Here is a 72,089-nt window from a genome sequence, read left to right as displayed (position 1 = left end):
TCCTTTTGTAATTCTTTCCAACATAATACGGGTTCAGCAAAAGAAGGTGAAGCCAAGGAGATAGAAAAGAAATAAAGGGATCTAACTAAACAATAAAAAAGAGGAGACTTTTCAAGTTCACCAAAATGTTTAGTGGTAAAATGGAAGCACTTTAAATAGGGTTTTAGGCCTCCATTTTGTGCGGTCACTAAGCCATTCAAATATGCATGTGAGGGAAAGAGCCTGGGAATTTCCAATTTTTATATGATTCCACTAATGATCCAAATTAGATTAGCTAGGACCCAGAGGAAGAAGGAAGGTAATTTACTAAATCCAAATTACAAGGAAGAATACAATAGAAGGAAATCTACTCTTTTGGGCCCTTGATAAGATAATGTGAATGTGAAATGAACTAATTGCTTAAATATTGTAAATCTAGATGCTATGTAAAGTCAATTATCCCAATTAAGATATAAATCTAGGGTAAAGATATGAAAGAAAATGAAATATAAATGAATCCCCTTGAAATGTGTAGAGGAAGTTGTATATTTTCTCCAAAACTTGTAGACCTAAACTATATCTAAATATCTATCTATGGATCTCAAAATGAAACAAAAAAAGGAACATAATTTGGAAATCTCCCCAAAATGTGAGATTGAAGGACTAGGTCAACTTGGGAAGATGTCTAATCACTAGGTCAACATAGTCTAACAATCTTCAACTGATGACTCCCAAAATCTTGTGAATAGTAGGTTCCCAATCTATAATTATTTTCACTCCCAACATGAAAATCAACACAAAAAATAAAGGTTTACGGGTTGAGTTTTGATAAGGGCTTGCCTTAGTCAAGCCATAGGTTAAGTAAATAATTATAATTGAAAAAATGTAAATGTACATAACTAAAAGTTAAGTTAAATGTTAGAATTCACCATGTATGTGTGTAAATATATTGTAGATCTTGAAATAGGAATGTAGGGCGTCTCCACTCTTTGCAACAAATCTACCATAATTTCATCATGGTTTTATTTATATAAAGGGTCATCAATGAAGAAGATGATGAATGCTTCAATGTAGATCTCCTACCTTGATGGCCAACAATAAGCTAGATCTTGAAGGGGAAATGCTCACAAAGGATTCTTCAACATTACATAAAAATATTCTCACTTGAATGATTGAAAGACTTGAATAATTGAACTCCTTGAATGAAAAAGGTTTAAAAATGGTCTTGTAAAAAAGTGATTGAATGCATGAGATGCTTGAGAATGTATGATATATGTAAATGAAGCCTCTAAGTTTCCTTATATATGATTTTTTAGGTAGGAAAACAATATAGGCCAACTAATTTACTATAAAAAACTAATTAAACCCTCAACGCCTTTCAAGCACCAAGTTGTAGAACTATTAGGGACTAGGTGAACCTGGGAGGACTAGGTTGACCTGGGTTGACATAGTCCAGACGAGGTTGGCCTAAGTCAACCTGGTTCTATATGTCCACTCCCAGGTGCCATAGAAAGAAAGGGTAGGTGCTGAGAAGATAAGGTTTGAAAGAGGAAGAAGATAGGAGAAAAAGGAGATCGAGAAGAGACATATCCATGGTCCAAAGAGGGTATTATAAGGAGGGAGCTAAAAGGTATTAAAAGGAAAGTGTGTCCATTTTAAGATGGTGCATTTCTATTTTTAGAATTCATTTCCTACCATTGGTAATGCGGTTTGGGATAAGAAGAAACCAACAACCCAACAATTAAATGAGTTTATTAGTCAAACAGGTACAAATTTTGGGACAATCATGGATGGATATTTTGAAGAGTTTAAGAGAAAGATGAAAAATAGAACAAGGATTTCCCAATCCTTGTTGATGAGTACTACAATAATATTTTTTTCCTAGTTGATACATATTATAGATATGCACAAGTAGTTATACCCAGGGTTGCATGGTTAACATTGATGAAGTGCTAGAAAAAAATACATCTTTTTTGGCCATGGAGGTTGATAAGGATGTTGAGCCATTTGATAGGTATAAAATAGAAAAATTGAAGATAATTGTACAAATCAATGCCCCAAAGATAAAAAAAGAAGAAGAGAAGGAGTATGATTGAGAGAAAGAATTAGGAGAAGGAGATGCCTCTACAAATAAATGAAGGAAAAGCTATGACATGAGCACCGATGATGAAGATGAAGATGAAAATTAAGAAGAAGAAGTAGAAGGAAAGAGACAAGAGATAGTGTCTATTGAGCCACATAAAAGTAAAAGAAAAGAAATTTTAATTGTTGAGCCCCAAGTGTAGAAGAACCTAAAGATAGTCACTAAGCCTACATCTACACCACCAAGAGTAACTAGGAAGAGGAGAAGAGCCCCATCACTATAGCTATAGTCAGGCCAAAGAAAAGAGTAGATAAGGCTACTTAACCTAATCAAAGGAAGATTTTGACAAAAAGGAAGAATGCTGATGAAGAGGTAGAGCCAAGAAAGCCTACTAAGAAGCCATGAAAAAAGTTGGTAATTGCAAATAATGAAGATGGTGATGAATAGAAGGGTATGTACAAGATCATTGTGTGCCAAAAAGTGGCAATCTAAAAAATATATAGTTTTGAAATGCCTCAAAGCATTTCAAAATCTATTCAAACCTTTTTCCCACCCATCCTAATACAAAAAAAAAAAGAATTAATACCTTTATAATGCCTAGTATATCTTTGGATACCAATCCTACATTGTCACCTTTAAAAACATCCCAAAAACATGTTTCTTGCCTATTCTTGTGTGATTTTTTTACTTCAAAAATGTATCTGATGACAAATTTTTCACCCAAATTTGATGAAATGAAAAGGGTTTGTTAAGAATGTTCTTAGCTTTCCACAAAAGTAATGTTTGTCAACATATGATTTTAGTGAGTGATTATTACTTATTTTCTAATGGAGTTATATATAAAGTGTTGATTGAGACATTGATTGAAAAACAACTTTAACTTTCAAATGGTACAACATTTTTGAAATCCAAAAGGTGCATCACATTCTATGCTTCTTATACTATAAGGGAAAAAAAAGAAAAAAGAAAATTTGCTGAGTTTTGAATTAGTTAAGGTGGTTAGACATGAGAGTTTTTTAATTCCAAAAATACTATAGTATAAAATTCATAATTAATTATTTATTTAGAATAAATATACCCAAAAATATGTGTCACATCTAGGCATGAATCTTCTTCTTATATCTAGAATCTTATTCAAAAGTATTATCATTTGATTTTGATTAAGGTGGTTAGACATATGTCTACTTCTTTTTTTTGTCCTGAAAGTTTTGTACTATTTCATTAAAATTCAAAATTTTGACCAATCAAGCTTAATTTTATTAGATAAGGCATAGTATTTTAGAAACTAAATTCAATTTCCAAGAGATTCTTTTTTCTCAAATTTTTGATAGAAAGTTCATAACAAGTTAAAAATTGCACATCAAGTTGACATAACCCTAATTTTTTGTTTTCTAATTGCCACTTAAGGGCATAGTTTGGTTGACTATGATCCTACATATACCTAGAAGACATAATCAGAAGATAGTACTTAATTTAGGGTTGCAATTCATAAGCCTCAACAAACGACTGATGAAATTTGTCACAACAATAGGGAAAGTGCAAGACTTTCAAGATTTCATTTCATCAAGAATGAGAAATTGGATGTTGTTGATAGGAACAAAGTTGATGAAGCTACTTTGGATATGATGACCAAATTCAAATACACCCCATTGGAGTTAGGAAACATGATTCCTAATGAATTATATGCTAGAGCTGATGAAAGTTGGAAATTTACACTAAGGACTAAAAGACTAATTAGGGAAGGTGCACTAGCTACTATTATGTGAGAATTGAGTCGAAACCAAATTGCAAAGGAAATGAAAGATTATACTAAGAAATTTTTTCCAAAGGCTAGAGCTTTTATGAATTTAAAAGGGAAAATTGTGCATGTAGTGGAATAAAGAACGACTATATGGAAGAAAATATATGGATTGATGGTTGTAGATGAAAAGAAGGATGAGGATAAAGAAGATGAACAAGTAAAAATGGATTATTGAGAATATTTTAATGGTGATTTGGTATGACAAGGTGGTGAACAAAAAAGATAGTGACAATAGAAGATGAGCCTAAGGAGAATCCATTGAAGGCTACAATCAACAAAGAATCTAAACCAAAAAAGACTATGCTAACTAAGCAAGAATAGAAGGAGGGATCTCCACAACTCAAGTCAATACAAGAGGTGTTGCTAAACTGAAATCCTATGTTAGTGAAAGTAAAGGACTATCCTAAGATAGACACACAAATTTGCACATAATTGGTAGACTCTACACCAGTTATTCCTACTATTTTCATCTTTACAATAAGTCAAAGTATTAGTCAAGGTGAAGAAAAAGATGGTGATGTTGAGCAATATGATAGGTTGTCCAATGAAGTAAATAATGCACTTGAGCCAAAAAGAGTAAATTATTCCACTAAGGGAAATATCAATGTAAATATCAAAGGTGAGAAGGTAGACAATAACCTAAATGAGCAAGAAGACTAGTTTTCTATAGGTAACAGACCAAGCTCCTTAGGGCCTCAGTCAGAGGGAGAAAAGGAGGTAGGTAAGATGAGTTTAGCTAGTGAACTCCATATATATGAAAATAAGGACAAGAAAGATGAGTCTATACAATAGTTAGGTATACATAAAAGCCAAGGAGAGGATAACAAGTCAAGTAAAATATCTTAGAAAGGTGTGGAGACTAAGATAAAGAAACGAAAGATGAGTGTGGTTGTACAAATACAAGGACTACAATAGAAAATGTTAGGTAGTAGCACACCAAACTCCAAAGGGAAAAGGTCAAAGAAGAAAATGAAGTCTCCATCAATAATGAAAAGGTAAACCTATTACCTTGGATGAGGAGATTTTGATTCATAAATGAGGCACAACAAATTTGAGTGAGAAGTAGGTGATATTTTGAGTGATTTCCTGGAAAGAAGGTCCAAGAAAGTAGAAACAAGGATACATCATCAATAAAAATAGGTATTATATGACATCAAGGACATATTTCTTGATACAGTTTTTGTTGATGACTTAGATGAGAAATCTCCTATTATTGAACAATTGATTAAGATAGTGGAGAAATTGAATGACCCTGACATTGACAGACAAGAAAAACTTATGTAGTGGTCAGAAAGAAAATCTAAGAACAAAGTGTTAGAAAAGGTATCCAAAGAGATAGCAATATAATAGGTTGAGCTATCCACTCTCATTAATGATTTAGAAAAAATAGTTACAAATGCAAATACATTTTTTTCCAAATTGTGTAATAATATCCCCACATAATACAAGAAAATAAGGGGAAGAATGAATAAGATTTATTTTGATCTTCATAAGGACAACAAAACATTAAGATTAGATCCAAGTTCTAACTCAATATATTTTACATAGATCATCTTTTGTAAGGCAAGAAGCCATAATTGTTACATGTAGAATACCATATTAGAGATGAGGTGACTATTGAATAGCACAATGACTACCTGATATGGAGGTAATTCAAAGGCACATCTCAACTACAAGAGATCTTATCTAGAACCAACACTTATCTTTTATTTATAACATGGTTGATCTGGAGGCCAATATAGAAATTGAGAAGCAGGCCCATGAATCTTTTAAGACAAATTGCAACAAAAAAATGGTTATTATTATTAGATTTCACCATCTATTTTTGAAAGATTTTGGTATACTCGTTGGGAAACAATTGAATACCACTTCTAGGCATAAGTGACCAAAAAGGGGTGAAATTGTATGATCAATCAAGTATGTTTCTGCAAAGGGGAGATACCTAATGTGTACAAATTTTGTTTGTTTAAGGAATAGAATAATAAGGATATTTATGTTTTGATGGTGGAGGAGAAAAATATTTTCGGAAAAGATTTTGAAGATGCAAGTTTCTAAGCTATAAGTATGGTGTAAATCCCAAAGGGGAGTACATATTTTTGAAGTTTTGGTATGCTAAGTTTTTATCATGACAAGTGTTTTGCTATTAATGCCAAAGGGGGAGATTTTTGATCCTAAAGGCAATCATAATATTGTCAGTTAGTGCAAAACATTTAGTCATTTACAAGGTTAAGTTGGTCGGTCAATAGTACAACTGAGCTACTTAATATAGGTCAAGCCATGTAAAGAAGAAATGTATACATTTAGTAGTTGTTGAGTAGTAGTGATTGATGAGAAAATCTATAGTTGTTGAGTACATGTAGTGGTTGTTGAGTTATACAAGAGGAAACACATGATTCAAGTGCTATATATAGGCTGGGAAATATAGTAGAAGCCAAGGATAGTATGTTTTGAGGGACAACATGAAGAACAAGGATGGCCAAGAATTAGAAGGTATATGTGCTGAGTTAGAAAACCTTTGTATATATCATTAGAATGACACAAAATCTCTAGTAAATCATTTTCTCCAAGCTAGAAGCGAGTTTTTGTAACCGAGTTAATTAAGAAGGTAATTACACTTGTAATAATGCATCATTGATCCATATGTAATGCAATCAACTAATCAGAAAAATAGAAGGACTAAGAAGAAAAAATGATGAATCTAGATCGTCACTTGAGACCTAGAAACTTCTAAGATGGATGTATAAGAATGAGTAGAAGAAATATTTTTTTTACTGAGAGTTGAAGAATTGCATGTGTGCAAAGCTAAGGGTAAATTAGCAAGTTGTGAAGTAAGGTGACTGAGCAGTGTAGAGAGTAATTATTATAGATCAATCATAGAGAGGTGATCACAATATATAGAGGTGATCTGCCATCAACATTCAAGTGAAAATTGAAGGATTGAGGTACTATTACATTTTAACAAGTGTATCAGGGTGAATTTCTTAAGAGAGTGGTCCTAACATGCTTATGAAAATCTCTTAATAGAGTGGTGACTTAATTATGTAGTTTAAAACCTTTAATCAAGGTAGACATAAAAATCTTGTAAGATCTTAATGGGGAAGACTTATCATACTGTAGATCATTAGAAGTGATCAAATTTTGTAGCCCTAACAGGCACACTTTATTGTTGTACTAGTCAAGATTTTGTAGGTTCCATCCCCATCAAACTTTAACCTTCACCTTAGAGGGTTTCAATGTTACTAAATATTGTTTCATGTGTTTATTAGTTTCTTATCACATGTGTTATTCATGTTATTAGATGTTAGATCCGATATTGCATGTTGATTTATGAAAATGCATGAATAAGGTTAATGAGGTGCATGTGGTAAAACAAGTTTTATTTAGTTCATATTTGAAGTGGTAAAATTTTTATATATCTTCATTCACCCCCTACCCTCTAGGTATGTTACTTTCCCACTAGATTTGAGAGAGAGAGAGAGAGAGAGAGAGAGAGAGAGAGAGAGAGAGAGAGAGAGAGAGAGAGAGAGAGAGAGAGAGAGAGAGAGAGAGAGATTATATTATATATACTTATATGTGGATGTGGATAGAAGGTTTGTTATAGTAACCTCCAAAAAGGTATAAATAGAAAGATGGTACATTAAAATAAAATATGAAACCACTTATTGATGTCAAGACACAATTGAAACAATCTCTTTAAATGAAGAAAATAATTTGGCTCAATTACCAACAATCTTGACTGAGTTTACAATAGGGGAAGAGGGAGAGATGGATTGGTAGCAAGAAAAAGAAGTCGAGAAAATTATGGGGATATTGATAAGGAGGGTTAAGGAGGTATAACTTATAAGAATGTAGAATTGGAACTAGAGTTGGAGTTTAGGAGATAAATGTTAGAGTAATTATTTATTATGCTTATTAATTAGATTATGTTGATTTAATTAATTAAGTTCTTTATTACTCTAGTTACTTAAGCTTTCTCTTAAGTGCATATAATTAATATTTTATATTAATTATAATGTGCAAACCTAGTTTTCTTTCCGTATAGGGTTTTGTTCACATTTAAGGTTGAACTTTTGTACTTTTTGTTTCCATAACTTGGAGTACAATTTTTCTCTCACACTATTGAGATTTTCCAAGCTTTTCTTTTTCCTTTTCTAGTTTCTCTTTAGTATAGGTTATTTGCATGCAGGTATTCTTGGCAATCTATGAAGTTGGTTTTCACAACTTCTACATGGTACCAGAGTGTCCCTACTGCTTCTTGGTTTGAAGAGTTTGAAGCCATAATTCAAAGTCAGAAACCCCATTTTTTTGAGGTTTTTTTCTTCAATCAGGAGGAGGAAATTTTTTTGGCTCACTTTGGGCCAAAATGAACACTGCCATTACACTCAAAAGGCCCGTTATAGTCAGAATCCATATTTTGTTTGGATTTTTGGCTATTGTAGCATTAGGAAAAAAAATTTTGGCCTCCTAGAGGGCCGTATGGATGATTTTTGAATTTTTTTTAAAATATCATTAGGCAGCTGTAGCAACCACTCTACCTAGTAGCCACCACAACACCACCTTGGCACCACTACTACGCCTCCCATGCTCAGCCTGAGCACCATCTCTACAAGAAGCGTAGCCACAACCTGGCCACCACTTTGCAGCGACCATTGTACCATCGACCCACCACCCTCCTCTGTGGTGCCACCTCCATCTGTCGCCTAATTGCAACCTCCACTAGTGGTACCTTTGAACCCCTCTACACCAGCATGATATCATTCTGTTGCATACTACATTAACTTTCTAGCATCCTACATCACATCCCAACCATATATGTCAGCAATTTGGCGAATGATGTCATTTTTCCAACACTAATTTTTGACCCTTTTTGACATCATTTTTTGGCATGATGATGTCATAATTTGGTAGATAATGTCAACATTCTGGCAGCTAGATTTTTTTCCAACAACATCCAATTGACGATTGTACAACCATCAATTTTTTTGCCCCTACTGTAATTTTCTAGTGAGCTTGTCTTTTGGAGTAGCAATTTTTTCTACCATAACTCAAGCATACAAAGGTCTTTTCAAAAACTAAAAGAAGTGCCAGAAAGATGGTTCTGAGATGAAAATGATGATGCTAGTTTTATTTTGTTCTAAATCTGTTTAAGCTCTCAATTTTTGCATTTAAGTAGAGGCTTCAGTTTCCTATCTCTCTACATCTGGTGTCTAGGTTCTTTTCTTAGTTTCTGTGCTTTCAATAGTTGTTTCTTTGGTTTTTGAGGGATATATTTTTAAGTTCTTGGGGAGAGCATTTTCTTTTCTATAATTTACTTTAGAATTGACCCTTCTACTTTTGTCTTCTTCTCTCAATGTCATACCCCTATGTGGCTTGGCTAATGACACACAACTATCACAATTAGAAAGCACACATGACTCAACTTCTTATGTCATGTGGCTTATGGTCATGTCTAGATGAGAATAAACATGTCATGTAGTGCCCTTTTGAGGTTCTTTAGCATGGGAACAAAATGGATGAAGCCATGGGATTGATTGCGCTGAACATCTCTAATAGTCTACTATTTCACCTAGATGGTTTGACCACTCTTTGGGCTATTTGGACTAAGTTTCAAAACTTTTTTGGCACAACAAATAAGTTTTAGGCACTATGGCTTAATGTAGATTTGACTTCTTTGAAACCTACCAGCTTCCTGACCATTGAGGACTTCTTAATGAAGTTCAAATATTTGCATACAGTTTTGCAAGGATGTGGGAAAAAAAAAATAGATGATGAGTGTATTGTTTTAATACTCTCAAAGTTGCAAGGATAGTATTAGATCTTTTGTTCCACTTTCTACTCCACAATGGATGCCTTGGGTAATAGACATCAGATGCCTTCTTTTGAGACATTTTGTGATTGGTTGACACAGGCACAGGAAAAGATCCAATAGGAGGATGCCTTTGGCTCTTCCACCCAAGCATTGGTTACTTATACTTCTTAGGTGAAACCAAAAAAAAAAGCCAAACTAAAGAAAGATACACCAAAAAATAACTCCAAACCTCTAGCTAACCCTTCCAAGGGTAAATCTGCTTTGAAGTCTACTGAGTCTACCTCCAAGACTAAGAAGAAATCAGCTAAGATTTTTAGTTTTTGTGGAAAGGATGGACATCCCATTTCTAGGTGTTAGAAACATTTGGAGGCTTTAGAGGAAGCCATGCAGGAGCATCACATTTCAATTCCTAAGTCTTCATCCCCCCCTTCAGGGAAAGGTCACACTTTTACTGCATGAGCTATGACTTCTAGGCCTACCTAGATTCTTGATTCTGGTGCCTCTCACTTGCTCCTTGTACTATTCACAGATTACTATTGGGAAATCATCACATCTTTCAGTTGTGGGTTTTGGTTCTTTTGCATTAGCTAGGGGTTCTCTTTAGGATATTCTTTTTTTTCTTAACATCTCGAGACCCTATTGTCTATTTATTAGATTTACCACTCTAGCTTTGGTAAGATAGTTGAGTTCTCACCACATGATGTGGTTATTTAGGACTTACTAGATTCTAAGTTGATTGTGGCTACTAGGAGTGTTGACTCTGCAACTAACCTCTACAGATTTGATGGATTTGAGTCTTTTCATGACGCATGTTCTTGTCTTAAAGTAGACTTTGGCATGAGCATTTTATTCATGTCAATTATAGATATCTTTATCAAATTAGCACATAGGCACTTGTTCTTGGGCTTGCCCAGATTTCCTACATAGATGGTGTTTGTCAGGGTTGTACTCTTGGCAAACAAGATAGGGATCCTTTTCCACATGGATGAGCCACTCATGATTTCGAACCATTCGAGTTGATTCATGGTGACCTCATGTCATTTCTCACTCCTTTTTTCAGTGCTAGATATGTGCTTACTTTCATTGATGATTTCTTGAGACCTACATGAGTGTACTTTTTAAAGTACAAGTCTAATGTCTTTGATTCATTTTGAGTCTTTAAGACATTTGTTGAGAAGCGGTCTAATCTTTCTATTTGGAAAACACACATAGATAAAGGGGGGGAGTATGTGAACCAAGCTTTCAAGGATTTTTTTCTTTTAACATGCTCTTCAACATCAATTTTTAGTGCTCTAAACTCCTCAGTAGAATGGTGTGGCTGAGAGAAATAATATAACACTTCAAGAGATGGCTAATTGTATGATTCAGTCTAGGTCCATGGATTTGTATTTTTGGGGAGAGGCAGTCAATTGTGCCAACTATATTCAAAATCAGATGCCTCACAAGGTTGTTTGACATACGACTCTTGAGGAGGCTTGTTGTCATGTTAGGCCTGATGTATCTTCATAATGAGTTTTTGGTAGTAGAGCATGGGCATTTATACTAGATGCTTATAGGAGAGAAATGGAGCAAAAGAGCCAACACCTCATTTTTGTTGGTTACTGCGATGATGTTAAGGCCTATAGGTTGTTTGATCCTAATTCTAGAGAGGTCCTATTTCAACAAGATGTCTAGTTTGATGAGTGCCTTCCTGCAGTAGATATCATGTCTCTAGAGTCAACTTCACTTACCATTACCCTCTCATCCTTTCCAATATCTTTTTTAGATGATGAGGATGATGATCTTGGTGATCCCCATTTACCTCCACCATAGGATCCTCCCCAAATGCCTAAACGGGCTTGAGCTATAGTTGAGGCTACAGGATCTCTAGTTGGTGACCCTTCCTCTTCCTATCACACCCATTCTCATATTGCAAGTTCTAGTCTTCTCAGTCATGCTATTTGTGATGATCCTCAAACATTTGTAGCAATGACAGGACATTCTAAGTGGAATAGTGCAATGGAGGAGGAGTATTCTTCTTTGATGAATAATCATACTTGGGATCTTTGTTCTCTTCCTAAAGGAAGAAAGTTAGTGCAATAAAAAAGGTTGTATCATACTAAGTTTTTTGTTGATGGTTCCATTGATAAACACAAGGCATGCCTTGTTGCAAAGGGTTTTTCATAGGTTAAGGGTATTGATTACACTAAGACAGTTGCCCCTATTGCCAAGATAAACTTTATTCACCTTGTCTTATCCCTTGCAGCTTCTCAAGGATTGCCCATTTTTTAGATGGATGTGAAGAGTGTATTCTTGCACAGTGATCTTACTGAGGAGATTTATGGGGAGCAGCCTCAAGGTTTGTATAGGATTCCATCTTCATTTGTAGGCTTTGATGCTCATTGTATGGTCTCAAATAGGCCCCTCGGGCTTGGTATGAGAAAAGACTCTTTTCTTCTTTCTACAAGCTTCACGCGCTGCCATTCTGATCCTATAGTCTACATTTAGTGTCTTAAGGCTAAGGTTTTGATCCTTGTGCTATATGTTGATTATCTTATTCTTACAAGTAGCATGTACTCCATGATTATAGATGTTTAGAATGCATTGATGGAATAGTTTGAGATGATTGATCTTGGTCTGCTACACTATTTTCTTGGCCTATAGATTTTTTAGTCCCCTGCTAGAATCTTTGTTTACCAACATAAGTATGCTCTTGACATGCTTCATCGCTTTGACATAGTTGATTGCAAGCCTTCTCCCACACCTTTTTATTTAGTCTTACCTTGTCTACCTCTTTCACTTTTCCTTCAATGGATCCCACATTGTATTGACAGTTGGTTGGAAGCTTGCTATACCTAACACAAATTTATCTTGATCTCTCCTTTGCAGTGGGTCTTGTCTCTCAATTTTTACATGAGCCTCATGAGAGTCATTGGCAAGCTTCCAAGCATATTTTGAGATACATTCAGGGTACATTGATGTATGAAATTCACTACACATCAAGGACTCCTCACATTGTTGGCTACACTAGTTCAGATTGGGCAAGTGATGTTGATGATCAGAAGTCTACTTCTAGCTTTGTTTTATTGTGTTAGCTCTAGTGCTATCACATGGTCATGCAAGAAGTATCATGATCATGCACTTTCATCTATAGAGGTTGTGTATCGAGCAATAATGCTTGCTAGTCAGGAGATTTTATGGCTTCAATAGTTGATGACTGAGTTTAATTTTCCTCCTAATTGTCCCACTATTCTATGGTGTGATAATCAAAGTGCTATTCATATTTCCCACAACCCAATGGAGCATCAATGCACTAAACACATTGAGCTTCATATGCATTTCATTCGTCATCTAATCTAGGATGGTGTTCCCTCTTTGGAGTATATTCCCACTGATGCCTAGGTTGTCGACATCTTCACATAATCATTTGCATTGCCTTGCTATCTTCAGTTGCGATCTATGCTTGGGGTTACAAAATTTTTCCTTGGGGGGTCTTCTTGAGGCCTTTCTTCCTTCATGTTTTTTTAGCATGTTTGTTCTATCTTTTTTTTGGAAAGGGGTTTTTCCCACTAGGTTTTCTCCTTTGTCTCTAGTTTACAGAGTTTTCCTTGGTTTGGCTACTTGATCAGGCCTTGTTTTCGGGACCCATTTTCCTGCTTTCATAGCTTTGCTAGGTTAGCTTCCTTCTAAGCTTTTCTTAAGGGGGGGTGTTGGAGAAATTATTTGTTACACTTATTAATTAGATCATGTTGATTTAATTAATTAAGTTGTTTATTACTCTAGTTACTTAAGCTTTCTCTTAAATGCATATAATTAATATTTTATATTAATTATAATGTGTAAACCTAGTTTTCTTTCCCTTTAGGGTTTTTTTCATCTTTAAGGTTGAACTTTTGTACTTTTTATTTTCATAACTTGGAATACAATTTTTCTCACACTAATGAGATTTTCCAAGCTCTGTTTTTTCCTTTTTTCGTTTCTACTCAATACAGGTTATTTGCATGTAGGTGTTCTTGGCAATCTGTGAAGTTGGTTTTCACAACTTCTACAATAAAGATAGAGGAGAGAAAGGGATAATTAAATATGGAAGAAAGTATAAATGGAGAAAATAAGGGCGTGAGAGATTAAAGATAAATATATATAGATGAGAAGTGATATATATCGAGAGAGGGAGTGATGTAAGTGTAAAGGGATAAGAGATGACATCTTTTAAAGATATTACTGTAATATGAATGTACAATCAGTAAAGCCTAAAATTGATGATTGATTATACTTATCAAATAATTTTTAAGAATTATCTACTAAAAGTTATTTAATTAAATATGTTTCTCAAGAATAGCTTATATTTTTTAGAGAAGACAATTATAATTATAGAGAATATAATTAAAAATTATTAAAATATTTTTCTTCCTTTTTTGTAATAATACCTTCTTAAAATTTCATTAGCTTTTATATTAGGTATTTTTATTCCTTAGGGGTTCGACCACCTAATCCAAATAATTGGATATACCTATCAATACTATAGATGTACTTTTTGTAAATTTTTTTTAAAACTATGTAATGTTCAACATGTCATCCATCAAGCTTCCTTATCTTTAAATACCATGCAAAACAATGATTTAGTTATAGAGATATTTTCCTATTAGCTTTCTAACCAACTTATTCTATTTTTTATGTTTTACTTTTGATAACGTTTTGACCTTTAATTTGTTTTTCTAGTGTTCTCATTTTTTCTGTAAAACCTTTGTCTAATACTTTTCATTTCATTTTTTTCACTCATCAAAATTTCAAGAAAATTACATTTTTGAAGTCAAACTATGCTATAAGATAGTAGGAAAATGACTTCCAATTAGCCCCCAAAACATATATCAAATGATTTTTCTTTGATTATTTAGGATGTGTGTGCTTCAAAAATTAGTAAGAATTATAAATTTATTGAAAAAATAGTAGGATGCTACATGGTATCATTTAAGCTTGCATATAAGACACTCTTGAGATACTAAGAAAATATTAAAATTTCATCAAGACCATACCAAATACTATATTATATTTTTTTTTACAAGATTTGAGAACTTTATTACAATTTCTATTAGAAATCATTAATTTATACTGTTTTAAGTAAAACATAATTGTTTATAAAGTATCTCTATAATACTATAATGACAAGTCTAAATTTTGAATGTCACTACCTTCTAGTCCATGATTTCAAAATAACTTTCTGCCCTTCTAAATACTATATTTCCATGCATGTACCTATGTTTGTCAAAATTATTTTTACGATATACTTTGTATTTTGATATTATTTAGTATAATCCATGTTTAAACTTTCCATGTGCATAATTTATAGTTATAATAAAAGAGTAGTTTTGAGAATGCATTGAACACAAATTGTAATTACAGAGTGAATAGATCTTAAGATACTATAGGCACCCTACGTGCTAATGGTTGTTTGCAATAACCATCGTATCATTGAGAAGAACAAATTGTTTGCATTCAAATTTAGTAATACTATCCTCATTGAAAATTAAATTATCTGCACAATTAGTTCCACGCTGTTTGTATATGAATACATCAATTTGGGTCGCCATACAATTATTACTTAGTGTGCTATACCAGAACTTGGGCCGGAGGGCAGTTTACTCTTCAATCCATCGTTACTATATGCAAGTCTCATGGTTCAAAAGGTCTTCTTAACGTCATCTTCTATGAAAAAGAATTAAAAAAAAGAATGAAATAAAATATTAATCCAAGCTAAATATTGATCATCTTGGTGTTAGGCCGAGTCCTCTTGCTAGGTCCAGTAGAAGCCTCCCTCAGGCTGTCCTTATCATCCATTCCAAGTCTCTAGCTTTAACCTTTCACTCATTCCAAGTATCATGAGTACCGACAGAGCCAAACATATCCTTGCCCGCAGAAATAGCCTCCAAGAAGTACAACTTTCTATCAAAGGCTCTATGTTACAACTTCATTTCCTTAATCTCATTAAAAGACCATTTTATAAATCTATAAAAATCGAACACCCTTCCTTAGCTATTTTAAGAACATTAATTCTATTCTCCTTGGTAAAAATCATCCAACACCATAAGGTTTGGCCCAATCTAGGGTCAACAAAAACCATAATGTTTCCCATACCAAGAGGCAACCTAGAATCAATGATAAATCTTTTCTTAAGAACTATAGGTTGAAAGGGAGAAAGTGCCATCTTATTAACTTCCACAAGAAGGGGAAGGTCAATAGAATAAATGAGAACATCAAAGTCCAAATTAATTATTTTTTTAAGGCTTCAAAGCACAAGAGGAGGGAAGAGCTTAGGGAATTTTGCACATTCTTGTTGGGGCTTTTAGTTTTCTTAGTAGTCCCAAGTCATTTCTTTTGAGGGGATATGTACTGCCACTTTTCACTAAAATAGTGTCTATATATTTCCACCATTCAACATGCTCGTCTTCTGACATGTGATCTTCCTACTTGTACTTAATTTTCATATGCCCCTCCTTGGACATTTTAGGAGATTTTTTTCTTGCCTGAGCTAGAGGCCTAACCCTCCTCCTTTGACTCATTAGACTATTATGTGTTGTCCTCAAAACTAGAGTGGTCTTCTTAAAGGTGTTAGCTTTAAAGTGTTCTACAATCAAGACCATGAGCCTTTCATAGAGGGAAGTATTTCTATCTTCCTTAGCCCTAATGCTCTTAATATTAGCATTTACGAAATAATAGAGATAGCAAGGAAGGGATACCTTATGACCATGGTGGAAATTTTAAGTAGAAAACAGTTGTATCCATATGTCTATAAAAATTTGACATATAAGGTGATATACTTCATGATGGCTATCAACATGTTCCTCCATATTTTCTTTATAGTTGATGATGAGTAATAAGTCTTGTCAATTTTGACAAGATGGATGATTTCATCCCGCTCCTAGGGGATTTTCTTCACAACCTAGTTTGGCCACTTCTTGCCTATATAAATATTTATTTCTATTACACAACATACTGGTGATCTCAATGATAATACCATTATTATTTATAACTTTCCTCCCATCAATTACAATAATTCCTTCTTTCTGTCCCTTCTTCAAAATCTTGGTAATAGTGGGGTATTTCCCATGTAGACACTCCATAAAGGATGTCATTCCATCCACCTCCAAAATCTCCCAAACCCTTGTTTTTCTCTTCTAGTCCTCACATGACAAGGGCTCCTTTCTCTTTCTACTACCCCCATAATGGAAATCTTTATCAAGCAAAACACAAAGCGGCAACACCTAAAAAGAATTGCTAAACAACTTTCCAAATTTGAAACTAAGAAACCTCATAAAGGGAGAAGGAACCCACAAAGTGTGGAATTTATTTTCACGATTTCTATCTCTGTTGGTGGAAGGATAACCTCCTTTAATTTTTATTATATCCATGATAAATTGAAATTTAATTTCATAAGATGAAGATTCCACCTTACCTTGTATGTGATCATAATTCAATGGATCTTTAACTTCCATTCTAAGATTCATCTCACCTTACCAAGTGAATTGTGTTATCGAAATGACAAAGACAATGTCAATTAAGTTGGCCACCACATTCCTTTTTCCAGATAAAAAAGTGAATATATTTATAAATTAAGTTAATGATATCTATAGCCTTCATAATAATGTTATTGATAGATCTCTATGGAGGTGAATGGCCCTTTAGGCATCAAATAATATTATTGGAACTACCTTCCAGCCAAACCAAAGAAAAACCCATGTCCTTGGTAATAATGAGAGACTAGAGAGCCACCATAGCTTTTCATTAAGTGTTGAATGAGAGGTCATGTGTTTTCATTTACTGAAACATATCTCATTGGCCTGGTCCTTAACATTGATACTCAATTAAGGAAAAGTTGGTACATAAAAAATGCCCAAGTCTAGAGAAGAAATTAAGTATACAATCAAATAGTTTTGTCGAGTGACAACATGAGAGTTACAAGATATGGGTATAATTTTGTGAATATTGCATATAAAATCTATATATGCTTTTGGTATGGTCTCTTATATTCATATGATAGTTAGCATGATTTATAGTAGTGCCAAGTATATTTGGTTTTGTATAGTAGTTGTGCATGATAATTTATTTGATCAAGCATTTTTTCCTAGCAAATTGATTTGTTTGGAAAATTTAATTGCATGGAAAATGATAGGAAATTCCTAGGATAGTGTAGATAGTGGATATGCACTACTTGATTTCCCCTACTTACACAAGGTTAATCCCTAATCAATTAGGGAAAAAATCCCCTTATACTATAACCTACCATTCAGGCTTGGTTACTTGCTTGAAATTCCCTTTTAGGCCTCCTTAATGTCTTTTCTAATCTTTCAAGGGTGGAAGGCTCTTTCTATGGTGTCTTGGACTTATTTACAATGAAATCCCATAATCTATTCATTAGCTTTCTATACGATCCCTTAAAAATAATTAAAAACTCCTTTTAGGCCTTATAGTCCCCAATTAGCCCTCCTATTGGACTAAATTTGGATTTTTGTAAAACTTTCCTTAACAAGGTCACATGAAAAATTTCAGTTTGAGATACCCTTTTCAAAGGCCTTCAAGATTCTTGAGGTCTCAGGTTCCCAAAATCTATCATATTCCCTAACCCTATTTTTTGGGGGTTTGTGAGGGTTTATCAACAATTTGGAATAGTCAAGAACAAATCTACTCTTCCCCACTCTCTAACAACTTCCAAAGCTTCTCCCTACAATCATGGTGGATTTAAAATATACTATAACCTTCCATAACACCAATCCTTTTCAAATCACTTAACCCTTGCAAGAAATCCTCTTTCCTTGGCTCAATTTCTAGCTGAGTACAACTTTGTCTCACTTAGGGCTTCCAAAGAAACAGCTTGGCCCTTTGCTTCTTGCTCCATTCTTCCTGCTACACAATGTAAAAGGTGTCTACTAGTATTTTTCAAGGTTTAAGAGAGTTTCAATCATGGGGAATGCTGGTAGACACCATGTTGCCAAGTTTGCCCCAGTATTGGCCAATAAATGGGTAGTTTCCTAAAACATTTATTGTTAGGGAAAATTGATTGCTAAGAACTTCTAACCAAAACAATAAAAAAGTAAAAATAATGTAGAACATATATTCCAATGTAAAAGAACTAGTTCAGTCTCATGTCAATCAAAATCCCATTCTCTTATTCAAATTGTCACTGATTTCCTTGTCATTTGTATGCATCAATACAACTCCAAGTTCTCCATTCGTACAATATTGACCAGGAGGGATTTAAAAACTAATTGCCTAACTAACTAAACCAACTTGCACACATTGGTAATCTCTTAGTTTCTTCTAACTACCTTTTCCACTTTTGACTAGATCTTATCAAGACATTTATTATTTCCTAATGACCTATCTTAGGTGCTCTTGCACCATACTCCCCCAATGAGCTAAAAGTCCTTCTCAAACATTAAGAGGGAATCAAAGAAAGATTAATGCACCTCTTCTTGAAGTCTACTTTGGCAACCCAAGTGGCTTCACTTTCAGGTTTCCCATGCCATTTCACAAGATGCTTCATGAAAGTCTTGTTCCTAGTTACATGATGTACCTTAGAACTCAAAATTTTCTTAGCTTGTGACTTGCTTGTAGGTGGTTTTAGAAAGGTGGATACAATGTCTTGAAGGTATGAATCCTCCTCTAGAATACTAGATGGAATAGGACCCTTGTACGCTATGAAATATGCAATATAAAATTTAGTGTACATAAGCCCATATCTGTTGGTAGATCAACTTGATATGCATTGGATCCGTACATGGCCAAAATCATGCATGGGCTCACATTCCTCATCTGCAACTTGTTAGATTATCCTTTAGATAGTCTATGCTTGTTAAGGTGAACTATGACATAGTCCCCAACTGCAAATTGAACATCTCTCTTCCTTGTATCTTCCTGTTGCTTAATCTTTCTCGTATTATGCTCCAAGGTGTGTTTTACCATATCAAAAATATTTTTCATGTAAATAGCAAAGTCTTCAACGACTCTACTGACATCTGCACCTATCTTCATGTCCCTTAGTTCAAGAATGCCCCTAGGATGCACTCCATAAACCACTTCAAAAGGATTCTTCCCAATAGACCTATTTATAGTGTCATTGTAGGCATAGTCTTCTTGTGCAATAATGTGGTCCCAACTCTGACCATATTCCTTGGTTAAACATCTTAAGAGACCTTTCCTAGGCTACTATTAACCACCTATGCCTACCCATCCATTTGAGGATGGTACACAGATCCAAATGATAGGTTTGTAGCCAACTTGTGCCATAGAGTCTTCCAAAAGTGACTCATAAACTTAGTGTCCCTATCATACAGAATGCTAAGATGAAGTCCATGGATTCTTACTACTTCCCTAAAGAACAAATTGGCAATGGTACATGTATCATGAGTGGTTTTACATGGAACAAAGTAAGCCATTTTTTTGAACCTATCCATAATGACATAAACACTATCAAAACCTTGTTTGGTTTTAGGTAGCCTCACCGAAAACATCCATGCTCAAACATTTCCATGGTATTTGAGGAATAGGCAATGGTTGGCATATTCCTGCATTGGTGGCAACTCCATTGACCTTGTGACAAACCAAGCAATATTGAACATACCTCTCCACATCCCTACTGAAGGTAGGGTAGTAGTAGAACCTTTGGAAAAAATTGATTGTCTTATGCACTCCAAAATGGCCACTCAAAGCACCATTTTTCTTCTCTTGAATCAAGTTTTCTCTAAGGGATCCCCTTGGGATGCATAATTGATTTTTTTTTAACAAGAGGTCTTCTTGCAAGGTGAAATCAGAAAAATCATGATCAAAATGGTTAGTATAATCAGTATGCACTTAATAGAGCTTGAAAAGGTCTAGATAATTAGGGTATAACGCTTGAAGTTCTCAATCCCCACACTCCTAATCTGCACTTCTTATATAGTCAGAAATCTATGGCTAAGTGCATCTACAACTTTTTTTGCAATGTCATTTTTTATGCATGATGGTGAAGGTATAGGCCTGAATATACTCCACCCACTTCATATTTTTGTCGCTCAACTTATCTTGGGAATTTAGATAATTATATGAATATACAACAAACTCTTTGGGCAATAGATAATGCCTCCATTTCCTCAATGGACCAAGGCATACATCTTAAGGTCATAGGAAGAATGCTTCCTCTTGGCTTCATTTAACCTTTCACTATGAAATGCAACTGGCTTACCCTCTTGGCTAAAGATTGCTCCAATGACAAAGTAACTGGCATCACATTCAATAGTAACCAATTTCTTAAAGCTAGGCAAGACCAAGATGGGTTGAGTGGCAATCTGTTGTTTCAATAATTCAAAGTTCCTAGTCACTTGTTCAATCCACTTGAACTCGGCTCTAATCCCACCTTTAATTGTCTCCAAAAAAGGTGCACATATATGACCAAATTTCTTAATAAAATTTCTATAAAATTGTGCTAATCCATGGAAACTTCTTACCTTTGAGCTAGTATTGGGTGTTGGCTAGCTAAGTATAGTCTCCACCTTTCTAGGATCCATCTTGAGTTAAACCTAAGAGATAACAAAACCAAAGTAGACCAATTATTTCTTCATAAAATCACACTTTTCCAAGTTGATAGTGAGCTTGGCATCAAACAACCTTTTCAAAACCAAAATTAAATTCCTTAAATGTTCTTCTTTTGTGCTGCTAAAAATTAGGATATCATCAAGTTAAATGACAACAAACTTACTCAAGTAATCAGCAAAAACTTCATTCATGAGTCTCATGAATCTAGAGGCAACATTTGACAAACCAAAGGGCATCACTAGCAACTCATATAACCCTTCAATAGTCTTAAAATTTGTCTTCCACTCATCACCCTCCTTAATCCTTATTTGATGATATCCACTCTTTAAGTTAATTTTAGTGAAGTACTTTGCATTGCCCAACAATCATGTAGATCTTCAATTCTTGGGATTGGGAATTTGTACCTAATTTCTATCTAATTAATTTCCCTTGAATCTATACACATTCTACAAGTACCACCCTTCTTTGGGACCAAAACAAGTTTTCCTTATCAAGCCATGGTCCAACAATTCTTACACTCGTTTAGCTATCTCCTCATTTTGACTAGATGTCATCTTATAGGTTGAATTTTTAGGCAAAGATGCTTTAGGGATGAAATATATCTAATGGATGATGACTCTCTTAGGTGGTTGTGGGCTTCCCATCACTTACAATGTCCTCAAACTGATCCAACAAATTTTGTACTTGCTGAGGTAATTGTGATGTGATTGTGCCACTTATTTTTTGAGGTTTGACAATGATGGCATACCTTGTAGTCACTCCTTCTTTAATGAGGTTTAGGAATTATTTGTATCCTACCATGATTCCATTAATTTCCACCAATTTTGTGCTTTCTCCCTCTAAAAAAGATTGAATGGTGTAAGACTCTTTCCTTTCTTGAATTTGCAAACATTCTTTCTACCATCATATTGGGTTTCTCTATCATATTCCCATGGCCTCCCTAAAAGGAGATGATATGTATCCATTGGCAGTATACAATAGATAACTCTATCCTTATATCTAGCAATATTTAAGTCCACCCATGCTTATTAGTTTACCTCTACATGCTGACCCTTATTAAACCATGTGACTCTAAGAATTGTTATGAGGAAGCTTTTTAAGTTTTAATTTATCTACTACTTCTTCTGACACTATGTTATTAGTAGACACAAAATCAATGATAACTTTGCATACCTTGTTTTACATCTTTCATTTTACCCTAAACAAGTGTTTTCTTTGGCTCAAGGCTCCTCCTTCATGGTCTCGATTATGAGTGTTCTTTTGAACATCATATTCTCACCTTTTTTTGAATCAAGTAAGAGACTAGATTCTTTCTTGCTACCACCATATTCTTGTTCATAAGACACCTTTCTTTCTCTTGAGGTAGAAGCCTTTTTTGGACACCTATAAGATGGATTCCCTATTTTGTTATAGTTATGACATTTCATGGTGATAAATTATGAAGGTCCTTTGCCTTGACTATTACTTCTACCCCTAACACTATTATTACCTCTGCCTATTTGGTTAAATACACATCTTGGATTGCTTGAACCACTTGGTTCACTTAGTTTAGTATCCCTGTGGGGTCTAGTTTCTTGGTCTCTTCTACCACCAAAGTTACCTCTCTACTTCCTCTGCTCTCTTCCTTTCCCTCTACTTCTATTGCTGAACTCTTGCTTCTTCTTCAACTTCTCTTCTACCTTAAGTGCTAGTTGATAACACTTATGCATTGTATTAGGAGTCCATGACTAAATTTCCTCTTGAATAATCCACCTCAAGCTATTAACATACCTTTCTATTTTAATGCTTTCAACCTCTTGCACCTTGGACATTAGACATAGTTTTTGGAACTCCTTGGTATAACTTTCCACATCATTATACCTTTGTTTGAGATTCTTCCTTTTGGTATGCATTTGCATTTCAAAATCCTTAGGAAGGTAGGTTTTTTGAATTTGGCTTACCACACTCTTCCAATTTTCATAGGGTTTCTTTCCCTCTTTGACTCTTTCATCTTGAGTGAACTTCCACCATGTGAGAGTTGCTTCTCTCATCCTTACCTATGCTACTTTTACCTTTGGGCTTTAGACACATTTTCACTATCAAAGTAGTTCTCCATGCCTTCCAACCATTCTAAGACATGGTCTATATCCAAATTTCCAACAAAAAGTGGCACTCCTTCAAAGGATATATGATTCAATGCCTTGATTTCTCTAATAAATGGTTCCTCTACTATTTCAAGATTAGGCATGGGTGCCTCCTCTTCATCAAACACTTGTTTCTTCTACTTGCTATGTTCCTCCTATTGGTTGAACTTATTGATCATTGCTTCAATCTTGAGAGTTGCTCTCTCAAGTGTTGTCTCCAAGGCTTTTATTGTAGACTTCAACACTATGTTTTCCTCATCCTGCTCTTGAACCTTGTTAGCCAACTCTACATTTGTCACCATGGTGGATCTTATGGAGGATTCCCCTTCACAATTAGACATGCACTTATTTCTCCCAAAATCAAATTGATCTGATAACAATTTGATTGGAAATTCCTAGGGTAGTGTAGATAGTTAATATGCACTCCTTGATATCCCTTACTTATGTACACAAGGTTAATCCCTAATCAATTAGAGAAAACTTTCCCTTAGACTAACCTACCATTGAGGATTTCTTACTTGCTTTAAATTACCTTTTACGCCTCCTTAATCCAACCAACATACATAATCCATCCATTAGCTTTCTATATGATCCCTTCAAAACAATGCAAAACCATTTTAGGACTAATAACCCCCAATCAACCCTCCTATTGGACTATATTTGGATTTTTGTAAAACTTTCCTTAATACGGTCACAAAAATACTTTAGTTTGAGATATCCTTTTGAAAGGCCTTTAATATTCTTAAGGTATCAGATTCCCAAAGTCTATCATATGCCCTAACCCTATTTTTGAGGGTTTTGCTAGGGTTTATCAATAATTCAGAACAATCATGAACAAATATTCTCTTCCCCACTCTCTAGAAACTTCCAAAGCTTCTCCTTATAGTAATAGTTGCTTCACACTATACTCTAACCTTCCATAACACCAATCCTATTCAAATAAATTCACCCTTGCAATAAATCCTCTTTCCTTTGCTCAATTTCTAATTGAGCACAATTTTGTCTCACCTAGGGCTTCCAAGGAACTAGCTTGGACATTTACTTATCGCTCCATCCTTCCAAATGAAAATTTTAAATTTTTTCTACAAGTATTTATCAAGGTTTTAGATAGTTTCAACCATGGGGAATTTTGGTAGACACCATTTTGATAGGTTTGCCTCATTACTGGCCAACAAATAGGTAGTTTTCTAAAACATTTATTTTGAACACCAACTGATTGCTAAGAAATTATAACCATAAAAAGAAAAAAGAAAAATAAAATGTAGAAGCTATATGCCAATGAAAAATAATTGGTTCAATCTCATGTCAATCAAAATCCCATTCTTCCATTCAAACTATCATTGATATTGTCATTTGTTGTATGCATCCGTACTACTCAAAAATTTCCAACCGTACAATAGTGACTTAGAGGGATTTAAAAAATACTCCAAAAATAATCAAGCCAACTACCATACAATGGTAACCTATTAATTTATTCTAACTACCTTTTCCACTCTTGAGAAGAAAAATTGCAAAAATTGCAAAATTGTCAATGTGCAATTTTTGTATTTTTACGTCTTAGCCATATTAGGACTATACATTATGACTCCAAATAATCCCTGGAAGTTATTTAGACCATTTTTAGGTCATTTACACTCCTAAATACCCTTCTATGCTTATCTATCCCTCTATGACAACTTTTTGCACTTTTCCCCTAATTGACAACAATGCAACATTACATCTAGTTTTGACAATCGTGGACTACATTGATTTTTCAAATGCTTCAAGATACCTATGCCAACAACCTCTTTATTCCTCCTAGGTATTATCAAGATACTAAATCTTATTGAGAAACTTATTATTTCCTAATAACCTATCTTAGGTGTTCTTGCACCAGAAAAGTAGGGACAACATGCAAGGTCTTAACTCTTGGACAACATGGTTCTATTTTGGATAGTAGAATTTGTGTGGACATATGAAGAGTTTTTTCAAACAATAGGATAAATCATATGGAGGGATATAAAGGAATGAGTTAATTTTTATGCAAGTGTGTATTGTGATAATAGATGTGATATATGTTATTTGTGATGTATGATGTGCAATCCTTGATGTTGAATTATAATAAATGAAAGCTCCATTGAGACTAATCATACATTGTGATGTCAAGTATAGTTGTATAATTTTATAATATTTTATTTGTATTTGGGTAGTGAGTTCAGAAGTTTGATTTAACTTTCATTCTTGAGAAAGTGTGATCTATTTTGTACTCAAATCAAAATAGGGGTGAAGGCCTCTAACTAGGTCTAGTCCTTTTATAGGGACATATGTAGTAAATTCTATGTAACAACTCCTAATAAGGTTAGATTTTTTTGTAGTGAAATTTTAGATTAGTGAATCCATTTTTGGGTACCATCCCCATCAAAGTTTTTTCTTGGCCAAGGTTTCCTCAAGAAAAAATAATAGTGTTATAACTTCTCTTTTGATGGTGGTTTATATTTATAAATTTTTCTTTGTGGATTCTTATGGATAAGTCAAGTAATGTATAAAATTGATTTGAAAGTGTTGCAACATTGATTTACATCCACCTCCCAATATTGGTTGATCTTCACAATTGGTATAAAAGCTACTTCATCTGAAGAAGTCTTACATCTAAAGTAGGATCCTAGTGGATGCAAGAAGCTTACAAATTAATTTTAATAAAGCACTTGAAGATCTTGATAAATAAATTCCATATAACAAGTTGTTGAATTTAAAGCTTAGGTATGAGATGACTACATCATGAAAAAACAAGGATCACATTGATATTTCAAGAGTGAAGAGGAAATTTAACTTGTTGAGAAGATCAATGAGCCTAAGTCAAATAAGGATGAATCCAATCTTCTTGAGAAACTTCATAAAGAGAAAGAAGAACTTGGATATAAATATGAGATTACTACTCTTTAGATGGCTAAAGAGATTGAAGATGGAAAAGAGTGGAGAGAAAATTTTGAGGTAGATCTAAAGAAGAAGAAAAAATGAGTGTTACAAATTGAGTAATCATCTTGTTGAAAGGAAATACAAACATGAAGATTAAATATATCTAATTATCTAGAAATTGAAAAATATACTAATATTTGCAAGGGTCATCTTGTGGAAGATAATTTACATCTTGAGAAGGTCTACACAAGCAGTCAATAGAAATGTAAGCGTGACATGACTTGAATTGGCTATCTTTTTTATACATTTATTCAAATTGAAGAACCTAAAAAAATAACAAATAAGATCAAAGGAAGATGATATGCATGCAACAAGTATGGATACACAAAGAGATATTGCAAAGGTAGTATGGATACTAAGCCTTGTATTGTTTAATATTTAAATTATTTTATTTATGGATATGAGTTAGATGAATGAAAAGATGAATCTAATCAAAGGACAAATTGGAGAACTAATGTTAGATTTGACACTAGAAGACCTATTGCAAGTAACAATATTATATCTACTTGAGTGTCATGTGGGAAGTGTAACATTTTTGGATAAATTATTAGAGATTACGTAGATTGATACTGAATTGGAAAATTGAGGTATTGAAAATTTTCTATTACATGTTTTAAGTCTACTAATCTATGACATACAACTATATATTGCAAATTTGATAGATTTTTGAACAATGAAATATTGCCTAATTCTAGAATGAATAGTTAAAATGTCACAAGGAATATTGGATCAAAATGTGTAAACTATGAGGACATCAATAAAATATTTGTGAAGGAGAGAAAGAGTAGAAACAAGAAGGTATAGAAGGAAAATGATCATAATGTATCATCAAACAAGGGACAATTAGTGCAAAGAAATGAACCCTCTACATGATCTTTAAGTTACTTGCATAGCTTTATGGGGGGCAATTGTGGAAAAAATATCTTGCCCTCGTATTCATAGAATCAAGTAGTGTGATCTTAAATTAAGGTAAAAAGAAGGTTAATAGAAACAATATCTCTGATCACATGCCTTGACATGTTGATTTGAGACATCACTATGAGTTTTCATGGCTATTGTCTTTGTATATTTTTTTTGAGGATGCAATGTAATGCATTAATTTTAAATCAATTTGCATGTATTTAATGGGTAAACTGGATTTACTCATGACCACTTACATTGTAAGAACTTGACTAGTGTAAGTTGAATGAGATTTGAGTAGATGTGAAGGATTATATCGTGACCCCTTTATAGTCCATCATTTCCAGTTTCCCATATACTTCTAGATAAATTTATAAGTATATTGTGCCATCTTTTATCATTTAATATTAATTAATTAGTATTTTAGAAGTAATTTTATTAACTACCAAAGCATAGCTGGAAATGAAATTTCGTTGCCTAATTGATATGTTTTCCAAATGGAACCTATCTCTCTTATACAACATAAAATATGGATAGACGTGTCCCTTCATGGATAATGTCTATCCATATACATACATACATATATGTATGTATATATATACATATATATACATATATATATATATATTTACTTATATATGTACATATATGTATATATAAATACCTATGCATGTATATATACACACATATACATGTATAGGCACACACACACACACACACACATCTTTTTGGGAATATTCTTAACAAAGCTAAGTTACTGAGAGGGGAGGAGTGAATCAGTAACTTCTAAAACTTCTACAATTTTAACTCTTAATCCAATAGTCCAATTAGCATTTAATCCTTCACATATAATCTGAACTAATTGTATGCATAAAAAACTAAAAACATGAAAGCATTCATAACACTTTGACACAAAGATTTGGTGACACAGCAACCTTCCAAATCGAAAGTAAAACTTAGGTGGGGATGATACCCACAAGCTTTAGTACTATAGTATAAAGTTGGCTTGTTAAGGCTTTCATTGATCACTTCTAATGATTTGCCCTGTTAGGAGCAATAAGGACTGCTAGGTCCACCTTGTGAAAGGATTTACAAATACACAATGAAGTATGCACTCGATAAAGAGATTTACAAAAGACTATTAGGTCTACCTTGTTATAGGATTTGACTAATCCACCTATTAGGATGAAATAGTACTGATCTTGATCTACAACTTGGTTTGTTGAATGAGATTCCTTAAGTGTACAAATCACCTGGTTGTGATAAATGAATTTTTGCTGCTCCCTATACTATTGTAGCCTTTGAAATTCACATTTTTTGCTCTTCTCTTAAGATTACATTACATATGCATCATTACTACACACATTGGATGTGATGCAATATGCTACATATATACCAATCCAATTACAAAAGTTACAAAGTCAGCCAATATACATGTTTATACAAATATTACAAAGTCGGCTCAAGTGTAGACACTCGGGCTTTGAAGACTGACTCAATGAAGTTCTGATAGTCAGCATCTAGTTTCAATGCTTGAATCATCATGCACTCAGTAGACATAGATGTTCCATCCATACTAATAACTTCCAAGTAGTCTTGAACTCAGTCTACACTCGTGACTCGGGAGATACTATGAAACTTCTCATATAATCTGAGTCTCTTGGTTTACATTGCATGACTTGATAAACATTGTCACCTTGAGCTCAGCATAAAATGAGTCTCTTGGTTAACACTAAGTACCTCAGTTAACACTAGACTCACATCATATAAACTATGAACTTGGTAACCAATGCATAGCTTGGTTTTCACTAGTAAACTCGGCATACACTGAGATTCTTGGTTTACACGAATAATCTTCACAGTAACTGTAACTGCTTGGTAAACACTGGAATTTGTCCAAAGGACTTGTTAGCAATTGTAGAACTCAACAAAAACTGAAATACTTGGCAAACATTGTTAACTATACAATAATCTAGGTAGATACTTACAATTTGAATAAGTGTATGTCACTAATAACAAACTTGACTAGTATGTCAACAATGTCCCCCTTTGGCATTAGTGACGAAAAAACTTATCAACCAAAATTGAATTCAAAAAGTTTCATGAATACCTTTATCCATCACCTAGTGATTCTTAGCTTAGTACAGTATACTGTATTTGAGATTTTTAAAAATTGGTTTTGTAAGATATATATCTATACATTGTAAGGCTCCTATCTAGTATATTGTACACCTTGCTATATACAATGCATATTTCTGTACACATCTATCTCCCCCATTTCCTTTACAACTTATGTATCAATTCTACAATGCATTTTCTTCCCCTTAACTTATTATTTCCATATCTTATTTGTATGTTCTTATTCATAGTATATACTCCCCCTTTTTGACATTAATGCCAAAATGAGACAAAAAGTCTAAATGTACCTTGAGTATTATAGCCAACATTTTGTCCCAATTGTCTTGCAAGACCTTACATGTGTGAAGTACAATCTGTACTTCTACTGACAACTCAATCATGTGGTCTTTTATGGAGAAGTTATTGTCATGGATGATTTTTTTGGAATGTGCAATATGTTTGTGAAGTGCATCCTTGTCAGGAAGGATCATGTTCTGAATATCTACTAAGGTAGATCTAATTATGGCCTCTTCATTAAGAAATTTTGCTAGTGACTTAGTAAAAAATTTAATCTTATTAAAATGTACAACGCTTGAACTAGGGTCAAGTTGTAGCTACTAAGCACTTGCCTTGAGATCTTCATCTATCTTGGAAAATTTGTCCTTTATTTCCTTGGTAAAATTTAAAATATCACATAACTTACCAAAAAGTATTGATACATTTGTACATGAAGTTTCTAGGGAACCCAAAATGTTAGAGAGTTCTACTTGATAAATAGAAATTTTTTGAGCAATGTGCTCCAACACTTTATTCTCAAACTTCTTTTCTACCTTATGTAGAAACTTATCTTGTCCATCTATATCTTCATTGAACTTTTGAAATGTCTCTACTAGTTGATACAAAATTGGTTGTGAAGAATCAACCTCTATACCTTCCGCCTCTGCCAAAATATTCTTGGCATCCTCAATGATTTTAAATTCCTTATCTCTTTCTTCTCTAAGCCTCTGTTGCTTGGCTCTCTTTTGGAGGAGTTCACCAAATGTATGTATTTGGTCAATAGTGAGCTTGGAAATGTCCTAATATGGGATTACAATTTCCTCATCTAGGTCTATTTCTTCCTGCACTTCCTTTCCTTTGCTCAAAAATTTTGTGCCCGATTGAGCCTTGTTCTCAACTATCATTGCACTTATTGCTTGTGTACCTAGAATAGAAACAATACTAGACATACTAGGACTACCTATAAAACTTGATAGTGCACTTATTATAGAAATACTTGAAGAAATACCTATAGTGGCCAAAATTGATGTATTCAAAACTGATGTGTCCAAAATTGATGGTTTCAACACATGAGAAGAGGGAAGAGTTTATAGCTTGCTAGATGAAGTGGAGGTCACTTTAGTCAATAATGTACTTAACTGAGTTGGTGCAAAGATTGATTGGCTAGTTGTGCTCTGACAGCTGGCCATAGTCAATCCTACAAAGCTCATCTCCATGCTTGATGTGGTTAATACCTTTCTTGGAGAATGAGGAAGTGAGGCTATAACTTCTGTAGCAATCTTGAATGGGTTAGCTTCCTCATCATCTTGCTTTTCTTTTTCAGTAGCCTCTTGCTCCTATTCCTCTTCATCACCAATGTTGTTAAAATGTGTTGCTTCTTCAACATTTTCTTCTTTGTCTTTCTCCTCTTTATCCTTCTCATCATCATCATCTTTTACTTAAATAGAAAAATCACTCAATTTATGAAGAAGATATATATTCTTCCATGTATGTGTTGCATTCATTATAACATGCTCAATATCTTTTATCAAAACTAGACATGTATTGAATTTCAAAGTTAATTTCTCCTAATTTTTCTTTAGATATTCCTTAATCTCCTTCTCTATTAAGCTTGGAATAAGCTGCTTTAGGGTTTTCCCATAGATGTCTTTTATAGTTTTAATGGAAAATTCCCATCTTGGCATAATCTTATCCAACAAAATATTAGGGAGCTAAGAAAAAAGCTAGTCTAGTTAGTATTTCCACTTACCCATTTTGTCTACCACCAGTTCTTCAATCTACTTCTTTTCTTCCTCAGTCCTAGTTTCATACTTCAATTCTTTAAAATTTGTTATACCTACTCCTTCCTGCAATTCTTTCAATCTATCTTGGAAGGTGGGTGGAGGTTTCTTGAATATTATATCTCCTCCTTCCCTATTGGCTTTCTTTCTTGAAGTTCTAGTAAATATAGTAGTGGATGTCTTGGAAGGCTTGGTGATAATTACCTTTCCCTTCTTCTTTAATGGTTCTTCTTTCTTAGATTCTTCTTCATCCTCTACTTCCTCATCCTCACCTTTTCCTTTAGTCAACAAAAGGGTGGAACTGGTTTCTAATTTAGCAATTCTTTTCTTTCCTTTATTTGTCACCTAAGGGATCTTGATTTCTAGTTCTATTCTAGATTTTGCTTCATCACAAGTACCAAAATATGTAGTCTTGGGTTCAATTGATACATTTACAAGTGCCTCAATGATATCCTTAGTTTCATCAATACTAACCTCAATGATATTCTAGGCCCAACTACCTGAATGTATACCTTATCACTATCTACCATAAAACATACATCATCCTTGTAGTCTTCTACTAGTTTTCTTGGAATTCTAAATCTATATTCATTTTCTCTTTAAATGCATCAAAATAGTTATCCATGATACTATTGTAGTTCCCTCCCATCTCAGTAATATACTCATTAATTTGGTCGACAACTGGCACATCTTTTCTCCATACAATTGATCCCTTTGAAGGAAAAAATTTCTAAACATAGAAGAATAAATAGGTCAAAAGAGAATCAAACTTAGAAGGGTTGTTCTTTGTCATCTAGATGCTTTCCATGTTCTTGTTGAATTGCTTCAATAGTAGCTTGGCAAGGTCAAATGAAAGATTATTCTTGATTAGCTTGTAAGCGAGGTCAACTCCTTCACAAGGCACGTTGTTTAATTGACTAGAGCTATAGATCTTGTGCACTATGACATGAATGCTGAATTTTAGTTCCATATCAGTCATACTACTTATCTTCATGCCTCTACAGTCCCATTCTGCTAGGGTTTTCTTCTCAAGTTCAACCCAACCTAGGGTTTTGGTCATTTTAGCTTTGGCCAACATTGGGAGACTAGTGATTCTATGAATCATCTTCTTCGTGATTAAATTTTTTTTCTCCAAACATAATTGACCATTTTGCATTCGATTAACAATATACCTAATCCATTTTACTTGAAATTCATGGGGCATATGAGGAATGTGTGTCAACCCTTTTGTCTCTAGGTGTTGATGCTCAGGTTTCAAGACACCATTAACACACAATTGTCCTAAGGCTTCATCCATTTCTAAAGTGCCAATATTTTGAATTGTGCATTTAAAGTGAGAACAAATATCATTTATCAATAGTACAATTGGATAGATCTGAGACTATGCTCCACTTGGATCTAGGGTTTCAATGATTGCATTGGTGAGTTTGAAGTTTGGAGCTTTCCATTCACCATGAACTAGCATGTCAGAACCTTGCTTTGCCTTGCTACTACTGGATGTCATCCTTTCTTAGTAGATTTTGAGAGAATTCAAAATTTTTAGTAACAATTCATTCAAATTTCTTAGAAGCTCTGAAGATTGCACTACACAATAGCTCTTAAAAATTCATGGTAAAAATGACTTTGATTTCATTCCTTTTATCAAATTTTTCCATAAGTGCTCAATATGGATGGTAGATCAAGTTGATAGGCTATCATGCACTTCTTTGCATTGACTACTCGATAAATTCTTCCATCATTTGATAGCCATATGAAATTTTAGTTACTTTCGACCTTGCTTGCTAAAGTCTGTGACCCAACCTCACTCGGTAAAGAAGGTAACTCGGCAGTGATTGGTACCCTTTTCACTTGGTGATCCCTTTGTATCTTGAATAGAGATATGGACCTTCTATCTTTTCAATCTAGAATTATTTTGAATGTTTTATTTAGTAGCCTAGTCCCACTTTCTCCTTTGAGAAATTAAGTAGAGAATGTGGAGTCACCCAATTATTGAGTGACTTGATCATCATTGTTTAGTCTTTCATTCTCGATAGACTTTGAAACCCACTATTGTCTCATGTATTTTTGGATGTTATCAAATTTTTCCTTCTTCTTATCTTTAATTCTATTAGTATTCATGTAGTTCTTGGCAAGATGACCAAGTTTTATGCAAATGAAACATGCTTTAGTAGTATCTCTTTTCCTCAAATGATGCTTTACACAATTCATTCCAATGTGTTCAAATTCTCCACAATAATGATATCTGCACCATGTGTTGTAGTTCTAACTAAATATAGCTTTCATAATTTTTTATTCTAGATTTTATATCTTAGTTTTGCATTCTGATGATTTGTGCCCAAGATTCTTGCTTTGTGACATTTGCCTTCAAATCTTGGTTTTTCCTTACATTCATTAGCCTTATGACCATGCTGATTGCAATTGTAGCACTTTCCATTGAATTTTTCTTTTCCATTGCTCCAACATTTTTTTGAAGTATGACCTATCTTACCATAGTTTTTGCAAGTAGGTCTTTTATTCTTTTGAGCTCCTTGCTTGGATGATTCTCCTTCTTCTATATATCCAATTCCTACTTTTCCTTTTTTTCTATATAGATTTTTCTAATTCAATTGATTCATGTCTACTTGGGATTTCATCATTCTTTCATTGATTTTCCTTCTATAGTTTAGATCATTTTGTTATCTTTGATTTTTAGATCTTAGGCTCTTGATTTCTTCATTTGCATTATAGAGCTGATCAATAAGGTTTTCTTGTTGAAGGGATTGGTACTAGATTTCATTGTTCTTTCCTTCTATCTCTTCTTTTATCTTATTCTTCTCTTCCATGACTTGACATAGCCTTACTGACTAAATTTTTTGTTCTCTTCTTAGTTATCTTACTTCTTCTTGTAGGGAACCATTCTTTTATAGGAGTTCTTTGATTGCTTCATTGGCTTCATCTTGATTGCTTGAATCAAGATCTTCAATCTTTTCTTCAATGTAGAGATGATCATTCATTTGAATTGCAACCTCTCTTCTTTTTCTTTTCAGGAATTGAGAGAGTTGCTCCTTTTCTTTCTTGAGTTAGGCAATAGCAATTTTCAAATCTATATTTTCATTGTCAATAGCTTTGTCAAGTCTAAAGATCTCCATGGCTTTGATCTTTGCTGAAGCCGTTAAACTTTCCTCTGAGAACCACAAAGCTCTGATATTGATTATTGGAAATATTTTCAACAAGGATAAGTTACTAAGAGGGGAGGGGTGAATTAGTAACTTCTAAAACTTCTACAATTTTAACTCTTAATCCAACAGTCCAATTAGCATTTAATCTTTCACATATAAACTGAACTAATTGTATGCATAAGAAACTAAAAACATGAAAGCATTCATAACACTTTGACACAAAGATTTGGTGACCCAGAAACCTTCCAAATAGAAAGTAAAATTAGGGTTGAGATGATACCCAAAAGCTTTAGTACTATAGTATAAAGTTGGCCTGTTATAGCTTACATCGATCACTTCTAATGATCTACCTTATTAGGAGCAATAAGGACAGCTAGGCCCACATTGTGAAAGGATTTACAAACATACAATGAAGTATGCACTCCGTAAAGAGATTTACAAAACACTAGTAGGTCTACCTTGTTAAAGGATTTGACTAATCCATCTATTAGGATGAAATAATAGCTGATCTCTGATCTGCAACTTGGTTTGCTGAATGAGATTCCTTTAAGTGTAAAAATCACCTTGCTATGATAAATGAATCTTTGCTACTTCTTATAATATTGTAGCCTTTGTAACTCACACTTTCTACTCTTCTCTAATTATTACATTCCATATGCATCATTTCTACACTCATTGGATGTGATACAATACACTACATATATACTAATCCAACTATACAAATTACAAAGTCAACCACTATACATGATTATACGAATATTACAAAGTTGGCTCAAGTGTAGACAATCGGGCTCTGAAGATTGACTCAATGAAGTTATGATACTCGACATCCACTATCAATGCTCGACATCATCATGCACTTGGTAGACATAGAAGCTTGATCCATACTAATCACTTACAAGTAGTCTTGATCTCAGTCTACACTAGTGACTTGGCAGATACTACAAAACTCATCATATAAATTGAATCTCTTGGTTTAGATTTTATTACTAGGTAAACACTATCACCTCGAGCTCAATATAAACTAAGTCTCTTGGTTAATAATGTGTAGCTCAATTAACACTGGACTCGCATCATATAAGCTATGAACTCGGTAAGCATTGCGCAACACGGTTTGCATTGGTAAACTTGACATACACTGTGATACTTGGTTCACACTGCTGCTCTTCACAGTAACTATAACTCCTTGGTAAACACTAGAATTTGTCCAAAGGACTTGGTAGCAACTATAGAAATTGGAAGCAACTAAAATGCTTGATAAATACTATTAATTGTACAATAAGCTTGGTAGATACTTACAATCTAAATAAGTGTATGTCACTAATAACAAACTTGACTGATATGTCAACACATGTATGTATATATATGTAGATATATGTATATATATATATATATATATATATATATATATATATATATATATATATATATATATATATATATATATATATATATATATATATATATATATATATATATATATATATATATATATATATATATATATATATATATATAGACACACACACACACACACACACACACACACATATATATACATATATACACATATAAGAGTATATGTTTATACATACATATATCTATATATATAAATAAATAAATACACACACACACACACACACACACACACACACACACACACACATATAGTTTCATCCAATAGAAACTACTATATCTATCTCTCTTTGTTAGGGAGGATACACACATGACCATTTATTACCTCAATGTAATAGAATAATATATTTGATAAGAAGATATATCAAATTTGATATCACAAGTATTAGCATCCATAATATAAAGAAGTGATATTCACCAAATAATCTGAGTAATGATATTGGGAGTAATGACCTTCTAAATGTCATCTCATATGACATTCACCATATAGTCTTTGAAAAATGGCCTCCAAAATGTCGATTTGCAAGATATTCACCAAGATACTATGAGTAATGGTTTCTTGAATATCATCCCATATGATATTCACCAAGTAGTCTATGTAATGGCCTCCTAAACATCAATTTGAATAACATTCACCATGTACTCAAAATCTTTATAAGCTATGTGCACTCGCATTCTCATAATGTGTACCGTATAAACATCCACCATATCTATCATGATCCACATAGATATCATAAGATATCCATCCAAATGGGACCTATTTTTTACAGTACTTTGATCCCAAACAAACATAACCTTTGAGATTAGATTTCTCATAAACTTCTATTTCCATATGCAAGATTTGATGAAAAAAGCTTCTAAGCCCAGGAAACTTGCATGCATGAAAACCTATCATAGAGAAGGAGAGAGAAGAAAAGTGCAAGGAATTTTCTCTAACAATATCCAAGATTAAATTATCATCCTTAGGATGATTGAATATACTCCAAGCTAAGATAGTCATCCTAAATCAAATGCCTGATGAAGTGTATATGAAGCTCAATTTTCTTCGTTCGATGATTCTCAACTAGGTTGAAGGAAATGTGTATAGTGTTGATAATAATTATTCAATTGTATATTATCATTCATATTATACAAATGCTATACTCTAACCAACCAATACTTGTTGGAACTAAGTTCAAAAGACTCCAATATCAATCGAGCATATGTTTAGAAGAAGAAAAGTTTAGTGATTCCCATGTAAACTAAGTCAAGTTGGTTACCAAAGGGGTTCAATGTAAACTAAGTTAGGTCAGTGACCAAGGAACTTAGATGTAACCGAGTGACCTAGTTTTCAATTTTAGCTAACCTACAATAGATTAGTTTTATTTATTAGTTGTTTTATGAAAGTTGACTTAGTAGATCTTATTTATTTATTTGAAAGGGTATCCAAACCTACTTGAGATTGGGTTTCATATATATGAAAGGTCAAGATGTGGATTGAAAAATGAAAAAGTGGGGAAGAAGATAAGATACGAATAAAGAAGGATATTTGATTTAGAGAAGAGTATCCAAGGAGCTACAAAGAATGTTCTAATCAAGGAGGATCCAAAGGATAAGTAAGAATAGTGATCCAAATCTACAATTCAGTTGCTTTGTCAATCAGGTCAAGCATTATTACTCTCTAGAAATTATAACAGTGTGGAAATCTCTTAATAGAGTTGACTTAATAGTCATTTTGGAAATCCTCTAACCAAGTGACATTTCTAGATTGAAGTGTCTTAAGACCTCTAAAAAGGCTACTCCTAATAGGGTGATATAGATCCTTTAATAGAGTCACACCTAACAGTGTGTTTTGTAACCTTTAATAGGGTTGGCTCCTAATAGTGCTTAGTTCAAAGGAGTGAAAAGTTGTAACTAGTTGCATTGGTGATTCTCCCAAATTGGGTTTCCATGTTAAATCCTTGTGTCTCATGTGTTCATATTATTTTCTTATTTTCTTATTGCTTTGTTAACCAAGTTACAGTGAATATCTAGTTCTAACTAAGTTGTGAGTTAAAGGAAGTTTATATTGACATCTAGGGTATTTGGAATTGTTTTATTGGTAACTGATTCACCCCTCCCCTCTCTGTTACTCCTCTTATATTTCCAACAATTTTAATTAGAGCTCTTTGTTATCATAGGAAAGGTTTCAAGGACCTAAGCTAAAGATCAAGATGTCTTATAGAAGAGAGAATCATAAGTTGAACAGAGATACCTTCAAAGCATGGCAGGAACTCATGAATATGCTTTTGGGAACCATTGGAGATATAGGCCTAAAATTCCTAGAGAACTAATATGTCTCACCTCCTGATCCTTTGACTATGAAGCAGATGATAGATAAAAAGAATCATAACAAAATGATGATTGACATTGCTTATGCTCTCAAATATGTTGAATTTGATTAAGTTAGAGATTTTCTCACTACATTCATGAAATGTGGAACAAGCTGCAAAAGATCTATGGAGGAGACGAAAATGTGAGGAGAGAGAAAGTAGAAAGTCTAAGAGGCTAGTTTGATCAGATGAAAATGAAAGAAGATGAAAACATTTCAAAATATAGTGAGAGAATCAAAGCAAGTGTGAGTGCAATCAGAGCTTTGGGAGGAAAAAATGAACATACAATAGTATTTAGCAAGGTATTAAGAACTTTTCTTCATACTTATGGAATTAGAGTTTTAGCTATTTAATAGACGAGATGTGATTGAAAAAATGATATAACTTTGGATGTACTAGTGGAAAGGTTAATAGCTTTTGAGTTGGATAACTTTGGTAGCTATCTTCCTAGATCTTGCAACGTAGAATCAACATTCAAAGCTAAACTAACCCTTGGTAGAAAGGGAGGAAACTTAAAAGGAAAAAAATATGATGGTGAAGAACAAGAAGAATAATATAATGATGAACTTGAAGTCATTGAAGCCCTACTTGGAAGAAGGTTACCAAAATGAAAAGTTAAATATAAAGGAAGATTTTCATTTATTTGTTTTTCTTGTGAAGAAGTTGGTCATATTATTGGAAGGTTTCGAAACAAGGAAAGTATAGATCATAGAGAATCCAACAAGTTCAAAGGAAAGAAAGATTTCAAGAGCTACAATGACTTCAAAGATAAAGGTAAGAAATATTGTTATATTGCTAAAGATTTTGATAGTGATGATGAAGATAAAATGGTATATATTTTTATTAAAGATAAATTAGATGATGAGAATAATGAAAAGATGGCACTTATTTCTCATGTTAGCAAGAATGACACATGGATAATATATAGTGGGTGTTCCCATTACATGAGTGGTGATAAAACTAAGTTTGAACACTTGGAACACTAAGATGGTGGAAGTGTTAAATTTGGAAACAATGAACCATGTTATGTGAAGGGAAAAGGATGCATTGCATTGAATGATGAACTCAAATGTGATATTGCCTACTATGTTGAAGGACTGAGACATAATCTTCTAAGTGTGGCAAAACTGAATGACATTGGATACAATGCAAAATTCATGAATGGGAAGGCCAAGCTTCTAGGTGGAAAAGGAAACCTAATTGGAACTAGAAAATAGACTAAAGGTAATTTTTTTTACCTAGACTTCATTGAATCTACATGTTTTCTATCTTAGATAGAGAAAACTGAGTCTTCAATGAAACCCAAGTTGTATCCAATGCAACCTGAGTTAGAAATACTTCTAACCGAGTGTTAGACAGAGGAACTTGAGTCACAGACTATGTAAATTGAGTCTCAAATAGAGGAAACTGAGTTATAGAGAGAGGAGATATTCAAGACCTTTGGAATGGAAGATCCAATTTAGTTGGAACACATATGTCTACTGGACATAAGCTATTCAAGAATAATGATTCAAAAGAGGTAAAGAAGACTACCTATAGATCTATGATTGGGACACTTCAATAAATTGTTCATACAAGACCTGATATTGCACTAGTAGTTGGTATAGTTGCAATATTCTCTACAAATTTTAGAGAAATTCATATGATGAAAATCAAAAGAATTATGAGATATCTAAAAGGAAATCAAGACTATGGTCTATGGTACAAGAAAGGAGGAAAATTTGAGTTGAAATCCTTGACTGATGTTGATTGGGTTGGAAGCATTGATGACGGGAAGAGCACCAATGGAGGAGCATTCTTTCTTGGAAAGAGGTCAGTATCTTGGACAAGTAAAAAGAAGAATTTATTCTCTCAATCTATAGCATAAGTAGAATATGTTGTTGTAGTAGTTAATTGCTCCAACATAATGTGGATCAACCAACTGCTATTAGGAATGAAGGAAGAAATCAAGGATCCAGTGGTTATGTATTGTATTAACTCAAGTACAATCAATATATCTAAAAATTCAATGATGCACACCAAGAAAAAACACATTGCAATCAAGTATCATTTTCTAAGAGAATTAGTTCAAGATAAAGAGCTCAAATTAGAATATGTATACACAAAAGAGCAAGTTGTTGACATATTTACCATTTCATTACCTAAGGATGCATTTTTATATCTAAGAGGAAAGGGAGGGGTCATTCCCCTATCCAATGCTCACTATAGTATAGATTATTGATGCATCAACCACACTACTTTGAAGATCTATCAAGTTTATTCAAAGAAGTTAGAGTTCATTTCAAATTAATCAATACATCAAGCAGACTATAAAAAAATTGTGTCAAGTCTTTGGCATTTGATGTTAAAGAGGGAGAGAATCATGTCATGTATTTGTTAAGGGAAAGATTAACGTAATCTAACAAGAATCAAAGGTAGTAATTTGCAAGAGGGAGAACTTGATCTGATGGAATCTGAAGATAAGATGGAAGAGGGAGAATCTTAGAGGGAGTTCTCACAGATGAATGGAGAATTAGAATGAAAATAAGGATATTATAAAATATTATAAATCATTTTGATTGGTCAAAGGATTTTTTCTTAATGACATGTTGTGTTTCCATCAATGAAAAAGAGGGAAATTATTGATAACAATTATTTAATTACATATTATCCCTAATGTTACACAAGTGTTATACTCTAACTAAGAACTATAAGTTAGAATTGAGTTCAAAAGACTCCAATATCAGTCGAGCATAACTTCAAAAGAAGAAAATTTTAGGGATTCTTATAATTTAAACTAAGTGAGGTTGGTTACTAAAGGAGTTCATTGTAAACTAAGTTAGGTCGGTTACCAAGAAACTCAATGGTAACTGAGTGACCCAATTTTAAGTTTTAGCCAACCTGTACAACATATTACTTTTTATTTATTAGTGTGTTTATGAAAGTTGAATCAGTGGATGTTATTTTTTTATTTGAAAGGGTGTTCAAGCCAACTTGACATTGGGTTTCATGTATATGAAAGGTCAAGATGTGTATTGAAAAATGAAAAAATGGAGAGGAAGATAAGATGCAAATAAAGAAGGATATTTGATTTAGAGAAGAGTATCCAAGGATATGCAAAGAAATTTGTGATCAAGGAGGATCCAGAGGATAAGTCCAAACAATGATCTAAATTTGCAATTCAATTTCTTTTTCAATCAAGTCAATCATTGTTACACTCTAACAATTATAGTAGTGAAGAAATCTCTTAACAAAGTTGACTTAAGAATCATTTTGTAATTCTTCTAACTAGGTGACATTTGTAAATTGAAGTGTCTTAAGATGTCTAACAAGGCCACTCCTAACAGGGTGACACAAATCCTCTAACAAGGCCACACCTAATAGTGTGTTTTGTAAAATTTAATAGCCTTGGTTCCTAATAGAGCTAACTTTAGAAGAGTGAAAAGTTGTAACAAGTTTCTTTAGTGGTTTTTCCAAATTAGGTTTCCATGTTAAATCTTGATGTCTAATGTGTTCATGTTATTTTCTTATTGTTTTATCTTTCTACAACTAAGTTACTAAATTTTAATACACATCATTATCTTAAGATTTCTTTGCTAACTAAGTTATAGTAAATATCTAGTTCTAACTAAATTGTGAGTTAAAAGGAAGTTTGTATTGACATATAAGGGATTTGGATTTGTTTAGTGCTAACTAATTCACCCCTCCCCTCTTAGTTACTCCTCTTATATTTTGAATATATAGAACTTTGATTATCAAACAAAGCCTCTTGGCTAGCTAGCACATCTACCCTATATTCTGCCTCTATAGATGATAATATGTGAGCACACTACTTCTTGCAAGGCCATGTGATATGACTAGAATCAAGACAAAAAATAAAGCCAGAAGTAGATTTCTGATCATCAATATCACTAGCCCAATTTGAGTCTATATAAACAAAAATGTGAGGATCCCTTGATATATAGTGAATTCTATAACATGTACTACCTTGAATGTACCTCAAAATATGTTTGACATATTTTTAAAGACTCTTATGAGGATTAAGTGAGAATTAAAAGGCAAGGTCAACTACAAAGGAAAGATCAAGACATGTGTGTGTCAAGTACAAAAAACTACCCATAAGTTGTCTATATAAAGTGGCACCCATTGTAGGAGTAGAGGAAGTGGTAGATAAAATAAGACCCAACTAGAAAGGTGTGAGAGTTGGCTTACAATAAAGAGAATTTAATCTCTGAAGCATATCAAGAGCATACTTCTACTAGAGTATGACTATCCCTCTCAAATTTTGAACCAGTTATAGGCCAAAACATTAGTGCAAAAGTCCAAGGTCTATCATCTCAAACTTCTCTTTCAAAGCTCACTAATAATTTTAAATCATATAGGGTGAGATAGCTATAATAATAAGATCTTCAACATATAGAACAACTATCAATTACAGATTAGCCCCATGATGTTGAACGTACATTGTAGGATCCATATGACAATGTGTGAAGTGTGATCCAAGCAAGAAGGAATCCATGTTCTCATATCAAGCTCAAGGGGCTTGTTTGAGACCATAGAAGGACCTTCAAAGTGTGCACACCATAGAAGAGTCCTACACAAAACCCTAAGGCTTCTCCATATAGATATCCTCATGTAGGTCTCCATGCAACAAGGCACTCTTCACATCCATCTAAAATATTGTCCATCCTTGAGAAATTGCAAGAGAAAGTACAAGACAAATAGAATTCATGTTGGAAACATAGGAAAAGGTCTTAGAGTAATCAATACCCTCCACGTGTGGAATTACTTCACAACAAGATGTGCCTTATACCTATAAATAGAACCATCTGCAACATACTTGGTATGATACACCCACCTGCACCAAATTTCCTTTCTTCCTTTTAGAAGAGGACAAAGATCCCAACTATGGTTCTTCATTAAGGAAGAGTACTTCTCACCCATAGCCCTATCCCAATTTGAGTGTCCTAACACATGTGAAAAACTCTATGAATCATCTAAAATGACATGACTCAAAATTCTATTACCAAATGTCTAAGAACGAGTGTGAAAAGAATATGAAGGATCTCTTGCCATAGGTCTAGTTGTATCAATAGTATAATGAGACCACTTTGGTACTCATGAAATGTTAGGCAGGGGAGGGGAAGGTGGATCTTCCTCAAAGGATAAATAATCCTATGGAGAATAAGAGGAAGTACTAGGCAGTGAGGCAAAAGATGGTGATTGAGGCTCCATCATAAGATAGTGTTCATCAAACTAGACATCTTGCCAAAATAAGACTTCTCTAGAATCAAGATCAAATAACCTATATGCCTTTAGATCCTTTCAATAGCCAAAAAATATGAGTGGTTAAATCTTCCCGTCAATGGGTTTCCTCTGTGCATCTAGAATAAATGCTCAAGCATCACTACCAAAAATATGGAATGTAGAAATATTGGGCTTGACATGAGTCCAATATTCCTTAGGAGAAAAATGTCATAATGCATTGTGAGTAATTTGATTATGAATATAGTGGGCACAATTGATAGCCTCAGCCCAAAAGGAAGGATTCACATCTGAAGACTATATAATAAAATTGGCCATCTCCTATAGTATCTCTCTCTCTCTCTCTCTCTCTCTCTCTCTCTCTCTCTCTCTCTCTCTCTCTCTCTCTCTCTCTCTCTCTCTCTCTCTCTCTCTCTCTCTCTCTCTCACACACTCAGCAACCCTATTCTACTAAGGGGTATGAGGAACTAAGAATTGGTGATGTAAACCATGCTTAGAGAAAAAATCTCTAAAAGATTGATTCACATATTCCCTTCCATTATAAGTGCATATATATTGGATAGAAAGAACAAACTACTTCTCCATGAATGTATTAAAGATTCAAAATGAACCAAAATAATCAGACTTCTACTTCAAAAAGTACACCCATGTGCACCTAGAGGAGTCATCTATGAAGGTAATCCTGTCATATTGAGCACTTGAAAAAGGTGGTGTAGGGAATGACATAATATCACTATACAACAACTCCAATGGTGCCTTAGCATGTATGGATCTACCTATCAAGAAAGGATATTTGTGACATTTTCCAAGTATACAACCTTGAAAAACACCATTAGTAGAAGAGATATGAGGTATCTCAGTCACTATCTCCTATGTTCTCATTTGTTGTAGATATCTATAGATGACATGGCCAAAATGGCCATGCCAAATTTTACTCATTATATATGCATGAGAAAAAAGAGAAACACCTATAGAAATAGAGCTCTCAAAGCCATCAAACTAATATAAGTGAGACTTTAAATCAACACTCACAATAGCAAGAACCAAATCAAGATTATTGAGGTCTTGAATAACCACATCATGTAGTGAGAACTCAAGTTTCTTACCAAAGCCAAAATGAAAAATCTGATAGATAGACAAAAGGTTCGTAGATATGGCCAAAACCAATAAAACATCCTCTAGGGAAGCAACCTCCAAATAGATAGTACTAGAACCTAAAACTAAAAGTTATGTAGATTCACCAACTATAATCTATATAGTAAGACTATGAGCAAGTGAGGTAACCAAATTAGGTTAGTGTGTCATATAGTGGGAAGCATCTTAATCAATGATCCAAGTAGTAGAAGAAGATAAAGATCATTTAGGAAGAGCATGTCCTTTTATAGAAGGAGTAGGCAGTGGCTTGGAAGAAGCAATACTGTGTTACTACATGGTTTCCTCTAAAGCCTCAAGATGTTTCCAACACCTCAAAACTAGATGTCCTTCCTTGCCCCAAAAACTACATGGATCACTTGTATGAGACTTAGAAGATTTACCCATAGGACTAGATTTCCTTGAATCTAATCTAGGAAATGGCATGGATGAACTTTCACTAGTAGATAAATATATTTTTGACTTTAGTTTCTACTTCAAATTCTATGTAGATTTCTAAGAAACCAATGTCTAGTTCTTTGATCCTATTAGAGATTCCAACTATGTAAGCTTGGCCTACTCTCTAGTCAACCAATCACATAATAACTAAAATATGGGCATGGTAAATCTAGGACCTAAAGAATCCACATTGGAATGGAAGGTAGAAGAAAAAACTTGAAAATTTCCTCGAAATTTTGACAAAATCAGATAAATGCACTCCTTATCAATCTTTACTTTCCCACAATTGTGTAAGAAAGATATATGTTGTTTAAACTTTGTCAAAAAGTCCTCAATGGAGGTAAAAACATCAAGTACAAGTGATGTAAGATCTACCTGAATTTGAAGTGCTCTAAACTTATTGACTATACCAAATAAGCCCTCTAGTTTAGACCACATATCACAAGGAGTAGTGCACCCATCAAAATGAAACTCCAAACTCGCGGATACTCGCAAAGCAATCAACCCCATGGTCTCATCCATCTTTATTCTATGTTGCATGACCTCAAAGGACCTTTGTAAAACTAGTTCTACATTTTCTAAAGAGGACCACAATCCTTTTGAATGGAGAAGCCATGTCATCAAGGTTTTCCATGTGTGATAGTTATGCGATGTCAAAATTGCTAGACAAGAAGGGGTCTCTGACATTTTTTATAGAAGGTGTTTGTTTTGATATAATTTTTGGCTAAAGATGTAAATTAAAGAAAGAAGAATAAAAAATACCCCCCATGATGCAAAAATATGAACCCCATATATCATAGGAATTCTTATGCAAGTAAGATACAAAAATAGCTTTAGTTGAGTATCATGCATACATTTGAAAAATTGTAATCAAAATAATAGAGACTCTAGAAAGATCTTGAAGGGTCCATTTGTTTGTTTGCATAGGAATGGGAATAGAAATGGAAATGGAGAATAGGAATGTAAAATAATAATCCCAATCCTTTTTGGTTCACCTACAACTTGATTGGGAATATGTTAATCACTTGTTTGGTTGTACAAAATTGGAATTGTAATTGGAAAAAGGTTAAGTTCATATAAAAAGAAAAAATTATAATATTTTATTTGGATGATAATATTATTAGTTTTTGTTAATTTTTTTCATTCACTCAAGTTGATAAGGAACTTAATTTATTTCAAGATTTTTAAACAAATAAATAGAGTCATAAAAATGTTATACACAATAAAATACTTGTGAATCTAGTAAAATTTGTGCATCATATATATATAAAACATAAAAAAATGTTGTCTCTAGGATCATAATTAAGTACCATACAAAAAATGGTAATTTTATTACTAAAATTATAACCAACATAACCAATAGTGAGATTATAATAGTTAGAACACAATTAACTAGAACTACTTTGAAACATGATTTCAACTTTTTCTATGGAATCAATCTCTCTGGCAATAGTCTCTTGAACCATGCACATCTGGAAATTGTTCATTTCATCTTCTCTAGATTTTGGCATGGTTGATGTAGATGGGCCAAAATTGACCCACTGAAATAATCTACAACCATTTTCACCCTACATTCCAAAACTAGATTAGCTTGCCACAATAAATTTTGATATTACATATAAATTAAATATAAAAAATAATAATAATAACCTTTCATTTCTTTGAACAACATAAAAATTTATACCTAGGATTATTCTTATGTTTGAGGTCTTTATTAAAATAGGGCTAGCACCATAGACACACATGGACAAATTTACCAAAGCCATCGACCCTATATAAATAATGATCAAGTAGAAAATTATAAAATAAATTTAAATAGTTAGTCAAAAATATTTATAAAAATAAATAGTTGTAGAAAGCTAGAAACATCAAGAGGACCCTTGTAACAACTTAGAAGTTTGATTAACATATAATAATAATAATTTAATAAGAATCAATCCTATGACACCCAAACATCTACTAGAGAATAACAATTGTACCAACAAAGATTCATATGATACATAGTGACATAATTTTAACAATAAAATTAAAGTTTCTCACTAATAAATACAATATTATTATCACCATGATGCCCCAAGCTTCTAGTCTACAACCACTCCAAATGGTACAATTACTACAATTTCCATGATACTCCAAGTTCCTAGTCTACACATTGTAATTAGTTGTCAAGTAAATAAAATATGTGTGATATAGGAAGCACATATTGTAGTTAGTTGTTAAGTAATACAATGAAATTTCCGATAGCACTAATTTCTTAATGACAAAAATGCATATGCTATAGGAAAGTTATCGTGTACATAAGAAGGCTTTCAACATAGATTAGATTAGCACCGTGTTAATTGTCAATACATTGGCTTGACAAGATGATAGGTGTAAATATGAAGTTTGCTCATATTCAAACTACTTAATAAAGACAAAAATTCATAATCCCAAATCAGCTTGAATAGAGAATGAAAATGAAGAGATATTTAGAGTTTTTCACAATAAATAAAGTGACAACAAGGACGTGTATAAAAGAAAGTTTTCATGTAATAATACATAAATCATACAATGTACAAACAAAATATACTTCAAGGAAATGGAGAAAACAACAAAACATGATTTAATTATAAAGAATATTAAGATAGAAATTACTATATTAATAAAATTGATTTATTAAAGGATAATAATATCAAGTGAAGAAAATTCTATGTTTATGTACAAAAAAAAAGTAGCTTATAAAGACTTGGTTAGGAGTGTTCCTAATAGAGAAAGCAACAAAATAGACTCACATTCAACTTGCAATAGTCACAAAGATGGTTGTATGCAAAAACCATAAAGCATCTTATCTATCAGCCTTCTGTGGCAATGGATTACTTGCATTAAACATCTTATTGAAATGCAAATATGATGAGCTTGAATATACTATTGAATTTTTTTATGACAAAAATAAACTTGAAGAAACCATAAACAATATGAATTTATAGTAAAAGGAACATCAATTAATAGTATGTATGAAAAAAATGGTGATTGAAGAAAATATATTTAAAATAATGATATAAATAGAAAAAGATGTAAATATGTTCATATTTATAATAATGATATAAATGACACCAAATGAAAATATTTTCATATTTATAACTTTTAAAGCTTCCACACTTGCAATAGTGTGATAAAGTGAAAATGGAAACATAAATCTAACATGGAATGTTGTGTTGGGAAATCATTGAAATCGTCAAAACTTATATCTGACATACTCTTCTTTCTCCTTTTCACTTGTCTCTAGGAACCCCTAGGCTTTTGTAGGTTCAAAAGTTAAAGTTTCACAAGCCATAATCAAATTTTACAAACTAAGTCTGGATGTGATTTTGAGGGCTACAAAAGAACCTACTATATCTTCTGTAGTTTCCCCTTTATCAACTTTGACAATTTGGGGCTCCCTCAATCCTGTATGTATTTGTCTTGGATACTTTCACATATCAAATCCAAAGAAGTAGCCATGCTTGCCTTCTTCTTGTTTGACCTCCTCAATGATGGCATGGAATGATTTTGTCTAACAGATGCACTCAAATTATTCAAATGAAGGAACTCTTCATCAAATTTTGGAATGCCATCCATAGGTGTATGGAAGACCCCATCATCATCAAGATCAACCACCTCATGAAAAAGGTGTCCATCTTCATTTTTTTGGGATATTGCTCATGTAGCACCATCATTGATGTCATTCCCAACAATGACTAATATATCATTGAAATGGAGGGATGGTTGCCTCTTGTACACTCGAGAATTCTTGAAATCCTTTCTCCACATGAAGTAAAATTTAAGGAATTGCCTATTTATCCTTCATTACAATTCATTAAGAGATATTTTACTTGCATCATATTTCTCAAGCCTTTCATCATTCGATAACGTTGCTTCCATGTTTTCAACTTATTCTTGAAGTTATCTCTTATTAGATTCATCTTCATCTCTTCATTGAATCTCCTTTTGATGCTAGTCCAAGATTCTTTCTAAAACCCCCTTCACCTTTTCTTCCTAAATGGACTTGGTCAAGGAGTATATCTAGCATTTTTTGGTCTATCTCTTGTGTCCAATATTTTTTTTGCATTTCTAGGTGATGAAGCAACAACGGTAACCCAAACCTCCTCATCAAGACTCATCAAGGGATTGGTGAATGACATTTTTAGAAATTGGTAGCTACAAAACTTCCAAGGAACTATCAACATGTCACCTTCAACTTCACAATATATTAAGTTGAGTATGATGATAATATATCTCTTTATTACATATATAGATAAATATTTTTACATTCATAATTCCTAACTACATACAAAATATTCTACAACAAATGTTACATATTTGAAAATCCATATTCTAAAAGAAATATTATGATTATTACAATTAACCAAAATGCCTTGACATATTCATTTGTAGGGAAAAAAATAGAAAGGCAGAAAAAGAAACTTGTGATAGAATATCAAAGACTACCTTAACATATGAGAATAGTACCATAACAAAAAACTTGTTTGTTATCTTAGAAATCCCTTTAACATATCATAGGATTTTAGAATCTTATTGAAAATAGATGATATATCAAGCTATCAATTGTGAGGCCTCATCAAGTCACAAATATGAAACACAAAATATATGGAGAAAGTATTGTAAAGATGATTTAAATAAAAATTCAATAAAAGGGGCATTTGTGTTGAAACATTTTTTTTCTAAAAAGGCATGTCATAGAGTGAATTAAGTGACAAAGCATGAAATTCAAATTGCTTAATAAAGACAAATACATTCAAACTACTTAAAGATAAATAAAATCATAAGCCCAAATCAGCTTGAAGAGAGAAGGCAAATGAAGAGATATTTAGATTTTTTCACAAGAAAGAAAGCTACAAGTAGAACATGTATAAAAGAAATTTTTTATTTAATAGTATAGAAATTATGCAATGTGCAAGAAAAAAATAGATCAAGGAAATGGAGCACACAACAAGAAATGATTTTAATATAAAGAATAATCAAATAGGGATTTTTGCATTAATAGAATGATGCTCACATTAAACATATGATAGAATGATACTCTTATGATAATAGAAATCATTACCCAAAAATCTTCAAATATACAAACATTTGAAGAAAATTAATATTTTATACAAAATGCAAATTAATGTTCATGTTTTTTAGTACAACTAAGTGTAAGAGATATAGTCTTACCACATCCTTTGAGCTATTTCATCTCAAAAATTCCACTAGCTATCTCTATCTCGCTAATTCATCCCATAAGTCTCAAGAATTGACACATTTATTGGAGCACATTCATCATCCTCTTCAACTTCTACTTGAGATGGAATATCATCATCCATCATAATAAAGTTATGTAGTATGGTGCATGCTTAACCAATATTTTTATGGGTCGTGATATTATAGGATGTTGTATGCTTTAGAATAGGAAATTGTTGCTTCAAAATACCAAATGTATTCTCTATCAAATTCCTAAGAGAGGAGTGTTGGTGGTTAAATAATTCTTTGGGAGTGCTGAATGGATTTTCTCTACAAAACTCTTTTAGGTGATAATGCATACAATGATAAGAAGCATGAAATCAGGGGACATCTGGGTATCTAACATCAACTAAATAAAAATATCCTATGCAAATCAAAACAAAGTTATAGTCAAAATATAACATACAAGTTTAGATTTGATATAATCATATAAAATATGAATTAATATACCAAGGGAACCAAATGTGGATCTTCTCTAGAGACAGCTCAGGAAAGTACCCGACTATTTGCAGAAGACCCTTCCCAGCTAGTAAGAACATATTGAAACTAATATTCAAATGAATAGATACCTAAAATATTATGTAAAAATTTTCCTTTTCTATCATAACATTTTTATTGCTTGTCCACATCGATAGTAACTAGTGTATGGGTTCCATCAATTGCACCAATACAATCCTATAAAAAGAAATGTAAATATCAAATATATAATAATATTATTAATTCTCTAGAAACTAAATACATGCCACTATGATAATTATCTTGAAGAAAGGATCAAAATAGTCATTCCCAACAATTTCTAGAGGAGTCATTGGAGCAAGGGGTAAAAGATAATCTTTATGGAGTGCTAAAATAGCCTTCAAGACCTTGTGAAGGTGTTGACTCACTACCTCTCCGGAGTGACCAAGGTTATGAACAATCTTACTATGCCTTAGATTCTGACCCAGGGTATTGAAGAACATAACAAGATGTTCTTCTAATGTTATACTGACTGTATCCAAAATGCTCCCTTTTTTCCTTTGAATTTCGGCCAAGCGAACAAAGGCTACTCTACTCATGCATATTTTTTCAAGGTAATCTATGTTATTGGAATAGATAATATGCTTTAAAAAAGAAAATGTTGCTCATCTTTGCTTATGCCTATGTCTTTTATCTTCTTCCAAAGATGCTATTATGTATACAACAAGGGTGACAAGAAAAATAAAAAGCATGCACATGACCTTCAACTTCCTTACTATGGCTCCCTAAACTTCAATATCATCAATAGGATGCATCAAATTGCCTACAACCATAGTATGGAGTAAGTTTTTAAGAAAAAAATTCATAGAAAATGGAGTAAATTTATTAGATATGTCAATGTTGAATATCATATTAAGGCTCTTGCTATGGTGAAAAAATAATTGAATCTATAGGTTGGGCAATCCTTGAGTGGAACCAAAATATGGAATCTATTCAGGAGATTATTGGAATAAGTCTATTTATTGTTCACATGTCATAGATTTGAGTAGGATTCAATAGAAGACTCTAGAGTTGCTCATCAGTTCTAGTTTTTGTCATGTTCTATTACATTGCTATCAGAACTCTAGATTTATATGAAGTTTGTTGAAAGTTTAATCAACTATTAATTCACATTGTATTATAAATATGTATTTTTGTTACATTTGATAAAGAAGAAGAAGAAACATGTTTTTATAAACAAATAAATATGTATTGCTGTTAAATTCAATTCACATGGGTATCATTAAATTCTCCACTTTTATAAATTTTACCCAACATGAAAAAGTCTTAAATACCTACTCAACTCCAGGTCTATTTCTTTGTCCAAAACTAAAGAGTTATGAGTTTTATTATTTCTTTGTCCAAAACCAAATTAGTTATGAGTTATGCCTTAAATTGCCTTGACACTTTTTGTCAAGCCTCTGCCTCTACTATTGAATGGCATAAAATTCTCTATTATTGCCAGTCTTGGTTATAGATGGCTTTCTCCCCATTTTCCCAAGATTACCCATTTTTCTTGGTGCCTAGCTTTTCAAGGTATTCCCCTTGGGCCTCAGCTCAAGCATATTGGGATTCTAGATCCTAGGTGTCCATTCTATGGCCAACTAGAGTCTTTCCTACATATTTTCTAGTTTTCTAGACATATTCAAAAATTATTGGCACTAGATTCATCATTTTTTAAGTTGTTTTGGCCTGAAACTTTCTTTTGGCATTATGTTGGGTTGGGTAAAAGCACAAACCTGTGTCACCCTTTTGTAAAGGAAAAGGCTAACAAAAGTACAATTGTTCACTTTTAATAACATAAAATTGGTATTTTTATTTTGAATTTGAAAATGAAGTAAACTAATGAAATGTGTAAAAATGGATAGAATTTAGGTTTATAATTTTTAATAATTATTTAAAATAAGAATTGATAAATATTTCTAATGTTTGTAGACAACTTTTTAGCTTCTAAAAAATGTTGAAAATTGGGGGTCTAGTTCCCACCAAAAAACTATATGGAATTTAACTTATTTCCCTTTAATTTTAGACTATGTTATAGATAACATATATAGCTAGAACAATCAAAAATAAAAATCAGTTTTAGACCTATATTTTCTCTTTTATAATGATTCAAATTTCAACTCACCTAAAATTGATAGTTTTCATCTCCAACCACATTTTTCAAAACAAATCTATTCTACCATGGATAAAATTATACATTCTATAAGAGGACTCTCTCCTCTAGAATGTCATATAATTTTTAAATTTTTTTGATACTATTTAATATTTTCTTTCTCAAAACTGACATCTTTTCAAGTGTTAAAATATGTACTTGTACAATTTGTTAATTATGATATACTATATCTAATTAAAACACTATAAATTATATATGACAATATTATGATAGAAAATTCTCCAAAGGATACCTTCTTAGATATCGCTAAGATTTTGGGCCCTGAGTTAACTCTCTATTAGTCGACATCCTTCCTTTTTTGAAGTGCCTTGAGATTGTGTTGCTCTCATATTCACCTTAGCTCATGTCAATTTTTGGTTTGTAGGTTTGGCTTAGTGTATGCATGGACTTTATCTTTTTCAATACTTTGTATTTTTCTTTGGAGAGTGTTTTTTTAAGATATTTATTTTTATTTCAACCTTGTTCATTGGTTAGCCTTTCCTTTTGGATGGAAGCTCATTATACATTCCCTTCAACCCATCAATAGTTTTTGATGACATGTGTTGATAGTGGAAGAAATTTCTCATGTGAGCACAAAATCAATGTCCCTTACTACATTTCCATGCCTTATTTTGTGGGCATAGATCATGGGGATCCCATGTTCAACATGGGCATTAATCTGCTAGCACAAGACTTTCAAAGTGTCTTTATCTAGGCCCTTCCATAAATGTTGTACCATATCAAACATTTTCCTTCCAATATGGAGGTATGTCATTTGACATCAACTGCAAGCCTTCTAATTAAATGCTATTATAGGGGAGGAGTTTATTTAAAGGCTAATGTACTAGTTCTAGTTGCACTTCATACACACACATATCTTTTCATGTAGGCACTCTATCCAATGGTAACTTTTTACCAATTTGGGCAGTATTTTTACCACAATTATCAGCGATTTTATGGAGGAAATTGTTGGAGGTTTTGGTGTTCTCACATGGCTTCTACATTCCAAAGGTGGTCTTGGCCTTACTAAGTGTTTTTTTACCTTCATGTATAGGTGTTGCTTTTTGGAAATACTTGAAGCTTATTTCTAAGCATATGCTTCTCTCAACCACAAGCTTTTTGCTAGCACTGACCATTTTAGATACATGGATATTTTTCCAATGAAAACATTTTTTCATTGGCTACCAGAATTTTTTTCCTAGCACTAACTTTCATTTTTTGGGCATATTGTCTCTTTTTAGTGAACTAGTTTATTTTCTAGTATGAGGATTTTTTCAAGTTTTTTTGCGTCAACAACCATTTGATCATCAAATTTGGGATCATCACTTGTTGGTGTTAGTATTGCATCAACATCTCCTACAAGCCCTTCTCACTCTATTTGGACCTACCTTCTCATTTTTCCTCATATCTCAGGTACATACAGATCAACTTTTAACAAATGAATATCATTGAGCTTGTTCTAATCTCGTTACAGTGGCAAACCGAATTTTTTAGTTTTAATGCATTTTTAATTATTTTCTTTATTTTTTAAGTTAGGAGCTCTATTTTTCACTAAGAGACATATCTTAATATTATGATCTTCAATTTAGGAATTCTTTATGTCATTGGAAAAGTATTTCTATACTCTTTCCATTGATCCTAGTTATTTGTCTAGATCTTGCTCCAAGCATATTCTATTCATTTTTTTGTGTTTTTGCATTTTGGTGGATATCTTGGTTGTTTTAGGTTAGGAGATTGATCTTGTTGCTTTGGATGATTAGTCATGAGTTTTAATATATGTTGTATCATCCTTATGTCTCCTCTAGTCCTTGCAGAAATCATTTGTATGCACTCTTGCAAAAACACTGAGATAAAGTGCCATATTCCTTCTGTATTTTTATTTTAGTTATTTTGTCTTGTCTTACCTTCTTATTCAAGTGGTTTCATCTAAGGAAACTCATATAAATTATTATATTCTTGAGATTCGCCATATCTTGTGTCTTACTATACATGCACTACTTTGATTATAGAGCTATGGGGGGTTAATGTTTTACCTTTGTTTTCCATCTTCCTTTGTCCAATGAGTTTTTCTTTGATGACATTATCCTCATGACATATTTTTTGGGGGTTTTATTTCATCTTTATCTTTGTGTTTAGTCATTTTCCTTTGTGTACCTCCTAATTTGAGAAGTGTCTTCCAAGATCACTCATGCAGATTATAGTCTTCTCTATCTTATCATGTTCTATGTCAATGGAGGTTCCTTACATTATTAGTTACTTTTTGAGACTTTTGCAGCTTTTACATGCTTTAGTCATGTTCTACATGATCATCCTTTTATTCCTATCTTCTAGGGCATTCCCTAGTTTAGAGGCTTCTATTGTCCTTGACTAGTTCTTTTAGCATTATTTCTATCTCCTCTTGGAGTAGGGGTTTTCCTATGTGGTTTTCTCTATTTCTTCTCTTTACATACATTTGGTTGTGCTTAGGTACCTCATCAGGCCATGTTAATAGAACCCAAATATACTTTCACTAGTAGTTTTAAGGGTTTTAACTACTTTACAAGTTTATCTTAAGGTTGGCTGTTAGAGTAATTAGAAATTTTCTAATTAACTCTATTTCACTTAAGCTAAACTTTAGCCATATAATAATAATTATTATACTAAATATTATAATGCATCTTAGGTTTTACCTCTTAGGGTTTGGATCTCCTTTTATAAGGATTGATCTCTCTTTGTAAATGATTGATTCAGTTTTTATTAATAATTTTTTATATTTTTTCTCATCAAGAATGTCTCCTCTATGGATCTATGAATTCAAGCCTCCATAGATTTTTCTCCTATTTCTATAACACATTTTTGCATGCAAATGCTTCTTGAGAGTTGTAGGATTGATCTTTTATAAAATTCAAGATATAATTTATGTAATTAATTAATAAAGTAAGAACTTTTATTCAACATGTATTCTTGTAATTATGTGTCAATATAAAATGCATATAATAGGGACCAACAACTTAGTTATTACAATCCCTAAAGAACCTCTCTGATATATTACAACCTCTCATATGACACTGCTACAAAATGATTTAGGTATTACATAGATTGATAAAATAAATGTCAAGGTGTAGAAAATAATAACAAGCCCATTATTTTGGGTACTATTCCTAAGAAAGGTAACTAAAGTTGTGATTTTGGTATGTTTTATTTTAATAACTTCATGCTTTAATTAGATGTAGATATATTATAAGTTAATTCAATAAAAAAACCTTGAGGACCATAGCCAAGCAATCACATTCTTGGTTCATTGTAGAGGAAGCTTTGGATCAAATTTTAAGCGAATAATTAGAAGAATTTATCAACATCACATAAGCATGGTGATTTAATACTAGGCAATTTTCTTTCTTAGTCCATGTCTTCTACAGGACTTGCTCGGGATTTCTCTTAGCCTATTAGGGTTCACTTTAGTACCCTAAACTCTAGAGACTCTCTATCCTATCCTCCAACTTCTCACTACCCAAGTACACTAAGGATTTTGTTGCTTCTTCATTCACCAATTGCCTCTATAAGCTAACTTGCCAACATCAATTCTTGATCCATCTCATTCATTTTCTCAACTATAGGAAGTGAGGGGCTCATACATAAGGTGCTAGACCTCACCTAGGATTCCAAACACAAATCACACAATTTTTCCTCAATTTCTTTGCATCTACTCCAAAACTATAAAAAACAAGCCTAATTGAATTAGCCCTCCTACTTAGTTTTTTGGACTATAGGGTAAAAACAATAACTTGTGTCACCCTTTTATAAATGAAAAGGCTAACAAAAGTATAACTATTCACATTGAATGAGATAAAATTGATATTATTATTTTCAATTTGAAAATGAAGTAAAATAATGAGATTATAATTTTTAATAATTATTTAGAATAAGAATTGATATATTTTCCTAATTTTTGTAGATAATTTTTTAGATGCTAAAAAATGCTAAAAATTAAGGGTCTAGTTCCCACCAAAAAGATTTATGGAAATAAACTTATTTCTCTTTAATCTCAAACTATGTTATAGATAATTTATATAGCTAGAACAATCAAAAATACAATTTGGCTTTAGACCTATATTCTCTGTTTTATAATGATTCAAAATTCAACTCACATAAAATCAATATTTTTCATCTCCCACCACATTTTTCAAATAAAATATGTTCTAACAAGGAGAAAATATATACATTCTAAAAGAGGTCTCTCTCCTCCAGAACATCATATAATTTTTAAATTTTTTTGAAATGATTTAATATTTTTTTGAATGTTAAAATATGTGGTTATAGAATTTTTTTATTATAATATACTATAACTAATTAAAACACTCTAAAATCTATATGAGAATAGTCTTGACTTTGAGCTCTACAAAATGGTATTTATATGTTATTAAAAAATATCATAAAAAGTAGTAAGAGTTATTGAAACACCACTTTTCTAAAATAATTTTATTTCTTTAGTAATAAGCTACAAAATAGTATGAATCATATATTTAATAAACATTTCCAATTGAAAAAGTGTGAGACCATATATAACATAGCTAGAATGAATTTATCTAGATCATATGTTCAAACAAAATTTATTTTTAGATAGAAATACTCAAATTCAATTATTCTGATAAGTCAGCCTGAAAGGTGACACAACTTTGTACTTTTACCCTTTAACCCTAAATTTCTCTGAACAAGGTGGAAAATAACCATAGATATGAGTACCCTTTTAGAAAACTTTATGGGTCTTAGGTTCCCAAGCTCTTTTTACACATGAAAGCAATTTTTATGCCTATAATCAAGGGTTTCACATTGAGAATGACAATGCTAACTAGGGTCTAATCATATCCATAACAAAAATTATTTTGAAACTTCTTCCTCTTGCATATAGAAATATCAGTGACCCCTTGTGCTTCTACAACTCATGTTTTGAAGTATCTATTACTTTCAAAGCTCAAAAATATTTTTGAAAACATTTTGATCACCTAACCAAGTGATTGTGACTTGCTTGGGGCATCACATTAAAAATGGTTAACCAACTCTCCAGGGCCCCAGAAGCTATATACATAATGGACACTAGCTCCACCTTCATTCCTCTTAAATTTGTGATGAATGAATGGTAGGAACATATAAGGGAGTCATTTTTGCATAACCTATTAAGATAGGAACAAGACACAGTCTAATTACAAAAGATTTCCAAAAACTAATTGAATGAACTTCTAAAACCTAGAAACCTCAAACAAAAATAATTGTACAAGCTTGAAATTCAATAATCCACTATAAAAACTCAATCTTTAATGTATTATTGTGAATATGAATTTTAAAACAAGTAAAATTGGGGCAATATTCATGGTTTTCAATAACAAAACTTTTGTCTTACAATCTCCAACCTCTAACATTTAATTTGGAGGTTCTTAAATGACTTTTCCCTATGGGCCCTAATTATTTCTTAGACCCTTGTGTCATTAGGTCAACAAAATGTAAAATTTGTCATAATGTTGTCATTTTAACACTTGGAACTTGCTACATACCCTGAAATTGGTTCCTTAATGATGTCTAAGCATGCTCGAAGCTTTAGACAACCATTTTCATTGCAATATTTCCAAAAAAGATAACTTGTGACCTCTAAACTATGAAGAAAGGTGTAAAAATATCTTAAAAGACATATGTAGATCAAATCTCAACTTTAATAATACTTCTAAGCTATTTGACCCTTATTTCTAGGTTTTCTCTCAAAAACCCCTAAACGAAAAAGAAGACAAAAACCTTCCATCTAGGAGAAAAAAAAACTTGACCATGAAAGGTCCAAATTTGCAATCCTGACTTGGCTAGAGTCAGTACAGGAGAAAATCAAAACTAGATTTTGAAACAAGGACTTTGACTAGGTGCTCCTGCACCATACTCCCCAAAACAATAGAAGTTAATCCATCCTTTGATTAAGTGAGGTTGAATCAATACTTGAAGTTTGTTTCTCTAATCCAAGTAGCATCAATGACATCCTTTCCAAGCCATTTTATAAGGTGTTCCATGTAGTACTTCTTCCTAGTCTTCTTGTAAACCCTTGAATCTACTATCTTATCTATTGTCATAGTTGGGGAAGGAGTTAAGTGCAAGTTTTCTACATCTTTGGTGACATTTTGAAGATTCTAACCAGCATCCTAAATAGTTTCTTTGTATGAAATCAAATCTGCAATGTTGAAGATTAGTGATAAGCCCATGTCTTCAGGGAGCTCAACCTTATAAGAATTGTTACCATATTTTGAAAGTATTTTGCAAGGATGCAATCTTCTCATCTACAGCTTGTGTGGTACCCCCTTTTGCAACCTTTCTTTGTTCAAATACACCATCACAAGATCCCTTGTTTGAAACTAAACATCCCTTTTTGATGCATCCATCTTTTACTTTAGTTTCTCAACATTTTCAATTTATATCTTCCATACATTTTCATGGAATTCCCTCATGGATTGGGAAAAGTCCTCGACATAGCCACTCCCTTGTGCTCATAGGTAGTCCATGGATTCTAACCACCTCTCTCAAAATCAAGTGAGAAATATGACAAGCATCATGTATGGTCTCGCAAGTTACAAAATGGTCTATCTTACTAAACCTATCCAAAATCACATAAATGTTATCATAGCATTGCCTTGTCTTTGGTAAGCCAACTACAAAATCACTATTTATGTACTCCCATGGTCTACTAGGAATTGGAAGTGGTTCATAAAGACTAGCATTGGTGGATGTTCCCTTTTCTTTTGACCCATTATACAACTTTCCACATACGATCTAATATCTCTAGTCATCCGAGGCTAAAAATAGAACCTAGTGACTAAATTTTAAGTTTTATTGATGCTAAAATAACCACTAAGTACCCAATTATTCTTTTCTTGGATAAATGTTTTCCTCATGGACCCTCTAGGAATAAAACGTCAACTCCCTTTAAAAAATAAATCATTTTGCAATGTATAATCAGAAAAAACACCATGAAAAATGTTTTTGAACTTGTTGCATACCTTGTAGATTTGGGAAAAATCTTCATCACCAACATATAGGTCTTTGAAGCTGTAATTGACTATGCTTTGTAGTTTAACCTCTTAGAATGTAAGGATTCTTCTACTCAATGCAGATGCGACCTTATTTTGCACACCCTTCTTATGCTTGATGGGAAAGGTGTAGGCTTGTAGGTATTTGATCCATTTCATATACTTGCTACTGAGTTTATCTTGGGAGTTAAGGAAGCTGAGGGCTTGGTTGTCAAAGTACACCAAAATTACTTTTGGGAGAAAATAGTTCCTCCATTTCCTTAGAGCTTGGACTAGGGAATGTAACTCTAAGTCATAGGAGGAGTACTTCCTCTTTGCATTATTGAGATTCTCACTATGAAAGTCCATTGGTCTTCCCTCTTGCCATTGAATAGCCCCAATAGCTAAATTTGTAGCATGCCACTCCACTCGAAAAAGCTTCTTGAAGCTAGGAAGCACTAGACTAGGTAGTTTTTCTATCTTTTTTCTTAGTGTTTCAAAACCACATGATCAGCTTGTGGGGTCTAGTGAAACTTTGTGTTCACCCCTCCTTTGATTGTATCCAAAATAGGAGTACATATGTAATTGAAATTCCTAAGAAAATTTGTATAATACTAGAAAAAACCATGGAATATTCTTACATCTAATATAGTCTTAGGAGTAGGCCAATTTAGAATGGCATCCACTTTGTCTTGACCCATTTTGAGGTCACCTTGAGACAAAACAAAGCCAAGCCAAGATAAATGAGCTCATATTTCATGAAGTCACACTTCTCCAAGTTTATCATTATCTTTTCTTATGCAATTTCTTAAAAACAATTTGTAAATTCTTGACATGCTCCTCTTTAGTTTTACTAAAAATCAAAATGTCATCTATGTGGACAAGAACAAACTTACCAATGTAATCTACCAATACCTTGTTCATAGGCCCCATAAAAGTACATGGAGTGTTAGAAAAACCAAATGAAATTACAAGCCATTCATACAAATGTTCTTTAGTTTTGAGGGTTGTTTTCCATTCATCCCCTTCATTTATTCTGATTTGGTGGTAGCCAATTTTTAGGTCTATCTTGTTGAAATATTTTGCTTCCACTAAATAGTCCACTAGGTCTTCAATTATAGGTATTGGAAACCTATACCTAATGGAAATTCTATTAACGACTCTACAATCAGTACAAATTCTTCAAGTTCCTCTTTTCTTGGGTGCTAAAATAGTAGGGACTACACATGGGCTCAAGCTTTTCCTAATTAGGCCTTGGTCTAGGAGATCTTAGGTTTGCATTGAAATTTTCTCATTTTGTTGAGGGATCATCTTATACATAGCCTTATTGGGTAGGCTAGCTCCTATAATAAAGTATATTTTGTGGACAAAATGTCTCTTAGGAGTTGGGGTGCTAGGTTGTCCATCACTAACAATAGCTTTGTACTCTTTAACCAATTTGTGTACTTCACTTGGTACCTCTATTGTCTTGGTAGTAACTTCATCTTTGGGCTTCAAAATTATTGAAAATCCAACTCCACCTCCTTCATCTGGGGTCTTTAAGAATTATTTATCACAAACAATGGACTTGAGGTTTTCATCTCTCCTTCTTTTATCAAGGACTGAATCTTGAAAGTCACACCATTCTTCTTGAATGAATAGGAATTTTTTGGTTCCATTATGCATGGCTTGGTTATCAAATTTCATGGTCTTCCAAGTAGAAGGTGGCATGAATATATAAGAAGAATTTAACATAGCACCCTATCATTGTATCTCCGTATGGTGTACTCTACCCACGCTTTCCATCCCATAAGAATATGTTTCCCTTTGTTGAGCCATGTGACCTTATATGGGTTGGCATGTGGGATTCTTTGTAGCTTTAGCTTGCTAACTACCTCTTCACTAATTTTTTTATCTATTGAGCCTAAATCAATGACGACTCTACACACCTAATTTTGCATCTTATTTTAAAGACTACCGTTCTTTCACTTGATCCTTCTTTGATTGGCTCCTTGATAAATGTTCTTATTATCATCATGTTTTCCCCTTCCTCTAATTCTAAAGGTCCTTTAGATTGTTTATGTTTGTTGCTAGACTCTTCTTACACATAATTAACTATTTTTCTAAATCCTTGGAAAGTTGAGACTTTTTTAGAGAATTCATATGTAGGGTGTCCTAATTGACTACAATGGTAACACTTCATGGTGGAAAAGTAGGATCCTCTCCCTTGGTTCCTACTCCTTCCTCAACTACAAGTATTAGAGCCTCTACCTATGTTGAAACTTCCCCTTCCTAAACTCCCCTTTTAATCAATCAACTTGTTGTCTCCTTGTGGCATAGAATATGATCCTCTTCCTACATAGCCTCTTTGATGTCTTCCATCTTTGCCTCTACATCTAGCTCTAATTTTTGTATCTATCCTCTTCTTTTTTTCTTCCACTTTAAGAGCAAGTTGGAAGCATTTGTCAACTATTGTGGCAGTTCATTTGTCCACTTTAAGCCTCCTAAATACTTAGCCACTTTGATGGTTTCATCTTCTTGCACTCTTAACCTCAAAAAAAACTTCTAAAAATCTTCAATGTAAGTTTCCACATCCATTTCATTTTATTTTAAATGTTTATTCTTCTTGTGTAATTGAATTTCATAGTCCTCTAGTAAGTATTTTTCTTTCACCTTGTAAGGAAACTCAGGTGCGGAAATAGCTTCCTACACTAATCTCATAAGGAAAGTATGATGCAAATCCTATTAAAATCTTCTACACTTATAGATTCAATATCATGTAAACAACAATATTGCAGCCAACCATGCATACAGAAAATAGACAGAGAAAGGAACACATAACACAAGGATTTTTCGGTGGGGAAAAACCTTTTGGTAAAACAACCCCACCCCTTCAGAACCTGCACAATGTATTATCTACAACATAAGGTTACAATACACTTGCAATGCAAGTTCAACATCAATAATCGAAGACTCTAGTAGCTACTCGTAGTACCAAAAATACACCTTTTTTTGCATTGCTTCACTTTGCAACCCTAAAAATTCTTATAACATGCGCTTCACTTTAGGGCTACTCCCAAAGGTAAACCGTATTAGGGTTTTACCATTCTCCGAGAAAATAGGAACTCCAAAAAAAATTTTGGGCTCATGCCCCGAACCCCACTATTGGGGTAGAGTGTACAGTACTCAAATATCTTAGTTGCCACATGTCTTCACCTATCATTGAATCTTCCTAACATAGCTCTTACATGTCATAGGAATCCATCATAACCATTTTAGTCATGATCTCCTTACACACAATTCAAGATGTCGACACATCAACATTATTTGCAAGAAATACATTTTACAAAACAAATAATAAGAATAGGAATTATACAAGGTTGAGATACCTTATTCCTAACATTATCCCACTTTTTGAACACCTTGTAAGAGCAACAGGAACTAACTGCTATAGGCCAAAAGGCCCATAGAATCCAAACACCATCTGAACTTCTCAATGCCCACTAGTTTCATTAATGCATCTACAACATTCTTCACAGTATCTACCTTTCCATCTTCCACCATATCTCTCACAAAGTGATACTGCACATCAATGTGCTTCGTTCTGGCATGGAAAGTTGGATTCTTTGTAAGGCAAATAGCACTCTGACTATCACACCAAATAGTAATCTGTTCTACATCAACACCAACATCAAAACACAATCTCTTAAGCCAAATTGCTTCCTTACAAGAATGAGTAGCAGCCATGTACTCAGCTTTTGTAGTGGACAAAGCAACCACAAGTTGTCACTTTCTCATCCAACTGATGGCACCACCAAACATAGTGAACATATAAGCATTGGTGGATCTCCTGCAGTCAATATCACCTACCCAATCTGAATCCACAAACCTATGAATACAAACTAAATGCAAAGATACAGAAGAGTTACCATGATAACATATGGAGTAATCTGATGTACCCCTCAAATATCTAAATACTCACTTAACTGCATCACAATGTATCTATCTAGGAATAGCCATAAATCAACTCAAGACTCCCACTGCTTGGGCAATGTCTAGTCTAGTACAGACCATAGAATACATAAGACTGCCAACTGCACTAGCATAAGGTACTCTACTCATGTCCTCCACCTCACTAGGAGATTTTGGCCAATCATCTACAGATAACTTTGTTCCCACAGGAATAGGAACACATAGTGGTCTACAATCTGCCATGCTAAACCTGTCCAACATAGGCTTCACATACTTACTCTGGCTCAACCAAAGTTTTCTGTTAGACCCGTCTCTACTAATTTCCATACCCAAGATGTACCTAGCTGCCCCAAGATCTTTCATCTCAAACTATGTTGACAACTAAGATTTATAATCAGAAATCATACCCTTACCCTTCCCAAATAGCAACATATCATCAACATATAATGCAACAATAAGAAGGCAATCATTTTCAACTCTGAAATAAACACAATGATCTGATTTTGATCTTACAAATCCAATTGACAGCACAAAGGCATAAAACTTAAGGTACCACATCCTAGGAGATTGCTTGAAAGCATAGAGAGATTTCTTTAATCTGCAAACTAAGGATTCTTTAACTTTAACAATGTAGTGCTCAGGCTGTGACATATAAATCTCTTCCTCCAAATCACCATGAAGGAAAGTTGTCTTCACATCCATCTGTTCTATCTCTAAATCATATGATGCAACAAGAGATAACAAAAATCTAATGGATGTCAACTTTGCAACAGGAGAGAATATTTCACCATAATCTATTCCCTCTACCTATGAATACCCCTTTGCAACCAATCTAGCATTGTACCTTTCAACACTGCCATCTGCACAAAATTTCTTCTTGAACACCCATTTACAGCCAATAGATTTTCTCCCTTTAGGAAAAGGTACAAGGTCCCATGTTTTGATTTTCTCTAATGAAGCCATCTCATCATCCGTAGCCTCAATCCAAGAACTTGCATCTTCCATGCCCAAAGCCTCTTTCATAGATCTAGGCTCATCAGTGTTAGTAATCAAAGCAAAAGCACAATTGGAATCTAACATAGAATAACCAAACCTTTCTGGTTGCTTTCTTTCTCTTGTGGATCTCCTCACGGGCTGAGGTTGAGGTTGTTCTTCCTCTTCTTCTAAACTTTCAGAGCTGCTAGAGCTCTCCTCATCATTAGACCCAACATGGTCTCTTTGTTCAGTCTTCTCAGGGGTAGGAGGCAACTGAACAACATCTTTTTCCTTTTCTTTTTCATCTTGTTGTAGCACAATAGGAGAAGATGTTAGCTCTCTAAAAATAACTTTTCTGCTATACAACACCTTACTAGTCACAGGATCCCAAAGCTTGTATCCTTTCACACCAATATTGTACTCGATGAAAATACATTTAACATCTTTGTTTTCCAACTTAGATCTTTTCTCCTTTGGAACATGTGCATAAGCTTCACAACCAAAAACATGAAGATGTCTAATTGAAGGCTTCTTACCAGACCACACCTCCATGGGTGTCTTACCAACAAGGGCTAATGTAAGAGATCTGTTAACCAAATAGCAAGCAGTGGCCATAGCTTCAGCCCAAAACCTTTGTTCTAAACCAGCTCCACTAAGCATACTCCTAGCCTTCTCCATCACTGTCGTATTCATTCTCTCTGCAACTCCATTTTGCTCCGAGGTATAAGCAGTTGTCTTGTGCCTCTCAATACGTTGTTCTTTACAGAACTGTTCAAACTCTGTTGAGCAAAACTCACCACCATTGATAGACAAGAATAGATTTCCACAATCAGATAACGTATGAAGATGTGCATTCTGGATTCGATTGTGTGCCATTTTTTTGCATCAACGTTTTGAATCACACTCTATGATTCATCATCAGGATATGAATAGCTGGAGGAGAAAAAATGGCTTTAAATTCACCACCATTGTCAGTTCTCACACACTTAATCTTCTTACTAGTTTGATTCTCTACAAGGGCTTTAAATTCCTTGAATTGACTAAAGACTTGTGTCTTACTTTTAAAGAAATAAATCCATGTCCTTCTACTATAATCATCTATGAAAGATACGAAAAATACAAACTTGGAGATTGAAGGAACTTTTACAAGACCAAATACATCAAAATGAATAAGATCCAAAACATCAGAAGATTTGTGAGAACTAGAGTAAAACTGAACATGATTTTGGTTACCATATACACAGTGTTTATAGAAGTCAAAATCAAGATTGCAATCATTTAACCCCTTAATGAGATTTTTCTTTTTCAGGGTTCTAAGACCCTTCTCACCAATGTGACCAAATCTCAAATGCCACAACATTGTCTTTTCTGCAGGAAGCTTTCCTTCCAAAGTGTTTGCACCCTTAGGTACACTTGTTGTACTACCATCAGAACCACTAACCACATTCTTCTTTACTGCTCATTCAGATGGTGGGGATGAAGTGATAGCTACTCTCTTTGTTGAAACAGAAGAACTATTACACTGAGAAATGTGTGCATCAAGCTGAAACAAAGTACCTCTCCTAGTACCCTTAGCAAGCAACATAGCTCCTCTCATCATCTTACATCCATCTTTAGAAAAAACAACTTGCACACCTACATCATTCAACATACTTACAGATAATAGGTTTTGTGCCAAACTTGGAATGTGCATAACTCCATTCATTCCCTTTACTCATCCATCAGGAAATTTGATAGTGACCCTTTCGCGTCCAACTATCTTTAGGTGAGAATCATCACCCTAGTACACGTTTCCACCATCCAACTCTTCATATCTTGAGAACCAGTTTCGATGAGAGGTCATGTGAAAAGATGCACCTGAGTCAACCAACCACACATCATCAGATGCATGGGCTGCCAAAGCTACGATGAATGCATCGCCACCTTCTTGAGATTTTTCAGAAACAGAATTTGAGGCTTTCTTCTTCTTCTTAGGCTCTTTACAGTCTTTATGGAAGTGCCCAATCTTATCACAGTTCCAACATTTTGCCTTGGACTTATTGGAAGTCTTTGACTTCCCACGAGATTTGGATCTACCCTTATTGTCAGACTTATTGTCATTTTTCTTCCCTCTTTCCATGGATCTCCCACGAACAACAAGGGCTTCTTTTTCTAAAACAGAAGCCTTTCTCCGCATCTCCTCTGATAGCAGCGAAGACACCACATCATCCATTTTGAAGGTGACTAATGTGCTTCCAAGAGCGATCACAAGATGGTCCCATGAATCCGGTAAAGAACACAAAAGTGTGTAGCAATGATCCTCCTCCTCTAACTTGACACCAGCTGATGTCAACTATGCAGCTTGCAGATTAAATGCATTTAAATGATTCATTAAGGATCCACCTTCCTCCATTCACAGAGAATACAACTTCTTCCTCAGGAACAATTTGTTCACCAAAGATTTGGCCTGATACACGGCTCCGAGTCTCTCCGACAAACTATATGCAATTTTCTCATCTAGAACATTCAAAAGGACTGCAACGGTTAAACAAAGTCTTCTGAGACCCTTAGCTTTACGGTCTTTGATATCCCAATCTTCTTGAGCTATAGTTTCTGGTCTTGTAGTGCTTTTAATCACTTCCCATAGGTCATGATCTTCCAACATGTCTTCCATCTTGAGTTTCCACAACTCGAAATTAGTGCCATTAAATTTCTCCACCTCCATTCTTCCATATGATGAACACGCCATCTCAATCTACAAATAAGATTTAGGATGCTCTCCACAAGACTCCCACTCAACTTGATATTAGCTCAAAAAACCCTACCCAACAACTAGGATCAAAAGTTGATCAAGCTCTAATACCACTTGTAAGGAAACTCGAGTGCGGAAACAGCTTCCTACTCTAATCTCATAAGGAAAGTATGATGCAAAACCTATTAAAATATTCTACACTTACAGATTCAATATCATGTAAACAACAATATTGCAGCCAACCATGCATACAGAAAATAGACAGAGAAAGGAACACATAACACAAGGATTTTTCGGTGGGGAAAAACCTTTCGGTAAAACAAACCCACCCCTTCAGAACCTACACAATGTATTATCTTCAACACGAGGTTACAATACACTTGCAATGCAAGTTCAACATCAACAACAGAAGACTCCAGTAGCTACTCGCAGTACCAACAATACACCTTTTTTTGCATCACTTCGCATTGCAACCCTAAAAATGCTTATAACATGCGCTTCACTTTAGGGTTACTCGCAAAGGTAAACCGTATTAGGGTTTTACCATTCTCTGAGAAAATAGGAACCCCAAAAAAAATTTTGGGCCGATGCCTTGAACCCCACTATTGGGGTAGAGTATACAGTACTCAAATATCCTAGTTGCCACATGTCTTCACCTGTCATTGAATCTTCCTAACATAGCTCTTACATGTCATAGGAATTTGTCAGAACCGTTTTAGTCATGATCTCCTTACACACAATTCAAGATGTCGACACATCAACATTATTTGCAAGAAATACATTTTACAAAACAAATAATAAGAATAGGAATTATACAAGGTTGAGACACCTTATTCCTAACACACCTTTGTTATCATGGCTTTCCAATTTTCAATGGGCTTCCTTCCCATTTTCTCCCTCTCTTCTCTAAAGTACTTCCACCATTTAGTGATGATCCCCTTTGCCTATTTAGCTACGTTAACCTTTTGTGCTTCAATCACACTTTCACAGTCAAAGTGGTTCTCCATTCATTCAATCCATTCCATTACAAGTTTAGTATCTATCTTTCCACTAACCAAAGGAATTCCTTCTAGAGATTTCCCACCTAATGCCTTGATGGCTTTATAGAATTATTCCTCACTCAATGGAGGGTCTTGAATAGGTATGATGTTGTCCTCATCCATCTTTACTTTACCCTTACTGCTACTTCACCTTCTTGGTCTTTGCTCTTAGTTGCCTCAGCAACTTCTTCTAACTTTTTTTTCATTTACTCTAGGAATTCTTCAAGGATTCTATTTCTCTCTTTTTTCTCACCCATTTCTTTAGCTAACTCTATATTAGTCACCATTTTTTACTCAATTATTGATTCTTCAATCTAATACATCTAATCACAAGCCTAATCTTTGTGGCTCTGATTCTAATATGATGTAATACTAGGTAGTTTTCTTTTTTAGTCCATATCTTCTCTAGGAATTTCTTAGGCTTTCTCTTAGCCTATTAGGGTTCACTTTTACCCTAACCTCTAGAGGATCTTTATCCTATCCTCACCTTTTTCAACACCTAGTTACACCACAGATTTTTCACCAAATGCCTCTACAAACTAACTTGCCAACTTCAATTCTTGATCCATATCATTCATTTCTTCAACTACATGGAGTGAGGGGCTCATACATGAGGTGTTAGATCTCTCCTAGGATTTTGGACACAAATCCCACATTTTTTCCTCAAGTTCTTTGCATCTACTCAAAACTATAAAAAAAAATAGGTCTAATTGAATTAACCCTCTACTTGGATTTTTGGACTATAACCCAAATTTCTCTGAACAAGGTGGAATTTTTTTATATATTCAAGTATCCTTTTGGAAAATCTAAATTATTTTGTGGGTCTTAGGTTCCCAAACTCCCCATACACATAAAAATTATTTTTATGCATATAATTAGGGGTTTCACATTGAGAATGGTAGTGCCTACTAGGGTCTAATAATATTGCTAACAAAACTTGTTTTGAAACTTCCTCGTCTTGCATATAGAAACAACACTTAGCCTCTTTGTAAATCTCATGGTTTGAAGAATCTATCACATTTGAACCTCAAAAAGCTTCTTGAAATTTTTTTTATCACCTAACCAAGTGACTATGACTTGCCTAGGGTATCACATTAAAAATAGTTAACCAACTCTCTAGAGGCCCAAAAGCTATATATATAATGTACATTGGCTAAAATTCTATTCTCCTTAAGGTCATGATGAATCCACTGTAGGAACTCATGGGGGAGCAATTTTTTCATAAACTATCAAGATTGGAACAACACATTATCTAATTACAAAATATTATCAAAAACTAATCAAATGAGCTTCTACAACCTAGAAACTTGAAACAAAAATAACTATACAAGAATGAAATCCAATAATCCCATGCAAACACTCAAGCTTTAATCCATTATTATGAACATACAATCTAAAACAAGTAAAATTGTGAAACTTGGGGCAGAATTCATGGTTTTCAATAACAAAACTTTCCTCTTTCCCTATGTACCCTAACTGTTTCTCAAACCCATGTGCCGTTAGGATGAAACAATATAAAAATTGTAATAATTTTGTCATGAATATATTTCAAAATGCAATGTTTTGAAATATTAGATAGTAGCGAAAAGAGAATAGGGGGTTGGCCCTAAGTAACAAATAGTCTAAATAATCACCTAGAGGTAACCTCCCATTTTTCTATCCTATACCATCTTTAAACTTTAAAAAATAAAATATGTCCACAACATGATTAACAGTACTATTGTACCTTAGACTAATATCCATAAAATTCTTTAAAATGTACCAGTAGCTACTATACAAAATGTTTCTCTTAATCACCATAACCTTAAAAGATAAGACCCCATGGGGTATCAAGTTCAAGGTACAAAGCATAAGAAAAAAAATTAGACATACAAAACACCAGAACCAGGGCTAATTGCCCTCTTCTTTCCCTTGCTTGTCCTCCTTCTTATCCTCAGAAACATACCTAACCACATCCTCCTCATCCCTCTTAACTAGTTTTTCCAGGATGGCCTTTAGCCAATCCTCCACTAGAAAGCCATAGATGGAAGGAGTAGTCTCAATAGCCTTTCCCAAATCCTTCTCCCCCTTTTAGCCTATAGGAAGTATAAGGTTGTGGCCATGGAGTGCATGACGTTGGTGGAAAACTCCACCAATGTTTCATATTGTTGGTTGCTACTAGTTTGATTATTAACCAGGTCCTTCATAGAATGTTCTGGCCTCTCTAGTCTAGCCTTACTATAGTTGTTCTTCACTTTCTTCCTAGTATCTTTTTTGAGTTCTTTCCTATGCAAAGTGATGTCTTCCCCCCAAATTCTAGCTAGGGTAGCCTCTAGGGTGTTAGAGATATGGGAATGGCTAAGAGGTTTGGGGCTAGACTAAGGTAATCTCTTCTTTCTTGCAGGTTTGATATCACTGTTGGAAGAATTAGAGGTGGAATCTTGTGTGGGAGGGGACTTGAATTTATCTAACTGGAGGTTCTTATTGGTTCTATTGGTGCTCTATGTACCCTTCTTAGTATATGAACCCTTTTTAGTATCCAAGTCTGACTCTATGAGACTAATTTTGACATCTAGGTCCATTTTATCTTTTGAGCCATGGGTTTTCTTCAACTTCTTATGGCTAGGACTAGGTCTAGGGTCCAAGGAGAATTGGGGTATCACCAAGGCTAGAGGGTTAACCAAAAGAGGTGGGTTTTGGGCTAGGTGCTAGATATACATCTTTTTTCATAAACCCTTAGTGATAAGGTGGGTAAAAGAACAAAGTTGTGTCACCTTTTTGCCTGACTTATCAGAATGAGTGAATTTGAGTGTTTCTATCTAAAAATCATTTTTCTAAACATGTGATCTAGCTAAATTCATTCTATATTGTCTCACACTTTTCCAATTGGAAATGTCTATTAAATGCATGTTTTATACTAGTTTGTATCCAATTACTAAAGAAATAAAATTATTTTAGAAAAGTGGCATTTCAATAACTCTTACTATATTTTATGATTTTTTTAATAATATGTAAACACCATTTTATAGAGCTCAAAGTCAAGAATATTCTCATATAAAGTTTATAGTGTTTTAATTAGATATAGTATATTGTAATTAAAAATTCCACAACCACATATAGTATATCAAAAAGTATAAAAAATTTATGGAATTCTATAGGAGAGAGTCCTCTTCTAGAATGTATAATTTTTCTCTTGGTTAGAATAGATTTGTTTTGGAAAAGGTGGTGGGAGATGAAAACTATCAATTTCAAGTGAGTTGAGATTTCAATGCTTATAAAAGAGAAAATATAGGTCTAAAGACAATTTTTATTTTTTATTGTTCTAGCTATATATGTTATCTATAAAATAAGGTAACATCA

Source organism: Cupressus sempervirens, chromosome 9 (genome assembly GCF_028749045.1).
Source record: "Cupressus sempervirens isolate cs-2001-9-10 chromosome 9, ASM2874904v1, whole genome shotgun sequence".
Taxonomy (NCBI): Eukaryota; Viridiplantae; Streptophyta; class Pinopsida; order Cupressales; family Cupressaceae; genus Cupressus; species Cupressus sempervirens.
Note: the sequence above shows the minus strand (reverse complement) of the source record.